Genomic DNA, 63,034 nt, shown 5'->3' on the forward strand with positions numbered 1-63,034 from the left:
AATAATATGGTATTTTTGTAAATTAAATAAATGTGCATAATTAATTACCGATTGCTAATAGAGCCCGAACCATAAATTGTTCTTTATTGATTTTTGTTAACTTATTTTACAGTCTAAAAGCATGATGGTATCTGGTTTATCACTTTTATGATTTGAATGCATGAATTGTTACCTTACGTGATTACTGTTTGATTAGAAAATTGAGATATGATTACATTCTTCGATGCATGTTTGTTTGCTTATGTGATCATGGTTGATTTAAAAAATGGAGACTAACAGAAAACGAAAAAGTTATGTGATTAAATAAACAGATGGAATGATAGTCTTACTAGATATCATAGGATATGGTGGACGGACCAGGTACATAGAAAACCCTACCGTGAACGTTGTCTCATACCGAACGAGGTATGGAGACTTGATGATTTGACACTCATACCGGACGAGATATTGAGATTTAATAAATTGACACTCATACCAGACGGGGTATGAGGACGACCCATAATTAAAATTGTTAAAGGAAAGGGTTCACGTGTAGCGGAGATATCCCTATGAACCCTCATGAATAGTAGTAAGCTGGTGAAAAGGTGAGAGTATTGTTTGGTTATTTGACGATGTGTATAGATTTATGATATGTACTATGTTATTGTTCCGACTGATTGCATATGAAACTATGATATGTGTTATGTTATTATTTTCTATAGGTTGTTTTCTATAAATCTCACTACGGTAAGTGAACGGTAAATGGTTTTATTTTTAACAAATGTATTGGTTTAAATTAAGTGCTCCATTAGTTGTTTTTGTTTTATACCCACCTTTATTTCTGTGTCGGTGATATAGTGTGATATTCTTACTGGGTTAGTGTAGCTCATTCCTTATTTAATCATTTCAGATCAAGAGGAACAGGTTCTAGAGCCCGATCTGCAAGAAGAGTGCGAGTAGATGCTAAATATTTTCTCTTTTCCATTTATTTCCTTATTTCTTGTGTTTCTTTCAAAAAGGTGAATTCCATAATGCTGTTTAGTACTTTTAAATTATTGTGTAAGGAATGTAAAATTTAACCATTTTATTTCGCTTCCGCACTTAAGTTATTATCTATTTTCTTTGGGTATTTTCGGGGTCGTTATAAACCATTTTAGATCAGGACAACCAAAACCCAGATCCTGAACAATAAGAGAGCAGTTAAAGAATTACCTCTTTTACTCCATTAGTTTTGCGTAGAGGTTAACCATATTTATTTTTAATATTTTTTCTCGTTTGAGTTCCACAAGCATTCTCATAGTCTCTATTTGGGCATTTTAAGTAAACGTACAAGAAATATAACTTTTAGACTTTAATTGCTTCCACTAAATAATAAATTTTAGTATTATTTACTTTATTATTACTGAGTTATATGTTCGAAATTTTAGATAGGAACAAAATATTATTTGTAACATGTATTTGAATTATGTTTATTTATAATAATTCATAACATACAAAATCAAAATGCAAAAGTTAAAAATTAGTAGCATATTTAAAAAATTAATGGCATTATTTATATTAACGGGAGTATTATTTTATTTGAGCTAGATGCTTTTGGTATGTCTATAAATATTTAATAAAAGAAAAAAAAGCATTAAATGATTGGTTAAATTTCAAATAAACTTATATAATTATTTATTGATATCTTAAATTTTTCATAGTAAAAATTACTAGTTTCACTAGATAATTTATAAATTTTGAAGTTATTTATATTGTTTACTAATTATCATAAATTTAAATATACGAATATCATTATTATTAACTATATATATTTTTCTTCTCTATCTATTTACTATAATAATTATATATAATAAATTATTAAGGAAGTTATAATTAGATATTTATATAAAAATTAAAATAATAAATAAAGTCACCAATTTTCAAACTAAAACATCAATCAAAATGTTGAGTGTAGATGGTTGATTTTGATGATTAATAAATAGTTAATGTATTATACATAACAAATACTTAATGGATTACAGAAGCTAGTATAAAGTTTGGGTGTAAGATTTATATATATTTGCAATTTCCATTAGTTGACTCGAAAATAAATTTGAAATGAGTCCCAAAATTTGTGTTTAAAATTTTTTAAAATAATTTAATTTAATTTAATTTCAAAATTTATATTTTTTTAAAAAAAAAATCTCGAGTGAATTATTTAAACAGAAGATGTAAACAAGTGATTAATAGTTAGATCTTTATAATTTGAGTTTGAACTTCTTTTCTCTTACCCTTTTCGTTTTTATTGTCGTGTTTAATTTGAATATTGAATAATTAGCTTGTGCCAAATTACTCGTCAACAAATATTACAACCAATAATTTTATACTTGAATATTTTGATTCACTAGAACTAATATTTAATTTTCTAGGATAATTTTTAATAATAATTATTATATTTTAAAATTTGATGTTGTGAACTTGAAAATATTTAAATTTGAGAAAACCAAGTCTTTGTCTCTCTTGGGTTATTACAACATTTAGATTAACACAAAAAAAAAAAATTATTTTAATATAGTTAAAATTTAATTTCCTTCATCCTTTGATTGAAATGAAATGTATTGATATAATTATTTATAAATTTTGTTGAATTTTAACGCTACAATAAAAGGAAGAATTTGCGGCAGATTATTCAAGATAACTTTATAAATTGTTGTGAAATTAAAATATGTTATTTACCTTTTTTTTCATTTTCTGCCCAAGTCTTCATTAATCGATATGAGTTCACTTTAAACTTGCATGGGGATACCATTCTAACACAAAAAAAAAAAAAAATTATTTTAATATGTTTCACTTTAAACTTCATTTGTCAGACAATAATTCAGTTTATTAATTTCATTTTAATTAATCAAACAGTGATAGTTGTTTTAGGTAATCAAATAGCTTCCTAAGTATATTGGATATTTTAAGTCGATGGACAAGGTATGTACTGTTTAAATACTAAGATTTTGTTGCGTTATATAATTTCAGTAGTTATTTTATTATGACATATTGAGCACATAAAATCTTGAATCGGGAGTTCGAGTTATTACAGTTGATATCAGAACTGCGTTCTTCGAAATCATCCCTTGTATCATGAGTTTTAGTACTCTTATAAAGAGTAAGACTAAAATAAAAAAAAAATAAATTAGATAATTCGAATCTTAAGAGATGTTTTATTAGACCTAACAATTAAAAGCATTTAACTTCACTCTAAAGCCAATAAGAGATGGTGAAGTTGATCCAATAGAGGTGGAAAAACAAAGTATGAAAGTAGAGTGTTAGTTTATTTTAGGAATTAACTCTCTAATTAATAATCTATAACCCAAATTCTAACATTAAGAACCTTCCATACAGGCAAGAATATGCTAGGAAAGATCCTGTTCCTTTTTACTTTTCCTCTTATGCGCCAATTTTTCTTACGCATTATACTTACATTATTCTGCGAATATATATACTGTGATGGATGAAAAGGAGAGACGAGACAAAGAAATATATGAAAGGTTAGTAATCGATTAACACGTATATATATACATATATATGCATGCTTATAATTATGCATACATTTATATATCAAATCTGTGTTTGTGCATGTGAAGGTATATATATGAATCAGTGTATATGTGAGTATTAACTAATATATATGTTTATATACATGAATATATGTGTGTGCATATATATATGAATCTGTATGCTGTGCAATTTTGTAAATAGTTGTAGCTATATGTAAATTTGTGCTATGTATATATAAATATGTGTGTGTACGTTCTACAATTAGTCTGGACGCATACATATATATACATATATATATATGAATTGGTGTGCAAATGTGTGGGCATGTGAATATATATAGGTAAACGTAAATCTGTACGTACATAGAGGTGTGTGTGTGTGTAGATATATATGTGCATGAATAACTATGATTTATGTATCTGTGCATATATATATATATGTATATAAAATCTACTGAGTGAAAATGGGTGTAATACCTTGGCTTGAAATTTGGCTCGGGATCAATTTTTATATTTATAAAAATAATTTTAATTTAATTTTATTTTATTAAATTATTTGAGAAAAAGTGGATCGGAACAAAATTAAAAGAAATTTTAGGGAAGATGGATGAAATTTTAAGTTCGAATGATTTTTTTAAAAGAAAAATTAGAAACATGAAGTTAAAATGCAAAAAGAAAAAATTCAATTATGTGGGACAGTCCGGTCAGCAACTAAGGTGAACTAGAGCACGCCGCGTGACAAAACACACTGACATCGGTGCCACGCAGGAAGCGACACAGGTAATCTGCGTACCCAATGATCTAACAGCCCAGATTCAATCCCGCACGCGTGAACCACTTAGATACATCCTTAGGTGCGATCGGATGGACGAGATCGATCGCGATGAATTGTCCAAATTCACCTACGCAATTGGTCTAAACAGGTAACGATCGGACGACTCTACTTGCTGGAGAGCTCAGATCGACACGAGATAAGTATATAACTATCACGTCGCAGGGGAACCCTAACCCTAGCCGCACCTACCCTCGCTGGAGAAGAAGGACCAACCGCCGAAGAAGGAGATCGACCCCTGGGCGCTGCCATCGGTCGCAAAAAAAGATAAAATTCTTCCATACCTGCTCTAATTTCGATTCTGAGTTTCCATGTGGCCATATCGAAGCAAAAGGAACGACGGGTGAACTGGAAACTACGGGTAAAGTCCAGTGAAATTGCTGCGACCAAAACCCTAAAACCCCTCCGATGAGCCTCTTATGGTTTCCTATTTCACAAAATTTTTTGACCATTGTGTTTACCGTCCTTTTCTGTGCAGATTAGCCGAAGAAGAAACACTAGCCACGAAGGAGAACTGGCGGAACTGCTGCACCCAAAGACCCCCGCCGATAGGTTCGGATTTTTGTGATTTTCTAGCCAACCGAGGCCCCCTAACATATTTTTTTATAAGGATATATGTAAAATCGGTTAAAACTGATCAGGTCAATGAGAACCACCGTCGCAGGTGATGGAGTCGGTGCCGAAACACAGTGGCACTGCCGTGCTAGAATCCTAAAATTTGTCGAAAAGGGTTTTCAACACTAATTTTATATTTTTAAGGTATTTTTAAGTACATAACGAGTATTTTGGATTCCTATAATAAAAATTCAGAAAATTCGAGACCCGTTAGGAGGCGTAGTAATAACACAACATTTTAAAGCACTGATCCGGGTAAAAATCTATCACCCGATTCTTAGTTATAGTAAATTGATGATTAATAATTGATAATTTTGTGTTTTGTGAAAAACTAAAAAAATTCTAAAAATATTACAGGTTACTAGTGGAGTCGGAACCGGTTAGTTCACATTGATCTTGATTCCCTGTTTATTTTTCTGTACTGCCTGTATTTGCTTATTATTATACTATGCATAATTGAATTGATGGTTTTTATGGTCTTCTCAGTTATTTGGTTATTTGGTTCCTCTTGTATTGTTTATTCGGTACTCTGGTTATTGATTATTTGGTTATGCTAACTATATCACTTGTTTAAGTGTCATTTCAATTAATCTATAAATATGAATAAGATGTTGATATGCTTTAATAGTTGTTTGGATGATGTGAGTCTAAATAAATGAAAGCTTACTAGGCATCTTGGAAAATGGTGGACGGACTTGGTACATAGGGAACGTTACCGTAGACATTATCTCATTTGAACTGGCTTGAGAAGTCCCATATCAGAAGAATTTTGGAGATATGGTTCACCCTCATACTGGAGAAGTATTGAGGCGATGATTTTTTTGGCGCCCATTACCGGATGGGGTATGAGACAGTCAGATTAATTATCAAATTTTGATACTGGATTCACAAGTAGAGAGATATCCCTATATACCCTCAAGGGTCCCAGTAAATAGGTTAAAAAAAGAAAGATTGATGATCCTATGCATGAAATTAAAACGTCATTTGGCTAATTATCTTAATAGTTTATTTTTAGAAAAAAACTGTGACGGTAAGTATCAAATAAAAAGTTTTAAAGTTAAAAGTATTTACTTAAAGCAAGGGCTCCATTAGTTGTTTTCTGATTTTTACCAACCTTCAGTTTTTTCTATAAATGATTAGTGTGATATTCTTTCTAGGATAGTGTCGCTCATCATTTCATTAACTATTTCAGATCAAGAATACTAAGACTCATATCCCAATCAACAAGAGAGTTGTGAGTAGTTCACCTCCCGGACTCCCTTCAAGTGCCAATGAAGGTTGCTCTAGAATACTTATTTATTCGTTTTTCTTTAGTTACCATTTATCTTTAATAAATCACATAGAATGGACATTTTCGTAACCCTATTGGGCAATTCAATTTATTGTGTAAAGAATGTAAACCCTAACATTATTATTCGCTTCTGCATTTAAATTATAAATTCATTTTCTTTAAGATTTCAGGACTTTACAGTTAGTATCAGAGCCATGTTTCTCGGAACCATTCTTTACAAAAAGACATAAAAACACAAAATATAAACTATCACTCAACTTTTTCAAGTGAAATGTAGGTACAAGGATATGAAGAGAGGAAGACACCCACTAAACTGAGCAGCCTGGGATGGTTCGCTTCGAGAGGATGTTGACTGACTCTTTGAGATGTTGGAGAGACTCATCTTTACCCAGCAGGCTCGAGAAGAAAGGAGGGAGTTGTCTCACCCTCCCCCACTGCCACAATTTGAGCCACCCTTGCAGCAAGAAGATCTAAGCCATCCTGGTACAACCCTACTCCTTCACCGTATCATCTGACACCGACACAGGGCCATCTGGTCCCTCTACAACATAGTCCAATCCCTCTTACACGGGACCTAGTTTCACCCACGATGGACCTAAACTATATTGAAAAGTACAAAAGACTAAATCCATCTACCTTTGCAGGGGCATCATCTTTCGAATAGGCTGAGTATTGGTTAGTTGAGATAGAGAAGGCCTTCGTGACTCTTATGGTGTTTTTTGAACAGACAATTGTACTTTCCATCTACATACTCGTGGGAGAGGTAGGTCATTGGTGGCAGCTTAAGCAAGCCATCCTGCCCATTCCAATCACTTTTGAACAATTAGTTCCTAATGGCCTTTAATGTAGAGTACCTCCTAGAGCACCTTTGACATTTGAAAGAAATGGAGTTTGTACACCTAGTTCAGGGTGATATGACTATGATAGAGTATGTCCGAAATATTCTAAACTTGAGCCGGTATTTTTTTGATAGCATGATGAATAAGAGCAGGAAGATAAGAAAGTTCGAGTGAGGCCTCCATCCTGAGATCAGACAGCTGCTGTACGTATTTGAGCTCAGCACCTACTCAACCATTCTGGCCAAGACACAGTTAGTAGAGAGGAACCTTTGCATCTTTCCTCCAATAATGGGGAATCCCAAACCCCCGATTTCACACTGCAAACCAGCACTCTCTGTATCGATTCAGCAAAGCAAGAAGGTTAGGCTAGTCACTCAAGCTCCTCCTCAGGCTCCAGTAATAGGACACGGTAGGACTTGCCAGAACTGTGATAAGAATTTTAGGGATCGAACCTGCTATCGTCTCAACAACACCTACCACATATGTGGGAGTGCCCAACACTACGTGAGAGAGTGCCCACGAAATTAGAATTAGGCTAGATCTCCTATTCAAGGCAGGACTTACAACCTCACTCAACAAGATACTAAAGCTAACCCGGATGTGATACAGCGTACACTATCTGTAATCACCTTGAATATATTTTGATTGATACTAGTATTTTACATTCATTTATCTCACATGATTTTGCACAAAACTTGAATGTATTACCTGAAATATTTGATTCTATATTATTTGTGTCTACTCCTAGAAGTAGAACACTATAAGGGGAGTTTATATACAAAGCTTGTATCATAAACATAACAGATAAAAAATTAAGTATGGACCTGACAGAGATTGACACAGAGGACTTTGATATAATTCTAAGAATGAACTGGTTAGTGATGTATCACACCATCGTAAATTATTTCCACAAAAAACTTATATTCAACTCTACTAGTGAAGAGTCATTTACAAGTTAATAAGAATTTTAAATATTATTCCCTCATGGCAATTTATTTATTATATAGTATTTTAACTTGGTTGTCTTTTCTACATTCGGCAAACCTAAGAAAGAAGTTTGCATTTAAGATATCCCGTAGTCCGAGACTTTCTGAATGTGCTTCATGATGAATTACTCGGACTGCTAATAGACAGAAAAGTTGAGGTCACCATAGATCTTCAGCCTGGCACCCAGCCTACAGTTGCCCCTTACCGCATGAGTCGTATGGAGATGGAAGAGCAGAAAAAAATAGTAATGAATTGTAGGATAGTGGGTTCATCCAATACAATGTATCTCCTTGAAGTGCTGAAGTCACATTTACAAGGAAATGGGATGTGACGTTAAAATTATGTATTGACTACAGAGGATTGAATAGGGTCACGATCAAGAACAAGTACCCCTCCCCAAGATTGATGATCTTTTTGACTAGTTACAGGGTGTCCAAGTCTTCTCCAAAATAGACTTGCATTTAGATTACCATCAGGTAAAGATAAGGGCAAATGACATTCCCAAAATAGCTTTTAGAATCAGGTACGAAGACTATGAGTTCTTAGTCATGCCATTTGGACTAACCAATGCATCAGCCATTTTTATGGACTTGATAAAAAAGATTTTTAGACAATTCCTATATTAGTTTGTCATTGTGTTTATCGATGATATCCTGGTCTATTCAAAGAGTAGAGAGAAACACGTTCACCACCTGACTCAAGTTTTGTAAGTTCTCAAAGAGAAGAAACTGTACACAAAATTGAACAAATGTGGTTTCTAACTCAAACAGACTATCTTACTATGACATATCATATCAAGGGATGAAGTATCAATAATCCCAGAAAAAGTTAAGGCTGTACTTGATTGGGAAAAATTGACTTCGGTTAAAGAGATTCATAACTTTCCAGGAATGACAAGTTATTATCATAGGTTTGTGAAAAGATTTTCTAGTCTAGCCACTCCTTTGACCCGACTCACAAAGAAGAACGTTAGGTTTGAATAGAATAAGAATTATGAAAGGAACTTTACAGAACTCAAGAAGCTATTGACTACTGCACCCTTGTTGGCTTTACTGAGTGGGACATGTGCATATGCAGTGTATAGTGATGGCTCATACAAGGAGTTGGGTTATGTTCTGATATAGTATAGGAATGTCATAGCCTATGGGTCCAGGCCATTAAAGAGTCATGAGAAAAATTACCCTACTATGATTTAGAATTTGTCATCATTATCCATACCTTGAAGATTTGGAACCACTACTTGTAAGGGGAGAATTTTGAGATTTATATTGATTATAAAAGCTTGAAGTACATATTCACTCAGAAGGATATCAACATGCATCAGAGATGTTAAATAGAGCTCCTCAAGGACTACGATTGTAATATTTTATACCACCTGGGCAAACACAACGTGGTAGCCGACACACTCAGTAGAAAAAGTGATGGTATGTTAGCTCACTTAATAGTTTCTGAATGCAGGGTAATAAAGGCTGCACAACAAATACGACTTCAAGACTTAAAAAGAGTTACATGTTTGGCCCACCAGATTGTCCAACTTGAATTAATCCAGAGAATAAAGGAAGTCAAATTTACCGATTTCACCACAGCAGCTCTCAAGAATGATGCAAAACAATGAGTAACTCCATAATTTCAAATCTCTGCCGATGGGTTGCTCAGGTTTCAAGACAAAGTGTGTGTTCCAGATGACAGTGAACTTAAAAGAGATATCATGATAAAAGCTCATAGCTCAAAGTTCGTCGTACATCCTGGAAGTACTAAAATATATCAAAGTATACGACTCTAATTTTAATAGAGTATGATGAAAAGAGAGATAGTCGACTTTGTCTCCAAGTGTCTGGTATGTCAACAGGTTAAGACAGAGCATCAATGCCCAAACAGGCTACTTCAGCCATTACTAATTCCAAAGCGGAAATGAAAACATATCACAATGAACTTCATGATATGGTTGACTAAGGCACATTCGGGACATGATACTATCTAAGTAATTATCGACCGGCTCACCAAGTCCTCTCACTTATTGGCTATCAAGATGATCGACCTCTTAGACAAGCTAACAAAAATATATATCTAGGAGAAAGTTAGGTTACATGGAGTTCAAGTAACAGTGGTATCCGACAGAGACTTCAAGTTCAGTTCTCAATTTTGGTCTAGTTTTCAGCAAGTCATGGAAGCGAAATTATCCCGCAATACAGCATTTCACCCTCAAACTGATGGATAATCAGAGATAACGATTCGTACACTGGAGGATATGCTTCGAGCTTATGTTTTAGCCTTCAGGGGCCATTGGAATGATCACTTATCTTTGATAGAGTTTGCCTACAATAATAACTACCAAACAAGTATCGGTATGTCTCTGTACGATGCATTATACGGCTGCCAATGCATGTCGCTAATCTGTTAGAAAGAGGTCGATGATAGAAAATTGTTTGACCTAAACCTTGTAGAGGAGACTACAGTCAAAATAGTTAAGATCATGAAGAATTTCCAGACAGCTCAGAGCATGCAGAAGAGTTATGCGGATACTTGGATGAGAGATTTAAAATTTGAGAAAGGTGATCGAGTGTTTCTTACAGTCACCCCTTTCAAGAAAATCAGTAAGTTTGGCAAGAGGAAAAAATTAAATCCTCGGTTCATCTGGCCATTTGAGATCCTAGAAAGAATTAATATGACCGCCTACAAACTAACACTACCTCCAAATATATCAATGATCTATAATGTGTTTCGTGTGTTCATACTACGCAAATACAACCCGAACCCCTCACACATCCTATCCCATGAGCCCCTCTCATCCTAGGAGGATCTATCATATGAGGAGGTACCAGTAGGCATTATAGATCAAAAGAGCAAGGTACTTCGCAACAGAGAAACTTCCTTCGTTAAGGTCATATGGTAGAATCACAAACAGAAAGAGACCATATGGGAGCTAGAATCGGACTTCAGAACCTAGTACCCCTAATTATTTGATTAAGTGAAAGGGTAACAAATTTGAAGGACCAAATTTTTTTCTTAATGGTGCGGGAGTTGTAATATCCGGGCCCAAAATTTAGTTCGGGATTAATTTTCATATTTATAAAAATAATTTTAAATATTAATTTAATTTAATTTTATTAAATTATTTGAGAAAAATAAATTATGGACAAAATTGAAAGCAATTTTAGGGAAGATAGGTGAAATTTTGAGTTCGGGGTGGTGTTTATGAAAAAAAAATAGAAAAAATGGGTCAAAATGAAAAAAACGAAAAATTCACCCACGTGGGATGGCACAGTCAGCAGCCACAACGAAATAGAGCACGCCGCATGGCAAACTACGCTGACATCGGTGCCACGCTGGCGATCCATGTGCCCAGCGATTTGACGGCCCAAGTTCAATCTCGTACGCGTGAACGGCTCAAATGCATTCCCTTCTTAGGCACGATTGGATAGATGAGATTAATCACGATGAACAGTTCGATGCGGCGATGATTCACCTCGGGTTGGCCGTTTTTGGCCGTTTTCAGCCGAATTCGGCCACACTTGCATCGGTCCCTGCGATAAAACAACCCTAGGGCCCTCGGGGGACCAAAAAAATTACAAAAAACCGAAGCTTACCGACGGCGGTGCTCTCGGGTGCGGCGGATCTCCGGTGAGGTTCGTGTTTTGGTGATTTGGCTCCGATCAACCTGTAGAGAAAAGAATGGTGATCACGGTGATATAAAAATTGTATCAAACGGAGGCCGGGAAGGGCCTCATCAGAGGCAAAAATCGAGGAGGGACGCGGCGGCGCCGCTGGGTTTCGGCCGTGTTTTCCGGCCGTTTGGCCAGAATTTTGGCTCTGATTTGGCCACAGGGGAACTCAGCGTGGAAAAACGAGCCCGGGGTATGAAATTTACCTCGATCAGCGGTCGAAAAACTCCCCGGTGCGGCGGCGGGTGGCGACGGCCGGCTCCTCTGACGTCTGGTTCGTCTTCTCCGGCAAGGGCAGGCGGCTAGGGTTTTTGTGGTCAGGTGTGGGGGTTTTATTTATACCCTTTTGCCTTTTGATCACAGCCGTCCATTTTGATTAAATCTGGGCCGTCCGTTCTTGATTGAATCTGGACCGTCCGTGCGATTGCATCTGGGCCGTCCGTGCGCACGCTTGATCTGGGTCGTCCGTGCGCGCGGGAACGCATCTGGGCCGTCCGATCGCGCGCACGCGGATCGCCCACGTGGCCTGTTTCCGGGTCGACGTGGTCTTTCCACGCGGCAGGTCCTGGTTGGCCAGGGCTGCTGACTAGGCCGCTGACGTGGCGCTGACGGGGCACAATTTTTTTAAATTGCGTTTTGACCTCCGATTTCCGATTTTCTTTTTAAAAATACCCCCAGAATCCTAATTTTCACCCCTTTTTTCCAAAATCAATTTCAATTAAATCCAAATAATATTTTTACCCCATTTTATCATTATTATTATTTTTATTTTTATTAAAAACAATTTAAATTAAATTAAATTAATCAATTAAAATAATAAAATTATAAATAAACTAAATAAAATTAATAATAATAATAATAAATAAAATCAAGAATTTATTGGGTGTTACAACTCTCCCCCCCTTAAAGAAATTTGGTCCCCCAAATTTGAGTCTTACTCTTGGTCGAACAAATGGGGATACTGGGCTCTAAATTCTGATTCTAGTTCCCAAGTAGCCTCCCTGGGCGTGTGGTTCTGCCACACGACCTTTACAAATGATATTTCGCGGTTGCGGAGTATTCTACTTTCTCGGTCCGTGATATCGACCGGTACTTCTTCATAAGACAAGTCCTCTTGGAGTGGAAGCGGTTCATGAGCCAAGACATGAGAAGGGTCCGAGTTGTACTTAGGTAGCATAGATACGTGAAACACGTTGTGAACTCGGGAGAGCTCGGGAGACAGTGCTAGTCTGTAAGCAGCGGTACCAATCTTGTCTAAGATTTCAAAGGGTCCAATATATCGGGGGTTTAATTTTCTCCTCCTGCAGAACCTACTAATTCCCTTGAAAGGAGTGACCTTGAGAAACACTCGGTCGTCTTTTTCAAACGCTAGATCCCTCCTCCGGGTGTCTGCATAACTCTTTTGTCTACTCTGTGCCTTCTGAATGTTCTTTCTGATTTTAGCTATCTTCGAAGTGGTCTCCTCTATCAACTCCGGACCGAACAATCTTCTGTCGCCCACTTCCTCCCAACAAATCGGTGATCTGCATGGACGTCCATATAATGCCTCATACGGGGCCATGCCATTGCTCACTTGATAGCTGTTGTTGTAGGCAAACTCTATCAGGGATAAATGGTCATCCCAATGGCCCCTGGAGTCAAGGACACAAGCTCGGAGCATATCCTCAAGCGTACGAATTGTCCTCTCTGATTGTCCATCAGTTTGGGGGTGGAAGGTAGTACTAAAAGATAGCTTTGTTCCCATAGCTTGCTGGAAGCTATTCCAAAACCGAGAAGTGAATCTGGGGTCCCTACCGGATACCACTGTCACTAGGACTCCATGCAATCTAACTATCTCCCGGATATACATTCTTGCCAACTTGTCCAACGAATCAGTCATTCTGATGGCTAGGAAGTGGGAAGACTTGGTAAGTCGGTCAACGATTACCCATATGGCATCGTGTCCTGAACGCGCCTTGGGTAGCCCCGATACGAAGTCCATGGTGATATGTTCCCACTTCCATTCCGGGATCGGTAAGGGCTGAAGTAACCCACCTGGGCGCTGATGTTCTGCCTTGACCTGCTGACATACCAAACATTTAGATACAAAGTCAGCTATATCTCTCTTCATCCCATTCCACCAGAACCGAGGTCGTATCGTTTGGTACATTTTGGTACTTCCCGGATGCATGGCAAACTTTGAACTATGGGACTCCGTCATGATGTCTCTTTTTAACTCACTGTCGTCTGGGACACACACTCTGTCCTTGAAACGAATTAATCCGTCGGCAGAGATCTGGAATTCTGAACTCACTCCCTGTTCTGCATCCTTCTTGTGGGTTACTAGGGCAGGGTCGACTGACTGGGCTTCCTTTATTCTTTGGATTAACTCGGGTTGGACTGCTAGGTGGCCCAAACATGTGGCCCTCTTCAGATCTCGCAGTCGAACCTACTGCGTGGCCCCAATTGACCTGCATTCTGAAATCATCAAGTGGACTAGGGTGCCTGCACTTTTCCTGCTGAGGGCATCGGCTACTACGTTGCCCTTACCTGGATGGTATAGGATATCACAATCATAGTCTTTGAGGAGTTCCATCCACCTTCTCTGACGCATGTTGAGATCCTTCTGAGTGAAAATGTGCTTCAAACTCTTATGATCGGTATAGATCTGAAAGGTCTCTCCATACAAATAATGGCGCCAGGTTTTCAAGATGTATATGATTGCGGCGAGCTCCAAGTCATGGGTAGGATAGTTCTTCTCATGATTCTTTAGCTGTCTGGACCCATATGCTATAACCTTTCCATGCTGCATCAGGACACAACCCAGGCCCAGATAGGAGGCATCACTATAAACTGTATACCCTCCTGATCCACTCGGTAGAGCCAGCACGGGTGCAGTAGTCAGTCGCTTCTTCAATTCTGAAAAACTCCTTTCGCAGTCCTCATTCCATTCAAACTTTGCATTCTTCTTTGTGAATCGGGTTAGAGGAGCTGCTAGGCTAGAGAACCCTTCGACGAACCGGCGGTAATAACCTGCGATCCCTAAAAAGCTGCGAATTTTCTTAACTGTTGTCAGCCTTTTCCAACCAAGTACCGCTTCAACTTTTTCGGGGTTCACTGATACCCCTTCATTCGATATAACATGTCCCAAGAAGGCGGTTTGCTCGAGCCAAAATCCACACTTGCTCAACTTTGTATAAAACTTCTTCTCCCTAAGGACCTGTAGGACTTGGGCAAGATGATGAGCATGTTCTTCTCTACTTTTTGAGTAGACTAAGATATCATCGATGAACACGATGACAAACTGATCCAAGAATTTTCTGAAGATCCTGTTCATTAGATACATAAAGATGGCCGGGGCGTTGGTTAGCCCAAACGGCATGACCAGGAACTCATAGTGTCCGTACCTGGTTCGAAATGCCGTCTTGGGGATGTCTTCTGTTCTTACTTTTACCTGATGGTAACCTGATCATAGATCTATTTTAGAAAAGACTCGTGCACCCTGCAACTGATCGAAAAGGCTATCAATCCAGGGAAGAGGATATTTGTTCTTAATTGTTACCTTATTTATCCCTCTTTAATCAATGCACAGTCTTAACGTTCCATCTCCTTTCCTTGCAAAAGTAACTTCGGCACCCCAAGGGGAAACGTTGTGTCTAATGAAACCACCGTCTTGTAACTCAGTGATCTGTTTTCTTAGTTCTTCCATCTCAATGCGGCTCATTCGGTAAGGAGCAACCGAGATGGGCTGGGTACCTGGCTGTAAGTCTATGGTGAACTCGACCTCTCTGTCCACTGGTAGACCGGGCAGTTCATCCGAAAATACGTTTGGAAAGTTTTGGACTACTGGAATCTCTTGGATACAAACTTCTTTCTTGGGTTTACCTAGTTAGAGAAAATACAGATTAAGGCACTAGGAATTAAGAAAACTTGCCATCAGGGAAAATCAGTACTGAATGATTTTATTAACTTGTAAATGGCTCCTCGTTGGGAGGATTAAATACAATCTTTTTGTTAAAGCAGTCTATGGTGGCGTGATACGCCGCTAGCCAATCCATTCATAGGATTACATCAAAATCCCCCGTGTCTAACCCTATCAGGTCTACCCTCAATTTTTTATTTGCTATCTCCACGGCACATGCCCTGTAGATAACCTCTCCTAGCAATGTCTCCCACCCAGCGGTAGATACAAGCAACAATGAATCAAGTCTATCAGGTGATACACAAATTTTGGAAGCAAGAACATGTGAAACAAAAGAATGTGATACACCAGTGTCAAACAAAACATGAGCAATGTGGCCAGAGATAGTATACATACCATGTACCACGTCCGGGTCTGCGTCGGCATCCTTCTGGGTAAGGTTGTAAACTCTGCCCTGGATTGGAGGCCTTCTTTGATTCTGGTTCCTAGGGCATTCCCTTGCATAGTGCTGGGCACTGCCGCATATGCGACAGGTGTTGCTGAGGCGGTAGGAGGGTCGGTCCCCGTGATCCCTGCCGCAGTGCTGGCATATCTTCCCACATGCTGCCCCTGTAGCCTGATGAGGGACCTGGATGGCGGGTCTGGGCCTCTTACTGGGTTGGACAGGCGCGGTAGGTGCTAGTCTGCGGAGCGGGGCTGAGGGTCGGGAACTCCCCCCTAGCTGAGGGTCGGTGTCGAAGCTCCTTTCTATGATTTGCGCCTTTACCAGGACTACTGAATATGTCTCGAGCTCCATTACCAGTAAGTGCTGTCTGATCTCTGGGCGGAGACCCCACTGGAATTTCCTGGCCTTTCGGCCCTCATCCATCAATGTCTCCGGGGCATATCGGCTCCAGGAACTTACGGGCATACTCTGACACTGTCATGTTTCCCTGGACCAATTGAGCAAACTTCATCTCCTTCAGGTGTTGGATGTGTTTAGGGAGGTACTCCGCGTGGAAGGCCACTAAGAACTGCTCCCAAGTAGCTGGTGTAGGCAGGGTGGTCCGCTTGAGCTCCCACCAGCGTACTGCTTCCCCTACCAGCATGTAGGAGGCAATGGCAGCCCTCTGCTCAGGAACTACTCCCAAGGTCTCGATAGCTCTCTCAGTCTCTGCCAGCCAATATTGGGCCTCTTCAAAAGAGGATCCCCCTGGAAAAGTAGAAGGGTTCAGCCTTCTGTACCTCTCTATGAAACCGAGGTCGATCAAGGAAAGAGCGGGGTCCCGAGGTAGAGGGACTGGGGCCGGCTGAGGGTGAACTGGGGGACCCTGTGGTGGCACCTGCTGATGTGGTGGGGGTATTGGAATGTGCTGTGGCGGTGCCTAGTGGTACCGTGGCTGTGGTACCGGGTCGTACCGCGGCTGTGGTGCCGGGTGGTACTGTGGAGGAACAGGCTCCTACCGGGGTGGCTTGGGATCAGCCTGCTGTAGCGGGGGCTCAACTGCGATAGCGGAGGAGGTCCAGGTAACTCCCTTCTCTCCTCTCGCCTTTGCTGGGCAGCTACGAGAGCTTCCACCATCTCAAATAGTCTGTCTAAATCCTCTCGAAGCGAATTATCTTGGGTTGCTCGGTTTAGTGGGGACCTTCCTCTCCTCATTTCCGTGTACCTGCATTCACAAGTAATGGTTGAGTAACGATCTATCGGTGAGTATTTTTCTAAGGCACTATTGTGTAAGGGATGGGTCCGAGGAAATGCGGCTCTGATACCAACTGTAACAGTCCAGAAATTTGAAATGAAATATGTGTATTAAAAAGGTCAAATGCGGAAGCGTAATAAAAATTTTGATTAAACATCCCTTACACCAAAACCAAAAACGTTCTCAAAGTATAAAAGAACGAACTAACTAAAAGAGAAACTCGAAAATAAAAGCTATAAATATGACTACAGAGTCTTCAGGCGTCCCCTTCGCCGTCTTCTTGCGGAACGGGCTCGGGAACAATGTCTTCCTAATCTGAAATGATTAAATAAGGAATGAGGTACACCAGCCCAGTAAAGACATCACACTATCTCACCGTCACAGAGGTAAAGGTGGGTAGAAAACACAAAAAGACCAATGGAGCATAGTTTACAACAAATTCTTTTATCAATAATAAAATCCTTTACTATTCACTTACCTCGGTGAAATTCATAAAATAATATACGAAAGCAATAATATTATCATCATCATGAAATCATAGGAACTGTATAACAGAATACTTATCACGCCTTTTGCATCTCAATCATTACACAACATATTTTTCCTTATTTACCAGCTTACTAGTATCCATGGGGATCCATAGGGGTCCCGCTACCCGTGACCCTTTAACACTTGTAATCAGATCCCAAGGCTGTCCCCATACCCCGTCCGGTATGAGGGTGAAACGGGTCGTCCCCATACCCCGTCCGGTATGGGCGCCAAAACATATAAGGTCTCCATACCCCATTCGGTATGAGAGACCACAATCCCGGTAGGGTTCTCTACGGACCCGGTCCGTCCACCATCTCCCAGGATATCTAGTCAGGCTGTCCACATTATCCATTCATCAATTCACGTAACCTTTTATTCCTTTTTTCCTCAGTCACCATCATCAAATCACACACAAACATGCAAACCAGTAGTTTATGCCAAACAAGACAACACAGTACATCGGGTTCTCAGTCATTCAGCCCATAATCAATAGAACAATGATATATACATACGAAACTATAAAATGGAAACATCAGACATCATACTGCATTTAAAACTGTAAAATAAAACAAACAACAATTGACCGACAAATACACCAGACTCGGGCTCCATTAGCGACCTTAAACAATTTCACACATCTATTGATTCATGAAATACCATTTTATCATTTATTGAACTTTAATACCGTGATAGGAAATAGGGTGAGGGGTCCTTACTTGTTTCGGGGTCCGAATACGGCTCTACAGTGCGCCTGCAAGTTGTCCCTAATTTTCCCTGAATTTTTTCCGGGAAACTGAAACACACTACTGGTACCTGCACGTGTCCCAAAAAAATTCCAAATTAGACCCAGGGCCCCTTTCGGCCAATATTGCAATTCCGGCACGGCGGCTCTGCCGTGCTCCAGCAACACTTGCGGCGGCAATTCGCCTCGGGTTGGCCGTTTTCGGCCACACTTGCATCGGTCCCTGCGATAAAACAACCCTAGGGCCCTCGGGGGGCCAAAAAAATTACAAAAAATCAAAGCTTACCGGCGACGGTGCTCTCGGGTGCGGCGGCTCTCCGGCGAGGTTCGTGTTTTGGTGATTTGGCTCCGATCAACCTGTAGAGAAAAGAATGGTGATCATGGTGATATAAAAATTGTATCAAACAGAGCCCGGGAAGGGTCTCATCGGAGGTAAAAACTGAGGAGGGGCGCGGCGGCGCCGCTGGATTTCGACCGTGTTTTCCGACCGTTTGGCCGGGATTTTGGCTCCGATTTGGCCACAAGGGAACTCAGCGTGGAAAAACGAGCCGGGGGTATGAAATTTACCTCGATCGGCGATCGGAAAACTCCCCGGTGCGGCGGTGGGTGGCGGCGGCCGGCTCCTCTGGCGTCTGGTCCGTCTTCTCCGGCGAGGGCAGGCGGCTAGGGTTTTTGTGGTCAGGTGTGGGGGTTTTATTTATACCCTTTTGCCTTTTGATCACAGCCGTCCATTTTGATTAAATCTGGGCCATTCGTTCTTGATTGAATCTCGGCCGTCCGTGCGCGTGCATCTGGGCCGTCCGTGCGATTGCATCTGGGCCGTCCGTGCGCACGCTTGATCTGGGCCATCCGTGCGCGCGGGAACGCCTCTGGGCCGTCCGATCGCGGGCACACGGATCGCCCACGTGGCCCGTTCCTGGGTCGACGTGGTCTTGCCACGCGACAGGTCCTGGTTGGCCAGGACTGCTGACGTGGCCGCTGACGTGGCGCTGACGGGGCACAATTTTTCTAAATTGCGTTTTGACCCCCGATTTCTGATTTTCTTTTCAAAAATACCCCCAGAATCCTAATTTTCACCCATTTTCCCTAAAATCAATTTCAATTAAATCCAAATAATATTTTTACCCCATTTTATCATTATTATTATTTTTATTTTTATTAAAAACAATTTAAATTAAATTAAATAAATCAATTAAAATAATAAAATTATAAATAAACTAAATAAAATTAATAATAATAATAATAAATAAAATCAAGAATTTATTGGGTGTTACATCCCACGTGTCACCGCATCAGTGTCCATTCTTATGCGGTGCATTCTGCTTCGTCGGGGCTGCTGACCGGGCATCCTACGTGGTAAAATTTTCTTAAACTATATTTTGACCCACAATTTTTTGATTTTCCTTTCAAAAATACCCATAAAACCCAAATTTTCATCCCTTTTTTTTTAAATTATTTTCAATTTCATCTTTCATCAAATTTTTTTCATTTTTACTATGTGTGTATAGTATAAAGGTGTCTAAGAAAGTCTAAGTATATAAAAGATAGTGAAAGGAAATAACATGAATAACATCAAGTTTTGAAAAACCAAAAATACCTGAATGGATATGATAATTAAAATTATATAGGAAACCATGTTGGTAAATAAAATATTAGCCAAATAATAAGGAAAAAGATAAAAATTTGGAGATGATAAAATAATTATAAAAATATATATAATTGCATCTTGGGAAGACATGATAGAAACAGTTTGACAATATTACAGCAAAAAAAAAAAAAAAAAATTGCCCAGTAAATATACCTTAAACAATGATTTTTAAATCTATTAGGAGTCAAACAACTATCCAAAATTTTATTATAAGATTTCTCATTGAATTCCTGTAAGAAAAATAGATAACCCTAATTGTTCTGAAATCCTTATCTAAGTTCTACATAAGGAATGCAATAAAGATTCAGAATCATAAGAAATTGAATAATTATATGAAAAAAAAAACCCTTCTAATAAAATGAAACAAACATGCCTAACTAGGATCCTTTTTAAAAATTCTCGTTACTCCTAAGTAAATTTTCATAATTGAAAGAAATGACCTAGGGGCATGTTCCCACAACAAACATTATATCAAGACAAACCTCCTAAATATATATTGTCATAGTAGCCAATGGAGACGTAGTGAACCATAACCACCACACCTAGAGGATTTCTCTCTCCAAACCAATAAGGAGAGATTGATGATATGATAAACCTATGAATCATATCTTAAAGTCATGCCTAAGGGGATCACTTGAAAATATTAGGAACCTAATACCTACAATAACTATAACTAAACATAAAAACTCATAACAAGACTGATGATCGGACCTTCTACCAAAGAAACTTCTAATTATCTTCAATAATAAGCATAGATTCCATAACTCGTTAAGTATATTGCAATTAGTCACGTTTTTAATTAAAAAAATAAAAGACCAATAAATTAAATTAGACACATGAAACTTAAGGGTGAGAATAGTATTAAATTAAAAGATGATTCTTTAACTAAACCAAATTTGTTTTCAAAATAATAATAATAATAATAAAATAAATAAATAAATAGAATGATGCACCATCAAATCCTAAGTAATAGAAACTCAAAGGGCAATTGATTTTTCCTTTTACTTAGGCATATGAACTTTGCAAGAAGGTAAACCTACAAGGTACTGTAGCTCTCTCAATAAAAAATAAAAAAAATAAAAAAAACTCATCCTTGTGGTGAATCGAGAAGGTGATGTACATAAAAAGACTATATAAGAGTAAAGATCAAACAAGTCATGATACTCCTAAATAAGGTTAAACGGTAATGATAACTACTTAAGCTATTACAAGGTAATGCTTGACATTAAGGAATTCGAAAGTTCAACATAAAAAGATAATATTCTCTTACATATATAAAATACCATAATCATATCGCTAGTGAAGGAGTCACTGGGAAATATTCTCTTACATATATTAAATACTATAATCATATCGCTAGTGAAGGGATCACTGGGAATTAGTAAGGATAATAGTTTTTAAATATTTGGTAGTATAAATTTGGATGACTAATTTTTTTTTATGGATGGAAATTGTAATTGCTTGAATTTTAGAAATAACTAAATTTTGTAAGTTAATAGAGAAATTTTTTTTTTTAAAAAAATGTTTGAGTTAATTAAATCAAATATAAATAAAATTATAAAATTATGGCTTTCTTGAAAAGAAATTTTGAAGTTAAAATATTTTTTTGAATTAAAAAAGGCTCATTTGAAATGATTTTAAGTGACAAAGGTCACTCTACAAATTTAAAAAAGCGGGCCACGTAGGATAACCCACGTGGCAGCTCGGCCAATTGGGTCACGCCGTATGGTGGCCACATTAGCAGGGCATCTGATGTGGGATCACATGCTGGCAATTCGTGTGCTTATGATTGAATGACTCTTCGCGTGCCATGTTAACCCGATCGAACAGTCGTGATCTTTTGGCCAGGAGTATTTAATCACCTCCTCCATCAGCCCCAAAAACCCTAGCTAACAGGGGGGGCATATGAAGAAGAAGCAAGGATGCCAGAAAGAGTTGCAGATGGTGGAATGACAGTGGCGCCACCGTGCTGGAAGTCTAAATCAGCTCCTGTAAGCGAGATTTTTTCCCTTTCCTTTATTTTTCCCTTTTTTTGACAATTTTTAATTACTTTACTATAGATTAGCTAGGAAAACATCAACCTAAGAGGAAGAGATGTGAACACCGCGACCGACGGCTGCTTGGGACGACGTGGTCGGCTTCTGACTCTAGTAAGAATGCCTAAATCCTTCCTTTATGATGGTTTAATCAAAGCCGTAACTTTAAAAAAAACTAAATTAAAGATAAAATCAATTCAACCCATGTTGTGTTGTCAATCCGATTAGATGCTGCCGATGGAGTTAATTAACTTTGATCCTTGTTCTAGTTGGTTTGCCCATTTAATTTTATTTTATTTTTATTTGTATTTTATTTACATTTTTATTTATATTGTTATTTTTATCTATTAGTTTATTTATCTTATCTTTATTCTTATTTCTTTTACAGTTTATAGTTGTCGATGTGTAAGTTACATATATATGAGAACATATTCGATGTATGGATAGCAAACATGTGTTTTGACGGTTATATTGGTGTGATTTATATATGTTTATGTGTTTACTGGTTGATTTGTTGACTATGAATCGTATGAATATGCATTGTTGGTAATATTGTTGTTGTGCATGTGTTGATTGAGATGGCTGTTGACGATGTAAATAGGGACATAAATTAATGTTATTACTTAGAGGTGAGTTTTCTCTTGTATTAGAATGTAAATATGATATTTGAGCAGGGAAAGAATAAGATGTCAAGGGTATTTATATTTATAAAGTTGATATATGAAATGGAAATAATCATTGAAAAGTAAAACTTACCGTGTATTATGGGAGAGAGTGTACGGACTTGGTACATAGGGTGAACCCTATAATAGACGTGTCCTCAGTCATACGGGGATAGAAAGTTCCATACCAGATGAGCTTGGGAGATATTTTAACGACATTCATACCGTACAGGGTATGAAGATGTCTAATAAGAGTGGTTTGTCCATTACCAGACAAGATATCGAGTCAGCCGGTGAATTATAAAAGAAATATTTGTATATCCATGTGTAGTGGGGATCCTATAGACTTCCAATGATACCGATAATGAAAATGATGACATATAATAGAAATGAGAATGAAAGTAACCTTTATTTTTTAGAATGGTACAGAGCCCTGAAATTCACATTGTTATCGAGATATGTATTGATTGTGTCTTTTACTCTATTTTGATGATATCTTGATATTGTGTGCATGGATGGTTGCTAGTAAAGAAGGGAATAGAAAAGGTTTTAAGTAAAAACAGAAAAATGATGCATCATCATTTAGCTTTTATTAAAAATGTTTGCTCCATATATTGTTTTATGATTTTCTATAACATTTTGGTTGTTATTACCATTGCAAAATTTTGATATTCTTATTGAGTTAGTATAGCTTACCCTATTCTTATTAATCATTTCTAATCAAGATGATCAAAACTCAAATTCCAAATAACGAAAGACTAGTTAGGATATTGAATTAATGTAACTCACCCTATTTTTATTAATCATTTCAAATCAAGAGGATTAAGATTCAAATCTTGAATAACGAAAGACTAGTTAGGATATTGTTCTACTTTATTTTGTCAAACAATAATTCAGATTGTTAATTTTATTTTATAATGATAGTTGTTTTAGGTAACAAAATAGTCTTGTAGGTATATTGGATATTTTAAGCCGATGTACAAGGGATATATTGTTTAAACACCAAGATTTTGTTGTTCTATATAATTTCAGTAGTTATTTTATTATGACATAGTATTGAGCGCACAGAATTTTGAATTGGGGGCTCGGGTTGTTAGAAAAATACTTTTTTGATTGCTTGTTTTTAGCTTATTTCTTTTGAAATTGGGATTCAGGTCTTCATACATTCCAGACTATCTTCGTTATAAGTTCAAGTAGTTGGGATTTCTATTAATTTTTCTTTTTCAATATCTCGAGACCTGTTTTGAGTTTTGCTGTGTATTATATCCTTGATTCAAAAAATTATAATATTTTCTTATTTTTGGCAGCTTTTATCATTTTTAGGATTATATATGGTAAACAAACTTACTTTCGTTGAAACATGCGTCCAAATAGGAACATTCTATAATTTTTATATTATCATATAAGTTGTCTCATTGAGTCATGATATTCTTAGTGCAATTGATGAACAATGTGCAGATCTTTAGATAGAGTTATTATTACAAAGTTATGATCAGAATAACTCATTAATCTCATCATTAGAGAATTTGGTTCAACCTAGAGCGTTAGAGTAAAACTTGACAAGTTGGATTCTCTAAGTAAAGTTATATAAAAAATATTATTCTAAAATTTTATATATGTTGTTAAAATACTTTTTTTCAAAGTAGAATTGTTTTTTTTTTTTCCAAGCAATGAATACTCAAACACCTCTCTTGCAATTAAATAGCATGGTTAAAATCCTATAATTAAATTAGTTATATATATTAGTAATTAAAAAGTGCTTTTTGTACAACCACTTTTATAAGTATTATGCTTTTTAATGGCATTAAATACAAATATTAGGTGAGGAATGTTTATATTTATTCATAAAATTTTTAAAAGTAATACATGTGAGATTTTATTTAAAAATTAAAATGAATATTATCTTTTGAAATAATGTGACACAAATAAATTCTATAATCATTATTATAAAGTTCATTTGATAAGTCGACCAATTAAATGATTAATTATGTATTAGTATCTTTAATGGGTAAAATTTATCCAATTAAATAATCATTTTAACATAATTTGTATTCAGTAATTTATTAAATAATCATTTCAATACAATAGAATATTGTTCTTATTATATTATATTACTACAAAATTTGACTTCAAAAGGGCTAATTATCATTCCGGAATACATTATTATTTCATTAGTCCAATTAATTTAATTTAATCAATAGTACCTAACTACTTTGGATTATAATAATTATTTGCAAAATAATGCATCATTGCTTTTGAATATTTTATGACTAGATTACGGTACACATTATGTTAAAAAGTATATTATAATGTTAATTTTACAAAAATATTTTTTAAATAGTATTTGATACTATTATTTTTTACACATTTCGACTCTAAAAAAGTGTCTACTTCTATATTTAATGTCGAAAAAATTATTATTTAGTACCAAATGTATTTTGATTGAAAATGGTTGCAAAATATTTGTAATTTTTTATTTTTTTAAAAAATATTAATAATATTTTATTATTATATTTAATTTAATTTAATTTATAATAAAAACAAAAAATGTTTAGATATGTTGATTACGTATACTATTTAAAGGTAATAATTGATATATTATTATTTTTATGTAAGTAATTATCAATATGAATAACTTAATATTTTTGTTAAAATTTGAATTTAATTTTTTTTAAAAAATCCTTCTAAACTAAATAGATTTACAATATTTAAACAAGTTATAATTGATTATTAAATATTTAAACGAACGACATTATTTTTTCCAATAAGCTATGTATATTAAATAAAATATTATATTCATTCTATAAGACGAAGAAATAAAACTTGATCTATAAAAATATTTAAAATTGAATTAAAACTTGGTTTAGAAAGATGATGAAATAAAAAAAAGTGGAATTTTATAATTTTTTTTTTCTTTTAGTTCGATAAATTTCATTTTATATTTATAGAAAAAAAATATCAGGATGAAGCATTAATGAAGGTTTGTTCACTTCAAGATAAGCTAGTGGTCCGGTGTTGCAACACGGAAACGGAATATTAATTACCAAAAAAACCCTTTGACTGTAATTTACTTACAACGTAAAGCCGATGGCATATCCTGTAATTTAGAGTAAAATTCAGAACTAAATGGACATTTTATCTTCAGGATTACCTATTTATTACTCGACATGGACGGTTTTCTGATTCCGATTTTTCTCGTTTTCATTATTTCGGTTATCCAAACAGGTCCTTCTACCAGTCCAAACTTCAAAGTCTCCCAAGAAAATTTAACGACCTTAAATTTCTTTCTTCTTTTTTTTTTTTTTTTTTATTTCACACGTAAAAAAAGAAAAAGAAAAAGAAAAAGAAAGAGAAAATTCAAGAATATTGAGGAACCTCAATGAGGAAGATGAAGAGAGAAACAGAGAATTTGTCTTTCGAGTCATGGATGTGAGATTGGTACCGTTCTCCATTTCTCGGAGCGAGGATTTGCTCGGATTTTGGTAAAAAAAAAAGGAAAAAAAAAAGAAACTTTGAATCTGTAAGTTTAACCGCCGATATAATGATCTAAACAAATCATTATGATGTTTCCTTTTTAGGCGGTGTATGATTTTCCTATTGTGCGTTTTGTTTTGGAAATGAATGTGGATGATCCGTTTGGTTTATTGGAAATGGGAGAAAGAATTTATTCGATGTTTAGAAATTTTTCAAGGTTGCATCTTCTTCATCTGCTTAATTTTCTATGCACAATATGGGGATACTTAGTTGCTAACTCGAATTTGAAGATTGACATGTGCTTGTCGCTTAAAGATGATGAGTTTCTTTTCTCCTTTCTTTTCTTTTTTTCTTTTCCCATTATTTTCTTACCAGCCAAATTGATAACTAGGGTTTTAGTTTAGCTTGCACTGTTGTTTGAATTTAATTTTGTTATTTGTTAAGAGATTAATTTGTGTGATACCTCTTATTCCTTGAGATGCATATTTATGTATAGTTTTAAACGGGAAGCAGATAAACAGGAGAAATAGGATCTAATGTGTAAAACAGGGAAAAATAATTTAGAAGAAAAGTTCATTTTGTTTTAAATTGAGAAACAATACTAATAAGTAAATCCTATTAAATATTTTTTTTTCAGTAAGTCTTTTATTTTTCCAGGACTTCGCGAGCATTATTTGTAGCTGGGAAAATGAATGTGGTGGGTAGAGTTGGGAGTCTGATTACACAAGGTGTTTACTCTGTTGCCACCCCTTTCCACCCTTTTGGTGGGGCTGTTGATGTGATTGTCGTTCAGCAGCAAGATGGGACTTTCCGTAGCACACCTTGGTATGTTCGGTTTGGTAAATTTCAGGGTGTTATCAAGGGGGCTGAGAAGATTGTTCGTATAGCTGTCAATGGTGTTGAAGCTAATTTTCATATGTATCTTGATAATTCTGGCGAAGCATATTTTATTAGGGAGGTTGATTCTGGCGAAAGAAATGACCTAGATGGTGACCTAAAAGATTCTGACTGTAAAGATTCTGATAGTGGGGTTTTTACTAATGAAGATGATAGTTTTGGTCATAATAACAATGAAAGCAATGCTGATGTTTGTAGACTTGAACATAGTGTTTCAGATTCTGGGGTTGGTTTGTTGCGAGATGAATTTGATTCTTCAGGTGGAAATCGGATTCAGAGGGCGGAATCTGATGGTAACCGAAGGTACTATGAATTTGAAGATAGGAAGTCTTCTTTGGAGGGTTCAGTTGTATCAGAATATGGGTCTGGTCGATATGAAAATTTAGAGGGTGAGCAGTTTGGGGAATCACAGGGTTTGAACTCAGAAGTTGTCTTGGTGAGTGTGGATGGTCATATTCTGACAGCCCCTCTCTCGGCCACAGAAGATGATCCTGAAAATGTGCAACTAAGTACACCTCAATTCCATCTAGGCCCTGGTGAAGGAACTGAGTTCTGTGAGGGAAATGAGGAATTTACTTCAGGTGATGATGTATGGACAGCTGATTATATCAACCAGCTGAATTCATCTACAGCTAATGATGCATCTAATAAATTTTCTAGCTTGAAGAATGATGATAATCTCTTTAGTCACCAGCTGCAAGTATCCAAAGTAGAGGAGCATATGTTTCAAACTTCAGAATCTCAGAATGTAGCTAACCAGGAAGTAGATTTTCATATTTGTTGTGATCCAAATGATCATATTGCTAGAGTTGAGCAAAGAGATGCTTGTAATAGCTGTTCGGAGCTACCAGAACCAGACCAGTGTACTGGAAACAATTTTCAAGACACAAGTTCCACTTTGGAGACTCAATGTTCAGGAGGCAAATCTCTGATTACAAGAAATGATGATAAAGCTGAAATTTTTGAATTAAGAAATGATGAGTGGTTATTGCCCTCCAGTAGTTCTGATTCTCCTGTCAAAAGTGGATCTCAAGATCTACTGGCTGATATAGAGTCAACTGAGGAACATGGACTGGATACAGGGAAGAATGATCTTGATAGTACTTCTGTTCTTCGTGCCACTTATCCAGAGTGGAAGGATGGACAGCTAGGTTCTTCAACTGTAACTGATGGGACTGAGAATGATCTGCAGAGACCTAAATCTGAACAGGATAGCTTTTCTTGTCTTTCTACTAATAATCAGGAAGTGAAGGAAAAACACTTGGGTCCATCAGCTGTAACTGAGAGCAATGAGAGGGATCCGCAGAGACCTGAGTCTGAAGTTGACTATGGTGAGATTGACATCATGGAACCTCAAACTGCAGCTTCCACAGATGGGATGCAAGGTCATGCAAGCCAGAGTAAGGACCTTTTGCTGGTTTTACTTCAATCATTTAATGATTCTGGTTGACTACTTACTTCCTATAATTTATTTTATGTTTTCAGGGTTTGAGATATCTCTTTGCAGGAATGAACTTCATGCAGGAATGGGCTTGAGGGCCGCTGCTGAAGTATTTGATGCACATCGCATATTACCAGAGGAATATAAGAGTTCAGCAGCATCAATACTTAACAATTCCGACCTTGTTGTTAGAGTTGGGGAGAGGTACTTGCCATGGGATAAAGCTGCTCCTCTTGTACTGGGCATGGTTGCATTCGGCCTTGATTTACCTGTCGACCCTGAAGATGCCATTCCTGTGGAACAGGATAATATATCGAAACCTAAGGATGATGAATCTGTTAGCACTCCCACTTCTACTAGACGAAGATGGCGGCTTTGGCCAATTCCATTTAGAAGGGTCAAAACACTTGAGCACACAAGCAGTACTTCATCAAGTGAGGAGGTATTTGTTGATTCTGAATGTGGTCTGCTGAACTCACAGGCAGAAGTGACTCCGACATCTGAGAGCCACAATGACTCTCCTCACAAGCAGTTTATTAGGACAAATGTTCCAACTAACGAGCAGATAGCATCACTGAATCTGAAGGATGGTCAGAATATGATAACTTTTAGTTTCTCTACAAGGGTTCTAGGAACCCAGCAGGTTTGCTGATCATATACTTTTCAAATGTCTTTTTATCTGAACAATAAACTAAAGAGTAGGTTATTTCTAGTTTTAGTTGCTAAGCCACTTCATCTTTAACAGGTTGATGCTCATATTTACTTGTGGAAATGGAATGCACGCATTGTGATTTCAGATGTGGATGGAACAATTACAAAGTATGGCATCTGAATCTCTGTGCATTAAAATTTTTGTCCAAGGATGTTCAATTTTCTGTAATTAAATCTATATTTTTTATTTTTTAGTAACCTTGACATATGTCTTTCAGGTCTGATGTTCTTGGTCAATTTATGCCTTTAGTTGGAAAGGATTGGACACAATCTGGTGTAGCTAGGCTTTTCTCAGCAATTAAGGTGTGTTTCCTTGTCTCCTCCTCAGAAATAAAATAATGAAAAGAAAAAGTTTAACTCTTGACCTGAATGAACTTCTCCATCTCTATTGGCTATCCATCTTTCTGAGAACTGTAAATAAAATACTTTGCTGCTCTCTTACTTCTTAGTGTTTGTCATGTCATATAGGATGTCTTTTATGTTTGTTGCACAGGGATTCCCAGTGTTTGTCATGCAATACTGGACATCTTTCATGTTAGTGTGCAATCTCATTTTGGTCTAATTTTCATTCAATCAAAAGATCTAGATATAAATTGCTCATTGCAGGTAGTCTTAGTGTTTGTTATGTCATAATAGGATGTCCTTTATGTTTGTTGACAAGTAACTTTACACTCGTTGTTCATAAATAATATGCTTTTCCATTCATTCATAAAATCCAATTAATATGCATGAGAGAATTAGGGAGCCTCTTGTTAGGAGAGAGGACTAATTGTCCCACAAAAGTTATTTATTGTGATCTTTAAAGATTTTTCTCATAGGGTATGAAGAATTAGCTTCCCAAAAAAAATTGTTATTAACAACACTAGAGCTTCACTCAACGAAGTGAAGCCAAGCTGTCCCACAAAAGTTGTGAACCATTTTAGCTTATTGGTCAAAGGGACTAAAAAGCTTATTGCTTTTATAAAGAAGGCATAAAAGAGAAAAGGTTTGGCTATAGTTGTTTTTTTCCATAAGATATGGTACCGAGTTGTTGGTGACGTGTAACAAGTTAATTCTTGATTGAGCTTGCTTGAAATTTGTGGTTTGTGGAGCTTGTCAATCGTATTGCAAGTTATTCGTGGAATTGTCCAAATAATTCTATTTGTTTAGTTTTATTTATTTATTTTTGTTTACTTCTGTTTGTATGTAAGATGATGAGATATCTCAAGAAAAAATATGTAAGAAGATGAGAACTCATATAAGCTTAGCTTGAGAGGGAGTTGTTATATAAGAGGAGTATTTTCTATATAGTCCAATAGAAAATGATATGGTATTTCTCAAACAGTCTTTTCCTTAGAGTTGAAATTTTATGTGTTGTTCGTGGAATTGTCCAAATAATTCTATTTGTTTAGTTTTATATATTTATTTTTGTTTACTTCTGTTTATATGTAAGAAGATGAGAGCTCATATAAGCTTTGCTTGAGGGGGAATTGTTATACGAGAGGAGTATTTTCTATATAGTCTAATAGAAAATGATATGGTATTTCTCAAACAGTCTTTTCCTTAGAGTTGACATTTTATGCGGTTAATTATGTTTTTAGTTTACATATTCATGAATGTTCATATAAATACTACCTGCCCTTCCTTAAAAATAATGACAAGAGCAATACCGTTTTACTTTTTAATTTATTCTTCTAGCAATATGAATCATGTTTGAGGTTTTTTGGCCCTGATATTATTCAATTGATTGTGGTTGATCTAAATTTTTATATATGAAGTAAAGATAGTTGAGTTACCTATGAAACGCTTGTCGAGTAGAATGAAATGGATTTTGAGTGTAAATTGATATCAAATATTAAAATTTGTGTTTACTGCAGGAGAATGGATATCAACTACTGTTTCTGAGTGCCCGTGCAATTGTTCAGGCATATTTAACTAGAAGCTTTTTACTGAATCTGAAACAGGTACTAGAATAATGTGCTTTTTTGAATTTTATCTGCTTATTTTTATATTACTGTTTCCTTTGCCTTGTGTGGCAAGTGAAGGAAGTCAAAGCAACTATGTTCTAAAGTCTCTTCCAGGATAAAGGGATCTAGCCTATTCAAGTGAACTACCATGTGCAGTTGTGTTTTTTACTTGGTGATTGGGTTCTTATCACCTATAAAATATAATTCTATTACATTTTAGGCAAATTATCAAATTAGTTCCTAACATTTAATACTTGTTACAATTTAATTCTTAATAATTTTTTCGTTAGTATTTGGTCTCTGATATTTTCTGTTTATTTCAAATATCTAGTTTCCTTCTAACTTGTAATAGAAAAACTAAAATGGTTAGGACATGTTTGGAAGCTTTAAAAAATAACTCAAAAAATTGACTTTTAACTAATTAATTAAATTAATGATTAATAAATTAATGATAACATTAGGCATATTTTTTATTGTTATTAATTTATGAAATAGTCAAAGTCATTTTTGAGATATTGTTTTAAAGCATCTAAACATGGTTTAATTATTTTAGTTTTTTCAGTTAGGAAATGGAAGAAAATTGAACATTTGAAACAAATAAAAAACATCATAGAGTAAATTATAACGGAAGAAATATTATGAATCAAATTGTAATAAGTTTCAAGCTTCAGAGACTAATTTGTTGATCTGCCCTTACATTTTTTGCAAGTCTGCTTGTCTAAACTCTAGCAGGATTGACTCTGGTTTGGTCTTTCTTTCCTTGCTGTATCTTGGGTTTCAGCTTTGTTTTACAGTTTTACTTTTACTAGACTGCATAATCAGAATTCTGAGGTGATCACTTTTCTTTTTTTAGGATGGAAAAGCTCTACCAAATGGGCCTGTCGTTATTTCACCAGATGGATTATTTCCCTCATTGTACCGTGAAGGTTAGATCTTACTTTCAGAAAACCATTTTCTTTATCTAAATCTTTATCTTGCACTGTAGTTACAGAGGTATTTATTAGTCAATTAATGTTCTAAGAAATTACATATCGTGCAAGGCTTTTAAAAAGAAATTATTCCCTGAATGTACAATCTAGAAATACAAATTTGTAAGTTTTAATTCTATTATTGAGTACCAGGATTTTATTATATGTTGCGGAGAAATTATGCATGATTTTATCGGGACCTTTTGAGTCTATGACATTCATTAGGAGACCAACTTGTATAGGAAAATAATATATGGGAAGCATCTATAGAGAAAAATATTGTCTTATACTCTCACACAACCCTTTAAGCTAGAGCATATGTTGTATTGTAATTGGCTACCTCTGTTTGGGGCCTTTGAGTATAAATCTACAAATTGGAACACACGGTTAGCAGGGTTGGGGTTGGAAGCCAATAAAGGAAGACAATGGAGGTCGGTAATGGTATGTGCCTCAGAAAAGGAAATTGACTGAAAAATGTAAACACATGTGAATAACCGAATTTAGCTCAAGGATGCAACACAATAACCTGTTTGAGAACCAGGATATTCAAGAAAAACACATCTAAGAGCATTATGATTTAACTTGTCACCTCCGGGTTGTAAGTGGTGAACAAAACAAACACGGCCAAAGATACGTGGATATGAAGGGGAAAAAGCAAAAAACAGAAAAAAGCATTTGACTAATAATAACATAGCATGCAGTAAGAATAGTATCACTCATAGTCTTGGGAACACCATATGAATCAATAAAGTACAAGTGATTTTAGTCCAGTGCTGAATTTTTTGTTCGGCAACAACATTTTGTTATTGTGGTCTGTGGGCAAAGCATGTGATGCAAATTGAGTTACTGAAAGTTGTAAAAGAGTGAAAATGGTGTATTGCATTAGAAATGAGAAGATACGCAGATTACTTTTGAATGATTTCCAATTAAATAAAAAGTTATTATTGAAAAATCAGTACTAAAAATCTATATACTGTGTATATATAAGTACTGTCCAGTAATCATCCCTCGAAAAATATATTAGATAGAGGCCTCACTCTCTTCTTTTATAACTAAATAATGAATATATGTAGTTATCTGATATATATATATATACATAATATTACGTAAAATCTAATTCTCTTATTTGAAAAACATTTATAACATATTCATATAAAATAAAATCTCTCTAGTGTCCTATTTCTCTTTAGGCTGTTCTTTCTGAATAATGTAAAGTTAATGGTAAAAAAAAGGTTACGATATGCAATCATAATTTGTGTTAAAAACTGAAACTAAATTACAAGAGTGAAATCATAGTAGTTCGTCAAAAATAAAATTCAAAATTACTATACTTCAGGGGTTTCGTTCCCACATTTTCATTTATTTCTAATCACAATTTTTCAGCCCAAATTAGAAAGTGCTGGCTCCTTGGACTAGGACTCAAAAATTTGAATGTACTAATTGAAGGACTCTTAGCTCATTGAATGGGCTAGGGAGACATATCAAGTGAAAGCTTATTATGGTGCCTGATATGGATGGAATTTGAAGTCTTCTTTATGAATTATCATATTTCATGCTTAATTGCTAGAGATGCAAGGGCCTCGTGGTTCAGTCATGCTCATGACGAGGTTAGCTGTGCAAGGTGGTCTACCAATTTACTATCAATATTGATCACATTTATGATCATCTTTGCCAACATCATAGCATCGTCATGGTGTACCTCTACCATGACCACCTCAACTACCACTGCCATAATGATCACCTTAGTCTTCTCAACCTCATGAACAACCAAAAAAGACTAGTAACTATATTTTGAGAGGAGGCATTCTTAGATAAAGACCTGGTCAGCATAAGGAGGAAGTTTAATACTTCGAAGCATTTGTGATTTTATAGGCTCAAATTTTGGTTTCAGTCATGCCAACAAATGCATAGTCACTAACTGCTATTGCTACTTCTGCATAGCCTTCACAACTGCTGTGGAGGTTGAACAACATTTAGTTCCTCCTAGCGTCCCTGTAACTTACCAAAGTATTCGATAATTTTTTTTCCTAGCATACAAAAACTTGACATACTCATGTTTCTTTGCCTGAACCAAGGTGGGCACACATGTTAGCAACATTAGATTCCATGGAATTTCAGTGAAGACTTGCATTTATGCATCCTCTTGCTCTGAACATCAACTTTGCGTCATAAGCTGGGGCAGAGGTTGTATGATGACATTGTTTCCCTATCTCCAGGAAGATAAATCTTGACTACAGTATGCCAGGCATGTAGTTCCTTCTTCAAATGACCAGTAGTACTTTTTGGGAGCAACTATGCTTGGCATAAATCAAACAAACTTAGGCTCCTAGTGCTATTATTCAAAGCCTCGTTTTCTTACCAACATTCAAAACAAAGGGGCAGAAGACACTGCACGCTAATTCTTGGGGACGATGAAAATTCAGGGAGACCTTGGATTTGGTTCACTTCTTACAATGCTGCCGCTAAGGAACTATTTGAAGACATAGTGAAGAACACCCCAATCGGGGACCAGAAATCAAGAAAGAGGACAAAAATCCAATTGAGAAAAGACAATTGTCATTCCTTGCATACCATGATAACTGGTGCATGGGGCTTATGTGCTTGTGACCGACCCATGGCATGGGTAAGTGCATGGGGGGATTAAGGATTGCCCAAAATTTCCTATTTAATTCTAGAAAATCTCGAAATATCCGCCTAAGGAGAGGGTTTTTGGCCAAAACAAACCTAAGTAGAGGCAAATATGAGTTTTTCCCTCTTGAAGTCTCATATGCGGTCGCTGTTTTGGATGCAACATCCATTTTGTTTTGTTTTGTATATTTTTTTTCTTAAATCCAGCCTTGCTCTGATGATATAGGAGAAAGTTTGAAAACATCCCTTGCTCTTGATTGCTTCAACCTCTTTCCATTCTTTTCAAGTCTAGTCAAAAATATCTATGGGTTCATTGAGCAACTCCCTAAGTCAGAAGGATACCATTAAGCACTAAGATTTGATAGTATGTTGCGGAGAGATTATACATTAGTATGCTATAAGGATCACAACGATCACTATTTTTAATAGTTGACTGCCTTGTGCTTCTTACTATCAAGCACTATACTTTTGACTTTGGTTATGTGGTAATATATGCTATGACTTGTTTCAGTTTCTCTATGTAATTTAGAGGCAGCACATTAACATCTCCATTCTTTGTTGCATCATAACCCTTTATATATTAAAAATGTTATTATCTGTGTTTCAAATCATCATTTTGCTGGTCTTTAAACACCAAATCCTGTATGATTGATTATTTGTTTCTTGTTCATGCATCGATGGCAGTTATAAGAAGAGCACCTCATGAATTCAAGATTGCATGTTTGGAGGTAAACACTGATAATAAAAGATTTTGTTCCTTCCTCTATCTGAAATAAGTACAGCTTATATAGGCAAATCTTCAATCTCATTTTTCGAAAAAACAATTTCAGGATATTAAGAAGCTCTTCCCATCTGATTACAATCCATTTTATGCGGGCTTTGGAAATAGAGATACTGATGAGCTCAGTTACAGGAAAATTGGCATCCCAAAGGGGAAGATATTTATCATCAACCCCAAGGTAATGTTCATTAATATTTCTCGCAGCCTGTCTATTAACCAGGAAGAGGAGAAGAGCATGTGGAGTTCTCATCTTTTAAATTAGAGAATCAACTCTCTTACAGTTTGCTTTAATTCACAGGGGGAGGTTGCCATTAGTCACTATATAGATGTCCGATCATACACATCATTGCACACTCTTGTAAACGACATGTTCCCTCCGACCTCATTGGTCGAGCAGGTAAGTAGGGATTCATTCCTCAAATTTGCGAGTTCTAGAGTAAATAGGAGAAAAGAATGTATCCGCGTCAGTTCTTTGTCCATTTTGTGTTAGTTTTTGACATTTGGTGATGATCCTGATTTTCCATAACACCTGCAGGAAGACTTCAACTCCTGGAACTTTTGGAAAGTGCCATTGCCAGATGTAGATTTGTAGTTGATACGTTATTCAGAATAGTTCCGTCTTACTAACAGGATGACAATCAGGAGCTTGGATTTTCCTGAAAATCTGGTTTTATTCTTGATATTGATTCAGTTGGATCCAGTTTCCCCCACACAAAATGATGCTGCTGGCTCTCTCTCATTCATATTTAATAGTCTTGATGATGGTCCATTTTATAAGAAGCACTTTTGTCTTGTTGCTAGAAGTCTGTAGGTAATTCATCTTGTACTCTGGGAAATTTTGAATGTATTTCATATGTACCACAGAGCAATCATTCCAATAAAGGTTCTCATGTTTCAACTGTCATTCTCTTCTCATTGGGCTCACTTTTGCTGACATTGTATTTTTAACAAACTCAAATCTTTTGTCAAACTTATTTCAAAAATTAAGAGAGTTCAAATAGAAGAGAAGAATTTTATAAGAAACTTATAAGAATTAATCTTATAGGAAATTCTAAGTAGAAATAAAATGAGATGTAAATTTGGTTAAAATTACAGAATCATGGCATGTATTATTTCAATTCTAATTTTTAGTAGACATTCATATATTTAGCAATAAATGATGAACAAACAATAATAAAAATACAATAGAAAATTATTTTCAAAGAAAAATATACCTACTCATCCTCACATTTTAATTTTATATTGAAAATATTTAATAAATAATTATTGTATATTGTCACATTAAATTATTATATTAAATTATAATTATTATATGTTAGTTTATCTTATTTAATTTAATTTATTCTATTAATAGTCATTAAAATAATTAAAAATAAAAAATGAGCTATAGTAACGGATCAAACCGTCGCTGTTTGATCTGATATAGAAAGACAGAAAACTAATACTGACGGGTGTTAGTTTTATCTACTTTTTTCGATTTATAACCATGGGTTAAGTCTATCAGACATTATAAAAAATATTTGCTTAGGTCAATTTTCACTAATAAGAAAAAGTCATTAGATCAAACAACATTCTTTTGTAAAAGATCAAATAATAATGAGTACTCTTTTGTAGTATCAATGGTGGCACTTGTATATGTATGATTTTAGTGACGGATGAATCAGATGTATCGTTACTAAATGACGGATTTCTTGTGATGAGATTAGATGATGCTACATATTTAGAATTAACTTTGATTGAAAATTTTTATCTGAAACAATTAAAATTCTACTTAAAATATAATTAGTTAACCGAAATCTTACTAAAATATAATTATATGGAAACACTTAATTGAGGTTATTTATCTAATTAGAAATTTATGATGAAGTTATTTTTTCTAAAATTAATTATGTTAATACATTTTTACTAAAAAAATAATTTTTAAAGTTAATTTTATTGTCTTAATGATTAAAGAAAAAATATCAAAGTCATATATTATATTTTGATTAACTTTATTAAAAAAATTAGAATTACATTATCTATTTAACTAAAATTTTTACTAAAAGTTAAACTAATCAATTAAATATTGACAATTAGTTCTATAAATAGAGTGCATAACGTTTGTTAAAAAATTAGTTATTGGGTATAATAATAAGTTTATTTATATCTATAATGGCTAGTGAATTTTTTGCACTTTATAGTAATATGTTCACTTATTCTCATTATTAGAAAAAAATACCAAATATTGTATCATTTATGCATGTATATGAGGGTCTAATGGAAGAAAGTCACGTTTTTTGTTGTACCCCAATTATTAAAAGAAGGGAAATAAAGATATAAAAAGTTAAAAAAACTTACGAAAAGAAAGAGAAAAAAAAGTAGAAGGTGTTTCTATTGTTGGATCCCACCTAGAGAAAGTTTGATAATCACATTGCAAGCCTAAGCTTGTGGACAACTTAGGACCAATCAGGTGGCCAAACTAAGAGAGAAAATAAGAAGGTACAAGATCTTCACGCCTTATTGTGCGTGTCTTCACTATAACTTAACAGAGCGACACCATGTTTGGACTCCGTAACACCCAAATAACCTTTTACAATTAATCATATCATTAGAGATGCTCAAGAGAAAGAGGGAGACAATTTTGAGTCTTTAGCATTCAATAACCTAGAAATACATGAGTGTTTAAATGGACTGTCCTATCGAGATTTCCTAGTGATAGGTTTTTTAACTTGATTTAGGCATAGGAGGTGGTGATGTCACCATTTATGTATTTTTAGTCGTGATAATGGCGCAACCGATGTTATTTTTTTGATAATCTCATTTTGTGATTCTAGTGATAATTAAAAAGTAATAAACTAAGTAATATTTTTTTAGAGTCTTAAAATTTTTTTAGGCATTTATAAAACTAAGTACTGTTATATTCTATACAAACTTTGGATATTTATGATTATGGTAATGCAAGTAGTGAATTTAATATTTTAAATATATGTTTGCTTATTTGAAAGAACTAGATGGACCTATTATTACTTGTAAGCTTCTTTGTGATAGGTAAGACAGATAGATCATCAAATTCATGACCAACACTATGAGACCTCCCAACGACAGATGAGAGTGGGGGTTACTTGAAGGCTTAAAGTTTTTTAGAGTAGAGCATAAAAAAATCATGGTTGAGTAGGTGGAGTCCTTAAAGATGAAAATTTTTTCACATAACTTATTTAAAGGGAGCAACCTTAACATACTTAAGATCATCAAATCTAAAAGATCAATCAAGTTTGATTAGGAGGTGCATATTTTTCGTACTTATAGAGAAGGAAATACATGCGTTGACCATCTTGTTGGCATAACTAGTGGCTTTTATAGGGATGCCGCTATTTTTGACTCTATATATATAATTAAACATTAACTTATATTTAGATATGTACCATATAGTGCTTTATAATGACTAAAGTCTTACCTGTAGAGAAACTTATTAGGTGTAAAGAAGTTATTGATATGAGAATCCCTCCCTCTTAGATGTGAGAGAGAGATTTGCTCGTGCATTTTACTTAAATGGGTGGAATCCACCAAATAAACTAAAAAAAAAAAAGAAAGAGAAAAAACCTAAAATACTACGTACATTGTTTTTTTTTTTTTTTTTTACATGGCAAAACAAATAGAAAAAGAGTGAGTTTTTGTGATCAAACGAGAAAAGAAACAATTTTGCCAAGATCAAATGTCTTATCTTATTTTTACTTTTGATGAATTTTTGATATATCATTTCGTATATAATGATTTATAAAAAGTGAATAATATGATTTTTTAAAGAAGGTTTATTTTTTGGTGAATTTCTTTATACATTTGTTGACAACCTTTAGATGAAAATTCAATTTTTAGTTTGAGCTAAATATATAATTTTATTTAGATTATCTATTAGGGTTGGAGACAAACATTTTGTGTAGTGATTAATTGATTAGCAGAAGATTTTGACTGGACGAATGTAGGTGCATGGCGGATAAAATTGTTAAAATATCACACACACACAAACATATATATACATATATATATATATATCTATTTCTGATTTATTACTTTCTACTTATATTTTTGTTAATTTTGCCAATTTTTATCTCTCTTCATGTTTTTTTATATGAGAGGGGCATTTTAGTAAATTAAGTAAATAAGAGCGAAAATAAAGCCACCTGAAACGAGCTACCAGAAGATGTTCGCCAAAACGTTCAAGACGCTGACTTTTTCTCTCTTCTTCTTCTTCTTCTTCTTCTTCCTCCAAAGATATTTTCCATCCCATGATATCTCGATATGCAAACAAAACAATGGCAATGGCAATGCCAAGGAATAGCAATAGTAAGAAGGACAACAACGGAAACCAATGATTTTGGTCCTAGCTAAAACAACCAACAGTCTTAACGACGTTTTGAATTTGATTATTTCCTCTTCTTCTTGGCGTTGCTGTAATTTTTTTTCTTCAACCGGCGCCATTTTCAAATTCTGGATTCTGTTTCTTGAAACCAAAAAAGCATTTGGTCGATCAAAAGAACCCATTAAGGATAGTAAAAGAAAAACTTAATAGTCGGAAAATAAAGGAAAAAAAAAACAGAGGTGGCGGCAATGTCGTGGCTAAGAACAGCCGTGAACAGAGCAGTGGAAGTAGGAGGCAACAACAACATCACAAGAAAGGTTCGCAATTACGCCGACACCGTCGTATATCACGCCGGCAATGCTGTTTCTGAAGGCGCCAAAATCATCCAGGACCGCATCGTAATGTCCTTTTTTTTTTTCGTTTTAATCTCTTTGTTTATATTTTCAATGGTGTTTGTTTTGGAGGGTTTACGTGGGTATATTTGGAGCAGGGTCCAAGGAATTGGAAGAGCTTAAGGCACACGGTGAAGAGACTGGAGGAGGTCTCAGTATCGTGTAGAGGCGTAGAGAGAGTTCAGTTGCTGAGGAGGTGGCTGGTTGCTCTTAAAGAAATTGAGAGACTGACTGCTGATAAAACCCATGATAATAATGAAAAAAACCAAGATGAAATGCTTAATTCTGATGATCCCAAGGATTCTCCTACAAAACCCACTTTAGTTAGTAATCCTATTCTTTTTCTTTTATCATTCTTTTCATGAAGTATTAATTGGACTTGATTATGTGTTGTTGTTGTTGTTGTCTAAGGTGCTTAGTTTTTGAATGCTACAGGTTTATTATGGAGACCCTGATGTGGAAGGTGAGCTCATGAATTTTCGAGATGTATTTCTTCGTAGTCAAGCCCTTGAAGGCATAACATTGTCAATGGTAAGTTCAAAAATTCTTGCGTAGTTCTCTGCAGCTTCACTCTCATTGGCTTTTTATGAGCCATTGTTATTCCAAATCATAGCAAAAGAATGGCATTTTCTTTATCACATGTTTTTGGAATTTCTTCGTGTAGGATTATCATATTTTGACATTTAACTTTATCATGCAAAGAAACTTTTTAAGGCCAGGATACATGTAATAGGGCTTGCTTACAAAATGTACTATTTAAGACAATTAAGCCTCTATTGACAATGTATAGAATATGATAAAATACTTCTCATGATGATATCTCCTTCAAACACACACTAGACTTAGAGACCAACTGGCTACATTTTAAACCCAGAATTGGAATATAGAAAAAAAATCAACTAGGCAAGAAATCATTTATTTTCTTTAATGGGAAGGAGCATTTTCCTGCTGATTCTGTTGATGGAAGAATAAATTGTTTCAATGAGGACAGAATGGAAACAAGTACGCTTAGACTTTTCTGGAAGAATAATGAAGCTAGATGAACTTATAGAAGGATACTAATGCCTGAATTAAGCTTTTGAGTCATTCCATACGAGAGGTTCTTACTTTGTTTTTCATTTCTAGTAGGCACGAGCTTTGTTTTTCTGAATAAACTACTTGGTTTTCCTAATAGGCAGAATGGTGAAATTTTCCTCGATTTTATCTTCAGTTGGTGATTAGATATTTAACTGGGCTTTGTATTTGCTGATACATTGAGTTTAACCGCAGGTTAACTCTTTTGTATGACTCAGATTCTTGAAGCACCAAACGAGGAAGAACTTTTGCTACTTCTGGAGATATTTGGGTGATTTTTCTTACATTTTCCATGCAAATTTGATGCTTTATTCATTTTTTGTGCCTTAATTAGCTGGTAAAACTGTATATTATGTATATTTTAAGGAGAAACATTGTCCAGGAGGATTAGTTTCTTTTGAACTAAAATAGTTCAATTCATGTAGACTTGTTTATTGGTTGGTCATTTACAGGCTTTGTCTCACAGGAGAAAGGAAAGTTCATAATGCAGTAATGAATAGTATACAAAATTTAGCAACCAAATTCTCTAGTTATCAGGATGAAGTACTGGTAAGGACTTGATAAACCTGACTTAAGCTAACAAGGTATCTTTAGGATCATAGCAGGAGGTTTTTGAAGTGAATCTCTATCTGCAGAGACCTAGCGGTTCATACTTTTTCCTTTCTTATATTCTTTAGGTAAAACGGGAAGAACTACTCCAATATGCTCAAGATGCAATTGCTGGGCTCAAAATCAATGCTGATCTTGCAAGGTACTAATGTTTTAAAGATATTTCTCTAATTCCACTTTCTCAGTAAACATTACTTCTCTCTTCTGCTTTCTCTCTCTCTCCTTTCCACCATCCCAAAAAATGTTCCCTTTAGATCAAATTTTCTTCTGCAGTCATCAGCAGTTTTGGCTTTAATAACACCACCATCTTATAAAAAGGTAGGGCCAATATGGAAAACCATCTTGAACTATGGGGCTTTTGTTAATTTAAATATTGTATTTCCACAAAGAAATCTGCTCCTATAAAAACTCATGGCACATAAGAACATAGGACAGACTACAAAGAAATCTTGATGAGTAAGGTTTAATCGTGAGAATGTCTTTAGAACTAAAACTTTGTGGGAAATGTTCTTGAAGATCAGTACTTTTTTATTTTTCACCATCATGAAACTAAAGATGGTATTTATTCTTTCTTCACGTCTATTTGTGACTGCCCTCTGCAAGCAGAATTGATGCTGAAGCCCAGACTCTTATAGAGAAACTTGACAATATGAATGCTCGCCAGCAGTCTTCAAATGAATGTCAAACAAAATTATCTGAAGAAATTACCGGTTCATCACTCAAGGTGAGATTGATCGGAAATCATGCATGGTCATGCACACTTTTGTTACCAACCTGCCATAGTCCCTTCTACTCGTTTAATTAGATTATGCCACCACTTGTGGGTGAATTAAAGTTTATTTAATTGAATTATCATATATCTGCCAAAGGCATCTTATTCTAGTAGATATGCTGAGATGTATAATTTCATCCTCTAAAGGTACCATTATCATGGTATTTTTTATAATCCACCTTTCGATTGAAGTTTGTAATTTACACAGTATGTTAGAACTGAATCAGATACAGTTTCAAATAAAATGTCTCAAATCTTCTTTAGGCTCTAGAAGAAGCTGTTGAACAGATTCGAATATGCTCCAAGTTAGAGTCGCTCTTACTGAAGAAAAAATCTTTGAGCGATGGGGATTCGCCGGAGCTCCATATTAAAAAGGTAAACTTTTTGTATTTATGATATTTTTTCTTGAAATCTTTATTATATCAATGCTCTTTCATTTGTATGCACAAGTCTCCTATCTCCAGACATTTTGTCCGATGGGGTTGAATAAAAAAGACTGTTAAATTAAATAATAGATGGGATATAGTTCATGTTTGCAATAAACTAATTTCTTCTTGTTAACTATGTTTCTCAAGAAGTTAAACCTATTCCCAGAGAAACTGAATAAGAGGCGGAGCAGATATATTTTCTGAGGTTTGTGATAGGATTTGAATAGTCTGATGGCATTATTAACCTTAATGGTTCTTGGTATGCACTGAATCAAAAGATATCTTCCTTAGAAGAATGTCTCACAGATAAAACTAAAAGCTATTGTCTTCTCAATATTCTTTCTACGCTCAGATTCAATGTTCTTGTGATGTGAACTTAGCATGTTGTCAACTAGATATCCGTGCAAAGGAGCACATTCACCCCTGTAGCCATAATTTGTCACAGCACCTTTGTTATTTCCTCTTCAAGATGTTATGTACACATTAATTTGGTGGAGTTGCAGCTTTATGAAAGTGGACTTGGTTTTTGAAATGTGAATGGGTTAAACAACACATAGAATGTATGTTTCATGTCCTTGTTGTTACCTTTGATATATTGATAGGCAATAATGTTTTCCCATTTTTAAAGAAAATTTGCTCATCTGAAAGGGAAGGAAGTTGAATATTTAGTATCGAAGTAGAATGCATCGTTTTTGAGTTTTTTAAATATTTTCTTCAAACTCTCTTTGATATCATCCTCAAATTGAAGTCAGTCATGTTTGTAGCTAGTATTATCTGTTCTCAATCTTGTTTTAGTTACTTTCTGCATCATGGTGCTATTCTTGGTGATCTGTTCTTGATGTTGCAGGTTGATAAATTGAAAGTTCTGTCAGAGTCTCTTGTTAGTTCCTCCTCAAAGGCCGAGAAACGCATTTTAGATCACAGGTTATGAATGAAGTACCTAATAAATTCTTAGTGCTTGTTTGAGAATTTCTTTTGCATGCTTGCTCTCCAATTTATTGGCCATTTCAATATTTATGTTCATAGAAATAAGATATTTTGCACTCCAATTTTTAACTCGACCTCAAAGTGTGAAAATGCACATTTTAGACTACAGGTTGCAAACAAAATATCTCATCATGATGTAGAACAGGAGAATTTAAAGCGGATATATTTTGATAGTAAGATATATTTTATATAGTTGTAATGTTTATATATTACCAAGGTATTTAGCTTATTCGAGAATTAGTATCTATAGATTTATTAATGGTATAAGTTATTACTCCCTTTTGAGTTAGGATCTTATTTAGTTATCCTCTAGTAGGATATTTCAATTAATTAGTTTGTTTTCCTATTTTGTGAAATTACTTGATAGACTTAAGAATATTCATGATTACTATATAAATACTGAGTATTTTTAAAAAAATAGAAAGTGTATAGTATATATTAATAATGAAACTAAGGGGGTGCTCACCCATGTACAAAGATTTATAATTCAATCAAAGTGTCAATAAAGTTTTCTAAATTCTTCTTAAATGAAGAGGATAACCCAACAACAAAAAACTAAGGTTCCAGAACCATCTATTCTCTGGTAAGTCAAAACCATCTACGTTATCAACCCCATTAAACATCCTTTCTTTCCTCTTCTTCCACACAATCAAAAATATGTTAAGAAGAATTAGTTCTGCTTGTTTCCTCTTTCCACCCATTCCCTTCCAAACAAATATTGAGCTTTATTTATTTAATTATTGATATATGAAATTTTCAATTTTGGTTCTTGATAAATTTTCGCAAAACTTTGTTCAAGAGCTCTCTTGCTTACATTAGTTGGTATCAAAGCTTAAAATTGACTCATCAAGTTGTCATCCGATTCCACAAAATATAACCCTATTGCCCAAAAAAAGGAAAACCTACTGACTAGAAATTTTATTTCTCTATTAGTTGAGATATTTTTTCTTTATAGTCATTCTCGTAATCTTTCTTATAGTGATGTAATTAATTATTAGAATCAATTAGAATCCCTATAATAATGCAAATTTTTTTATTTGTAAATAGGAATTCGGTATGTATACCCCGATTGCAATATCACAAATAGTATGAGAAAATAGACGTAAATAATTTATTCTCAAAATTTTTTTCATGATATGAGAACGAAAATAAAATTTTTTTAGGATTATAATTTTAGAATTTTTTCAAATCTTAAAATAGTACAATAGGCTGAATTGGTAGCCACTTATCAAGATCTACTCTCACTACCATTCTAGACGGAGTTGTAGCCTCACTACCGGCCTATTTTCCTATATCTAGTGATCATTTCCAAAGTACATGAGCCACATGCGCCACCAGAAATAGAAGCGCGTGAGCCACACGCACCACCAGAAAAAACACTATCTGGCCCGAATCGCGTCGCACCGCTGCCAAAAGATCTTGATTGGGATGGATTTGGGCTTGTCGCACGCGATCTGACTCGAATCATGCCTCTCCAACTCCTTCACGCGGCCGCCGCACACAAATGCCTCCTACCGATATGGGCATTCTGTTGCACATAGAACTGTTTTGATTTGGTTTCGTCATGCACTGAGTCGACAGTTTTCTCTAGTTCCTAGTTTTGAGCGCACATCGCAGCTATTGTTGGACTAGACTGTTTCCGGTAATCAAATTTGGGCTCGTAACATATTTTCCTTTCAGGCCTAATCCTGTTGTTCTCAACTCTGTTGGTACTAATTAGAAGGTTTGTTTTATCCTTGTGAGATTAACTACCGGATGTTGTTCTTTCTCTGTTAGTTTAAACCATGATAGAAGCAAAAAGATCAGTTATCTTTAGTTTAGATAATCCTTAATCAACTATTAATGCATCAAATATAGTTTAATTAGGTATTGCTCATCTTTCTGCTATCTCCAATTCTAATACTTGAATTATAGATTTTAAAGCTAACAAACATATGACAGACTCTTTTAAAGACTTCATAATCTATTTTTTTTTATATTAAAAGAAAAAATATATGCATAGCAGATGAATTATACAACCCTTTATCTGGAACATATTCCATTAGTTTTACTCCCACCATTACTCCGTGTTTAGTCCTTTATGTATTTACTTTTCCTGACAGTTTTTTATCCATTAGTATCATCATTAGAGATTTTAATTATAAAATTGAATTTTTTTTTATTATTGTATCATTCAAGATCTTCAAATAGAAAAGATGATTAATACTAATAGATTGCAGGGTGACTTATATGTTTTGAATAAAAGTCAAAATGTAATTGATAATCAAACTGCCTTCGAAAATACGAAAGTCAATAAGGAAATTCTACAATTGCATCGACGGTTGAGACATCATTCTTTCTTTACTCTAGAAAAATTGTATCCCAATTTATTTAACAAAACTTTAATAGATTCTTTATTTTGTGATGTGTGTGAGATAGTTAAATATAGAAGGTGTTATTGTTATGTAAGCAACTGTAGAAGTTCTATTCTTTTTATGACTATTTACTATGATGTTTGGGGACTTACTCGAAATATATCTTTATGTTATCATAAATAGTTTGTTACTTTTATTGACTGTTGTACTAAATTAACATGAATTTATCTGTTGAAAGTAAAAAATGATGTGTTCTTATGCTTTCAGTCATTTCATAAAATTATATGTACATAGTTCGATACTAAAGTTAAAATTTTAAGAGTATACAATAGTATAAAATATATGAATTGTGGATTCCGTATCTACTTGAAGTTAATAAGATAATCCATTAGAGTAGTTGTGTCTACTCCAGTGAACAAAATAGTATTGCTGGAAGGAAAAACAGACAAATATTAGAGTTTAACTTGATCTCTTATATTCATCATAAATCTATCAAAAAGTTACTGGAGAGATGCAATTCTTTTAGCTACTTATTTTATCAACAGAATGCTTTTGAAAACTCTTGATTTTAAAAGTATTTTGGAGGTTTTGAAAATAAAAATTCCTATACTGTTCTCCCAAAGGTGTTTGGATATTTTTGTTTTGTCCATACTAGAAATATGAGTAAGTTGGAACCCATAGATTTTAAGTGTGTATTTGTTGGATATTCCTCTACTCAAAATATTACAAGTGTTATCATCCTTCATTTATAAGATACTTTATAACTACGGATGTTATTTTTAGAGAATCTGAGTCTTATTTCAGTTCAAGTCCAATACCTCTTTTGGAAGAGAATGAGAAGAAAAATATTATGTCTAGTTTGTTAACTCTTGATAGTCATATTCATGGGGAAAGTTCTAGTTCGAAAGGTCTCATTCAAGAGAATAATGTTAGCCGCTGGATAAACCAGACTTGAAAAGGTATTTAAGGAATAATAAGACAAAGAAAGCTACCGCGTAGTCTGTCTCAAGTCAAGAAATTTTCTTGGTTCTTAAATATATTTAATTAGTTCATCAAAATACTGGTTAATTCCTGAAAATACTTAATATATTTATTTGATAATGTGGATAAACTCATTGTTCTTAGGAAATGAGTTAGATCTTGTGCTAAACATCCTACATCTAACTTTGTTTCTTATGAATCTTTATATCCTTCCTATAGAATTTTTGTTTTATTTCTTTTCTTTGTGTCTATTTCATAGGATTGTAGAGAAGTTCTATAGAATCCCAAATTGAAGGAAATCATGATTGAAAAAATGAAATCCTTAACAAAGAATAAACTCTAGAAGTTTATTTTACCTCTACTGAGAAAAAAGATGATTGGTTATAAATGGATGTTTATTGTGAAACACAAAGCAAACGGGTCGATTGAAAGGTTCAAAACTAGATTAATGGCTAAAAGATTTACTCAGACCTATTGAGTAGACTATTAGGAAATATATATACCTAGTGTGAAGATGAATACAATCAAAATATTGCTACCTTGTGCAACCAACTTTGATTAGGACTTACAACAGTTTGATATAAAAAATGTCTTCCTCCATGGAGACTTAGAGGAAGAAACATATATAGAGATTCCTTTTAGTTTGAAGATGAAAGAACACAAGGGAAGATTTGCAAAAGTATGGTCTGAAAGAAAATTATTTACTAAAGCAATGCTGACCATATATTGTTTATTAAATATTATGTGGGTAAAGTCACTATTCTCATTATTTATGTAGATAATATTATTGTGATTGGAGATGATATAAGGGAGATGACTTGATTGAAAGAACTTTTTACTCAAGAATTTGAAATAAAGAATATAAAAAAAATTGCAGTATTTCTTGAGAATTGAAGTTGTCAGATCTAATAAAGATATTTTCATCTTTAAAAGAAAACATATTTAAAATATATCTTAAAGTTATTAGAATAAATTAGTATGATGGGCTGCAAGCCGATAGAGTCTTCTCTTGAAAGTAATCGTAAACTACAAGTGGGAATTAGTACATCAATAAACTTGGGGAGATATTAAATGGTTTGAAGACTCATTTATCTCTCACATACCAAATCTGACATAGCATATGCAGTTAGCCTGATGAATCAGTACATGCATGATCTTTGCGAGCCTCATTTATATGTCGTTTTCACATATCACTATATTTAAAATTTGAACTAGGAAAAAAATTTGCTATTCTCCAAAATGGTCATCTTAAGATAGAAGCATTTATAGATATTGATTACGCTAGATCTCAAGATGATAAGAGGTCAACTACTAGCTATTGTACGCTTGTAGAAGACAATTTGGTTACTTGAAAAACTAAGCAGCAGAATATATGTGAATTATTATGATTGTAAAGGTTAATAAAAGATTTAACACTGTTCAAAGAAGAGAGTTTATCATTGTTTTGTGACAATAAAGTAGCTATTAACATAACCCATAATCCAGTTCAATATGACTAAAGAAAACATATTGAGATTGATCGACACTTCATAAAAGAGAAAGTGAATGATGGTTCCTTATGCCTGTATCATATGTCTTTTAGTGAACAAGTGACATATGTCTTCAATAAAGGACTTTATTACATTTTTTTTCATAATTTGATCTGCAAGTTGGATATGTATGATATTTTTGCATCAACTTGAGAGAGTGTATTAATTACAAATTTTGTTACTTTATTAATTGAGATATTTTTCATTTATAATCATTCTCATAATCTTTCCTATAATAATGTAATTAATTAGTAGAACTAAGTAAAATTACTACAATAATATAAACTTTTTTATTGATATATATGAATTCTGTATATATATTCCGATTGTAATATCACAAGTAGTATGAGAAAATAAAAGTAAATAATGTTTTCTTCGAAAATTCTTCAAAACTTTAAACCCTAAATCAGCTACAATCAATAAAAAAGAGAAACACCACAATTTCGGCCAACATGATCTCTAGCTACTAGGGAGGTGGTCGAAACTACTCTTCCATTGACTTGAGAGACTCTCAAATGATCTACCCACCATATCTTAATATTTACTATTGTCAGAATCCTTAGTTAGAAACCACCGAATTATTATTGCAAATACTAGTCTAGTCTCCTCCTTGATTGCGAAGAGTGATCTTAGCCCAAGATTTGGAACCAACATTACCAATTGAATCACTCACCAAAAAATAGACGCTAAAAAATACTAAAAGTCAGTGCATGACTCCCACGTGCCATTTGATGTAAGTGGATTTTTGAATTCTCCAGCTTTATGTTGACCGGTTCATAACGAGTTGACCATATCCAGTTTGACTTGTCCAGTTCACAAACCTCCAGACCAATTCTCGATATTTTTAGATTAGTCAAATTTTTGTTCTATAATCACTTTTCTATAGGTAAATAATTTAGACAAAATATACTTGGAGTTATGAGGAACTTTGGATAGATATAAAATATTAGTAAAGTTAATTGTGTTTTTAGTTACATTCTATTAAGTACATGGTTTAGTTATAAAGGATAATCTACTTGATGATCTATATGAAATTTTTTATTAACATGGACATGTGAAGAAAATCAAAATTAATCAAAATTCTGCAAGGTTTCAAGTTTCGGTGACTTATGATTTTTGTGAAGATACTATTTGGGTTCGAAATTCTCTACAAGAATATTACTTATATGATAGATGTCATCAAGTAGAATTTAATATTCTTTCCTAAAATGTGTTCTACTTACAAAAGAAAAGAAGGCACATGAACAACATGACATTTTTTTTCCTTATAATGATTTAAATAATAAGATTGGTATGTCTGAAATGAATATAAAACATAAGGTTATATAAATCTTGAATATTTGTTATATACGAGCATGACTGAAGATTTTTAGAGAAAAATAAATTACTAATTTTATTTCTTATGTTTTGTATTTATACTTAGAAAATACGTATAGAGTAGTTATCCTTATTTTATGCGGATTCTAATTATAAGATATAATTTTATTATTAAAACTCTAACTAATAAACTATTCTATTTAATATAATGTTCTACTTAGCATGGAATCTTTATCAATACTCCTCTTCAAGTTGGCGCAAAGATAACACACATGCCCAACTTGCAAATCAAGTTCTGAAGAAATTTATTGTATAATTCTTTAGTAAAAATATTAGCCACGTGGTCGGTAGAAGATACATGATATAAGCATAAAGAGCCACCAACCACTTTCTCTTTTACGAAGTGTCGATCAATTTCAATGTATTTTGTTATGTCATATTGAACAGAATTATGAGTAATGTTAGTAGTTGCTTTATTGTCATAAAACATGAATAGTCTCTCTTCTTTAAGTAATTTTAATTCCCTCATTAACTTTTACAACTATAATAATTCACATACTTTTTGAGCCATTACTCTACATTTTACCTCAGCACTGGAGGGGTTAACCACATTTTGCTTCTTAATTTTTTATCTGACCAAGTTGTTTCCTACAAGTGTTTTGTAACCTATAATTAATCTTCTATCATGTAGAGATCCAACTTAATTGGTATATGTAAATGCTTTTATTTTAAGATGATCATATTTATAAAAGAGCAGACATTTTTCTTGTGCAGACTTCAGGTGTCGTAATATGCGGAAGACAACATGTAAATGAGTCTCACGAGGATCATGCATGTATTGACTCACCAGACTATGGTATATTAGGTCTGGTCTGTGAGAGATAAATGAGTCATCAAACTAATTTTTGGTATCTTTCCAAGTCAACTGATGTACCACTACTTACTTATAATTTGTGATTGTTCTCAATAGGTGATTATGTCAGCTTGCAATCCATCATACCAATCTCTTCAGTAAGTCTAGCATATGCTTTTTTTTAGAAATGAAAATCCTTTTATTGGACCTATCAACTTCAATTCCTAAGAAATATTGTAATTTTTCTATATATTTTATTTTAAACTCTTGAGAAAGAAGTTCCTTCAACCGAGTCATCTTCTCTGTGTAATCTCCAGTCACCATAATGTTATCTACGTAAATAATAAGAAAAATTACCTTACCCTCATGATGTTTGGTAAACAAGGTATGATCAACATTACTTTGTTGATATCCAAAAAAGATCATAACTCTTCTAAACTGTTCAAACCATGCTCTTGGAGACTGCTTCAATTCGTATCAAGCCTTTTTTAATTTACAAACTTTTCCGTGCTTCCTTCCATCTTCAAATTCGGTTAGAATCTCTATGTACATCTCTTCCTTTAAGTCTTCATGGAAGAATGCATTTTTTGCATCAAACTGTTGTAAATCTCAATCAAGGTTAACTGTAAGATAAAAGTATCTTAACTGTTTTCATCTTCGCAACAAGTGCAAAGGTCTCCTGATAGTCAATTCCATAAGTATGAGTAAATCTTTTAGCCACCAATCTAGTTTTGTACCTTTCGATCAATCTGTCTGAATTGTATTTTACGGTAAACACCCATTTGCAACCAATTATCTTCTTTCCCTATAGAGGTGAAATAAGTTCTCATATTTTATTTTTTGTTAATGTTCTCATTTATTCAATCATGACTTCTTTTTATTTGAGATCTTCTAGACCTTCTTTCAAATCCTGTGGAATAGACATAGAAAAAATAGATAAGACAAAAACTCTATAAAAGAAAAATAGAGAGTCATAGGAGATAAATTTAGATATAGGGTGCTTAGTGCAAGTTCTCGTTCCTTTTCTAATAGTAATAGGTTTATCTGATAAATTATAAGAGAAAGATAACTCACTAGTATCTTTTGAAACCAGAGAAAATTCTTAATATGGAACAAATTGAATGATAGCTTTTTCTGACTTCTCTTTCCTTGAATAGCTTTTCAAGTTTGGTTTATCTAAACATCCAACATTATCTTTTTAAGTAAAACTTTCTACAATAGAATTCTCTCCATGAATATGGCTCTTAATTATTAACCAATTAGTTATCACTTCTTCATTCACACTCCCTCCTGAAGAGGTGTTGGATATGAATTGAAGTAAGACTCGTTTTCCCTAAAGGCAACATTCATAGTTATAAAATATTTTTTAGACAGTAGATGATAACACTTGTAGACTTTTTGGGGTAGAAGAATATACAAGAAATATACACTTACGAGTTCTAGGTTCTAATTTACCCACATTTCTAACATGAGTAAAGCACGCATATTCAAACACTTTTGAGGAAATAATGTAAGAATTTTTTCCTTACAAAACTTCCATGGAACTTTTAAAATTCAAAATCCGTAAAAATATTCTATTAATAAGATAGATAACTGAGAGAATTGCATCTCCTCAGTAAATTTGGTAGATTCATGATGAATATTAGTGAGCGAGTTACTTCCAATATTTGTGTTTTTTTTTTTTTTGAGCAACCCTATTTTGTTCACTAGTGTAGCACAACTTGTCTTATGAATTATTACATTTGACTCCAAATAGGTACGAAATCCACTATTCATATATTCTGTACCACTGTCAGTTATTAGAATCTTAATTTTAGTACTAAATTGTATGTATATCATTTTATGCAATGATTGAAAACATAAAAATACAACACATTTTATTTTTAATAGATAAATTTATGATAATCTAGTACAACAGTCAATAAAAATAACAAACCAAGTATGACCATAAAGAAAAATATTCTGAGTAGGTCCCCACACATTAGAATAAATAATTATAAAAGGATCAATATTTTTATTATTACTTTAATGATAAGAGCTGCTCTTATGTTTAGTAAGTTCACATGTATCACAAAATAAAGACTTCATAAAAGTTCTTTTAGATAAATTAAAATATAATTTTTTTGAAACAAAAAAGGAAGGATGTCCCAATCGTCGGTGCCATTGTAGCATCTCCATATTGATTTCTTTATTCCCAATAGTGGCTTGATTTCCAATTGAGTTCTGGTGTCTATCCAAGACATATAAACCATCTACTAGTGTCAATCTTCTTCCCGATTTGAAGATCCTGAAAGATATAATGATAAAAAAAAAATTGAGTTCCGCAGTCTACCAGTGTCAATTTTCTTCCCGATTTGAAGATCCTGAAAGATATAATGATTAAAAAAAAATTGAGTTCCGCAGTCTACCAGTGTCAATCTTCTTCCCAGTTTGAAGATCCTAAAAGATATAATGATAAAAAAAAAATTCAATTTTATAGTTGACATATCTAGTTATGACACTAATAGATAAAAGATTGTTAGAAAAACTAGATATATATAAAACTGAAGACAGTGTAATAGTAGGAGTACAATTAATAGAACATGTTCCCGACATGGGGGGTGTATGACCCATCTGCTATACGGACATTGTCCCCTTCAGTACAAGAAGAATACGTTTAAAATTCTTTATAAGAGTCTGTCATGTATCTGTTAGCTCTAGAGTCTATCATCCAATTATCAAGAGTGGAAATAGGATAGAGATAAACAATATCTGATTTTACAATATTTGATGTGCCAACAGTTGATGAAGAGTTAAGTTGACTCAGAAGACGCTTCAGGTTTTGAAATTTTTTTATGAAAAATGCTCCATCAGATGGTGAACTAGGTGCTTCCCTAACTTCAACAAAATTTGTTTGAACTCTTGTGGTTCCACCTCTACTTTTTTTCTGACCTCTAATTGGTCTTCCATGCAACTTTCAGTAAATTGCCCTATTATGTTTTGGCTCACCACAATAATCACACTTCTGTGTATCTCTAGATTGATCATACTAAGTAACTAATCCAATCTTCTTAATTGGTGCAATGTGAAACATAATATTTATTCTACTTTTTTCGTATTGGACATAAGTGTTTGTTCTAATGAAAGAAAAAGATCTTTACCAAGCACTTGGATCTATTTTTAATTATATTCGGTGTTCAGACCAGTTAAGAAATCATAAATCCGCTCTCTTTCTATTAGTTTTTGAAATTTGGCTGCAGTTACAGAATAATATGTTTGAAAATCTTGATAGTAATCTAATTCTTATCATAATCTATTAAGTTTAGAAAAATATTGAGAAATAGTCATATCTCATTCCTTTGTGCTATGAACTTTATCCCAGGATTTATAAATCTGAGTGTCATTACCCATCTGTGAATATGTAAGAGATGCTACATTTCATATTTTTTCATTAGTTTTAAGCGACATATATGTTCTAGCAATTGGTATTGCATGAAATTAATGAGACATGACATTACCAATGAGCTCTTTAAGTCCCATCTATTATATTCTAAATTATCAACATCTGCTTTTTTTCACCTCACCAGTAATATAACCTTACAATCCTTTAGATTTGATAAATAATAAACAATATTTTGAGCAAGCAAGATAATTAGATCCATCAAACTTTATGAGATTGATTTATAATGAAGGATTATTGAAACTAGTAACACTCACATTTTTTGCATCTATAATCTTATAATACTAAAAAAAATGAGAAAAATATCCAATAAGGAAAGACGACCCTCTTAATCTGCATCAAATGAGTCAAAAAAAGATTAGAAAACTGAAAAAATAACAAATTCTGGAATCAGATTTGGCTCAGCTCGACAGTGGTTTGGACGCAGATAGCTCGGCTTGGGTGCAGAATGACCAGAACGGGTCGGCCCGGCACACGGAATGGTGAGATCAGAAGTCCCCGTGCACGGAAAGCTAGAATAGCGCGTGGAAGACGTCTGTCCGACAATGCAGTGCAGTTCAGTGCGCGGCTAGAGCGGGGTGGCACGCGGGAGGTCTAGATGAGTTGCCTCAAGGTGTGGAACAGCCGAGACGACGCGGCGGAAGGCGTGGTATAGTGGATCGGCCGAATGCACGCAGCTGCGTGAAGTCTAGAGTTTGGATGCGCGACGCATGCTGGATCGCATGCAAAATGCCAAAAAAGAGCTGGATTTTGGTGCACGATGGCCATGCAACACGATTCCGGCCGAAATGAGGTGATTCTTGATGGCGCATGGGGTTCACGTGCTTCCACTGCCCGTGGCGCATGTGGCTCACGCGCGGCAGAGACTCCTCCGGTCTCGTGTCAGTGAGCTGCGCTTTGTTTGAATAGTTGGTGAGATTAGATTTGTTTTTATATATAAGTAACAACTCAGTCTATTTTATTATTTTAGAATTTTGAAAAAATTATGAAATTAAAATCCTAAAATTAACTTCATTTTGCCTCTGATACCATGAAAATTTTTAAAGAAAAATAAACTATTAATTTTATTTCTTATGTTTTGTGTTTACACTTAAAAAATATATATAAAGTAGTTATTTTTATTTTACATAGATTATAATTATAAGATATAACTTTACTATTAGAACTCTAACTAATAAAATATCTCAATTAATATAATATTCTATTTAGTATGGAATCCTTATCAACAATGATATATTCGAAACTTCACTAGATCATGAAGAGCAAATAAATAATAAAAAAGTAAATGTAATGGTGATTGAGCAAAATTTTAAAAGTATTACAACCTAATGATGAAGAATTAATTAATCGTATCAAATATATAAACATAAATGTTGTAATTGAGATAGTAAAAGATATTGTAGAATAGGCTGTCATTTCTGTTTATGAAGTTGAATTTTCTAATAATCGATTTTCTGATTTAATAGCAAAGAATGGTATTGCTTATGTCGAGAATAAGGATATTCTTATTGACTTTAAACTCCATGAATATAAAAAAAAAGCTTTATTTGAAGAAACTGCAATAAAAGCATTTTATGCAACCAATGGTTATAATCAGACTTTGGTGATTCTTCCATTTGTAGATTTTGTCTTGCCAAATTGCTCATTCGCTTCTTCAGAATCCATAGTTTTAGAAACATTTTTGTTTTCTCACAATAATTTTAAGTTTTTCATATTTCAATTGTTAGGAAGATATGTTTAAATTGTAATATTACTTCTACTACTACATTAAAACTCGAGGTTGAGTTTTCAAAAAATGGAGTAGAATGACGTAGAGCTGAAAAATCTTAAAGTAGACATTTTCAATAGTAAGATATTTTTATGTAAAATAATGTTTATATATTACTAAAACACTTAGATAATTTAGGAACTAATATCTATAGGCTTATTAATGATATAAATATATAGAAAGATTATTTAGGAACTAGTATCTATAGGCTTATTAATGATATAAATCTATCTAATAAGATCTTATTTAGTTGTTCTCTATTACATGATATTCTAAATAATTAGCTTATTGTCCTGTTTTGTCAGATTACTAGATAGATTTAAGAATTCTGAATTTAATTATATTTTGGTTCCTATAAATAGGGTAACTTATCTTAATTATTTGGTCGATTAACCATAAATATCATAAAAATAATAAATTAATCTTTGATTATTGAGATTCTACATCTCCAATTTTGGTTGTTAATAAATTTTCTCAAAGTTTTCTGCTCAAGCTCTCCCTATCCTACATCACATAATATTTGGTATCTGAAAATTTCTTTCTTGTGCATGCTTGCTCTCTAATTGATTGGCCATGTAAGTATTATATTCATAGTAATAGGACATTTTCTTCTGGCATGATCAAGTTTCTGTCTGCAAGAAAGTTATGTCTTTACTTTCTATAATACTTGAACTTTTCCTTGGAAGTCAATATATGTATAATCTATCTCTACATAATTATATAAATACACATACATATCCAAATTCTATTTCCAATCCTTCGGAATTTTATGCTGCTTCCTAATATTTGTAGCATTTGTTTTACTAAAGTTCTATCTTCCTCTGTCTCCAAGCAGATATCAAAAAGAAGAGGCGCTCAGATTTCGTGTTGCTAGAACCAATGAAGTTAGCCAACTGGAGACGGTATATAGACTCCACAAAAAGTGATTTTTTCCCTGAATTTGCTTCAAAGCTTTTCCATTTTCATGTGATAATGATAGTGATCCCATGCTTAAATTGCATCACTATACTAAGACTATCTTTGGAACAAATCTAAAAATTTTATGGAATTTATTTTTCAAGCAACATTTAGTTCAACTAGGAGTTGTAACTTGATGTAATTCTTCTACAAGAACCGAAAAAGTTGACCTGTATAGAATTTTATGTGAAACTGGAACACTAAATTTTATATTCCATCAAACTCACTTTGTAATTAGTTTAGGAAGGGGTTTCATTGTCTTCTAGTTAAACCAAATTTGGTTTGCAAATCAGTTTTACAAAGTTTCTAATTTTATTCTGAAGATCGACCAAATAAAGTTAAATGAAGCACTAAGAATTTCGGAACTGTTTCTGCTCTTTCTTTGTATTTATTCCCTATAGATACCTGTTTGATGCAATGTGAAAAAGAATTCCATTTCGAATTAGCTCCCTAATTAGATTCCTATGCTAGTTTTTACTTTTTTTTGCAATTTTTGTCTAATACGTGCTGTCATTAAAATGATACTTGCTGGATTCACCAACCTGGTTTAGCTGCAAAATCCTTCGTCCTGAAGAAGTGAAAATTTCTACGTTTCTAGCTCTGGAATTTTACTTTTTTCGTGCTCTTTGGTTGAGTGTAATACAAATGAATGATGACTGATATACTATTTAACTCAAACTCAGATCAAATCTGTTTCTCTTTTTTTTCCATTTATTTGATCTCTAGGAATACCAAAAATAAGTATAATGGGATTTTCCAGGAACTGGCCATGGAAATTGGACAGCTTGAGACACAAAAGGATGAACTTGAAGCTGAATTGAAACAGGTTTCTCTTTTCTTGAATTCGAGATTGTATGTACTGTGTTTATGTGTCTGTAGTGTGTCTGCAGTGCAAGATGCATAAGCAAGAAGCATGTTTTGGAAGACAAGACATTTCCAGCACTACCAGCTATCTTATTATTTCTTCTTATGACCTTAAGAAATCTGTGTTTGCAGTTTGTATTTTTCGATTCTTATATATATTTATATATATACATATATATATAAATTTTTGATGGGGTTCTTTCGATCTTCTCTTGTTGGCTGACAGTTTATTGCTGGGCACTTGATATAGGTGAATACCTCATTGGCTTCTGCTCGTGCACGCCTGCACAATACTAGGGAAGAGCGAGAGCAATTTGATGAAGCAAGTAATCAGATTCTTGAGCACTTGAAATCGAAGGTATTGCCACTTTAACTCTTGCCATGTCAGGCGATTTATCATTCCTGCTTGTTGTGGACAATTCTTTTCTTAACTATTTAAACTTGTTTTTATCCTTTATAAAAACAAATTGTTTGGTTTTGGTCATAGGAAGATGAGCTGTCAAGATCGATTTCCTCATGTAGAGTCGAAGCAGACATTGTTAATAGATGGATTAATTTCTTGGAAGATACTTGGGTTCTCCAGAGTATGTTCATTGAAGAAAAGGAAAAGAAAGTCAAGTATGTCTATTTGAATGCACTTTTTCTTCCTCTTTGTTATACGATTAGGACCTGAATTTTTCCCTTATTTTTGAAGTATTGTGAGTTCTCTGTATTCAATATTTTTATTTTAAGTATTTATATGCGCATGTTCAAGTGAGGAATTGGATACGCATGGAGAATATTTTGTTCATCTGGTTATTCATCTTCTCTCTACTTATAAGGTACATATTGTTCCATCAATTAAGATGGTTTCGCCCCCGATTTTTTTTATGTCCTCGTCACTGCTATTTATAATAATTTTTCAATGCATTCATCAGTTGTTTCTAAAGAAAATCATTGCGTTCAGGACCAATTGGAACCTTCTGTTGCTCCAATTAAAAAACTGGTGGAAGAGCTTCAACCAACAGAAGGGTACTCTGGTTAATTCGTTCTCTCTTTGAAATACTAATTTATTGTCTTCAATGAAGATTTCTTCCTTGTTAAAAGACTTTTGGTTAAATATCAGGTCAGAAGCAGCTAAAAGTAGAGATACTGAAAATTCACAATTAAAGAGCCTAAAAAGATTTCTCAAAGAGGAATATCTGGAGTTTGAAGCCAAGGTATATATGAATTAGTTTTTATTTTCATTCCAGGCAATTTCTTAACTCAATTTTCCAGTGTTCTGAACCTTGTGACTGCATTGTTTATGTTTGTTTTAAGTAGCACCAGAGATTGACTCTATTAAGAGCTAATATTTTCTTCCATCTGTCAGTTTCTGACAACCCTAAGCATAGTCGATGAAGTTAAAAGGCAGTTCTATGCTCAAAATGAAGGCAATTCCAGGTAAAAGAAAATCATTCTTATTTCCCAACACTTTGTCATGGTAATTCCATTAAATGCTCTTGATCCAGGAAAAATGACAAGAGGATCATTGAGCTATGTAATGCTCTTGACAAAATAAAAGAAGATTTTGAATTCATTGAGAGAGTAATTTCAGAACTTGAGACTTCGGCTCAAAGATCAGAGTCACCACCTTCCCGTGATAATAAACCTAGTCAAAATCAACACTATATCCCAATGGGCGCCTCAGGTTCACCAGAACACAAACACAATTGGAAAGTAAAATATCTCTCAATGAAAAAAAAGGCTGAGACAGATATAGTTAAACTGGAGTCGGAATTTGAGGATAGTGCACCCTCATCAACAGAGGATATCGGTGAATGGGAGTTTGATGAACTCGAAAAGGAGCTGAACATCAGTGGCTAACCAACAAGTAAGACAGATGGGTTTTCAGATGTACATACGCATCTCCATCTCCATCTCCAGCTCCCCAAGTGTATGCAGTCTTCTGACAAATGGTGCTTGTTGTGTACCAGAGAATTGCAGGCTTTTTCTTTTGCAGGAGGTCACTGGAGATTTTAACTGTTATACAACTAGTAAATATTGATAGAACACCAGTCAAAATATAGAGGAAAACAACCAGAATATCGTTTACTTCCAACAGTTGCAAATTTGATGGGAGTTTACTCCAGAACATGGAAGCTTTTATCATCTAATGTAAATCTCTGTAATTTGATGGCCACATGTAGATGTTATTTAATGATGAAATCCTTATATAAGTGGGATTTCAATTTTTCATTCATTCTTCCCACTCTCTGGTATAAAGCAAATGTAAAAGAAATTCTTTTGGCTTCTGAGAAAACCTTTTTCTGGGAATACCTATCAGCTTAGTTCTTGAGTTGTGAAAAATATGAAAAAATGTCATTGCAGGTTTTGAAGTCAATGGAAAATAATTTGCAGAACCCTTTAAATTTGAAAAATGTCCACGCAGGGTCATTATTAAAATGCCACACTTTATTCAGGTTACCATCATGCGACTGCCTGCTGTGAGTGTTGTTGCTATCACAATAATAAACCCACCTTTAACCAATTTATCTTCCTAAACTTTTCTTTTTTATTTCTTTCTTTCTTTTAAACCGAAAATTTTATTTTATTCATTTTCCCAGTTCTATGCTGTTGCTTTATGTGATTGTGACATACAACGGCTAATCATGTGAAGAAATATCACCCGGTAAAAAGCATCCAACATTTGTACAAATATCTTCTGCTTGAATTTTGATTTTTTTCTCATTGAAGTCGATAACTTTTATATATACACGCATGTATAAGAATTTAGCACCTAAAAGTCCATGAGCAAAAAACTCCAATCATAAAATGCCAGATTATATATGAGCACATGCATATAATGGTTTTGACACAATTCATAACAAAAGAGTAGAATAACAATTGAAAGTCATTATCCTCAGATGAAAGAAAAGGACTATAATTACAATCGAGGGTAATAAATCACGTTCCAAAGCTGATAGAATCGGTGGATACAGAGAATCAAAGAGATACTAAATGGTCGATCAAAAGGAAAGCAAGTACTTGTCATAGAGATTGGTGAGAAAACTCAAGCTATAGAAACTTTGCAGAAAGAACTAGAGAAAATGAAGCGAATAGAGCATATAGTGGAGCATAAATATATAGACTTGAATGAGAGTGAGAAACCTTAACTTGCGAGGAGATAAGCGTTGGAATGAGGACCAAAGTTGATGTAGGACAAAGCCACCATTAGAAAGGGCTTGGAGGGTGAACCTTCAGGATTTATAGTGACCTCAATGAACTAATATTTGTGTATGTTTGGGTAATGTAAGGTGAGACAGTAGCTAAGATGAGGTGAGAAGCTAATGCAGCCAATTTATTAAGACTAAGAAAAAGTTAATGTAATCAATTGAGAATTCACATATTAATTAAAGGACAAGTTTTATGTAAAAAAAATATTTTCCATTTCGGCTATTTTAAAAGGTCATCTTTTATACAGAGTATTCTAAATGAGGTCATTCCACTAAAGTTTAGCCTCCACAAATTAATTAAAATGACAACATTGAGAACTCCATTAACCCTTTAGACTACTATAAGATACTATGGAGTTTCATGGAGCTCTAATGCTTTGGTATTTATAAAGGTTCCCTTGAACCCTTATAAAAAGTGCTTGTGAGTAGTTTCCAATACTGGAACTAGGGAGTATCAAAAAATTTAAGAAATTGGTTGATTCCTAACATGATTAATTGGAATTGGAAGCCTAAGAAGTTATCTATTAATTCCTTTTGTGTTAGAAGAGGAAGAATGAATCCCTATGGGACTAAGTCATATGTTTTGAGCATAATTTGCCACGATTGGGAAAGTGAATAAGGAAAAAATAATTACAACAATATCAAACGGGATAAACCATCTGATTATTTTCTTTTAATTTTATTTATAAGTCCACCTGATATCTTAATAGAGTTGTTTGCTGAAGCTTAAGAGTACATGAATATAGAAGAGTTAATTCATATATAGGAGGATGGTGAAATACCTGCCTAGAGGAAGAAAAAAAGAATAAGAGAATGATAAAAGTGACATTAAGTGAAGAAAATCTATAGATCCTTCATGGCAAACAGAAGTTGGGGCACATAAGAAACCTATGAATAATACACCTTTCAACACATGTCCCTTTCATATCTTACTAAGATTGGGGATGAGGACTTCCTCTAATGGCTTTCATGCCTAAAGACCAAGAATAACAAGCATGATAAGACAAGATATTGTTCTTTTCATGGTAGCCCTAAATACAATACTAACGAGTATAAGGAACCTAAAGCTAATGTGAAAATTCTCATAAGAAAAAGCTACTACCAAAGTTCATGGTTAAGGTTGGATTTTGTCCAAACGATAAAAGTAGTAATGATTAAATAAAGTTTAATAAATAACCCCAACAAGGACTTGGGATAAACTTATGGCAAGGGTCACATATACTATTATAAGAAGAGCTATTTCAAGAGAGGGCTCTTTAAATGAAAGTTGGGGTTATTAGTAATAGTTTGTTTGACAAGCTAATTATACTAAATCTAGATAAACTGATATTGGTATAGTTCATTTCAAATCTTACTTAATTAAACATTTCATATTGATGTAAAAAAAAAAATTATCATAAGTT

The 63,034-nt window shown here is 34.1% G+C and overlaps 2 protein-coding genes across 3 annotated transcripts; both read left to right on the forward strand.

Moving 5' to 3' along the window:
- Positions 1-26,118: 26,118 nt before the first annotated feature.
- On the forward strand, positions 26,119-36,681 carry PAH1 (Lipin family protein). Its single transcript, XM_088209210.1, has 11 exons — positions 26,119-26,451; positions 27,063-28,702; positions 28,788-29,386; positions 29,489-29,562; positions 29,673-29,757; positions 31,311-31,397; positions 32,254-32,326; positions 35,681-35,724; positions 35,827-35,955; positions 36,076-36,174; positions 36,313-36,681. Exons 2-11 carry the CDS (start codon positions 27,094-27,096, stop codon positions 36,367-36,369), a joined length of 2,856 nt encoding a protein of 951 aa, XP_088065336.1. The 5' UTR covers positions 26,119-26,451; positions 27,063-27,093; the 3' UTR covers positions 36,370-36,681.
- A 3,172-nt stretch (positions 36,682-39,853) lies between these two features.
- Positions 39,854-60,656, forward strand: LOC110809875 (centrosomal protein of 135 kDa-like protein). Of its 2 annotated transcripts, XM_088209797.1 has the most exons (19): positions 39,854-40,511; positions 40,604-40,828; positions 40,941-41,036; positions 41,798-41,850; positions 42,032-42,128; positions 42,257-42,330; positions 42,795-42,912; positions 43,225-43,335; positions 44,236-44,312; positions 57,452-57,518; positions 58,334-58,399; positions 58,688-58,795; positions 58,925-59,055; positions 59,192-59,258; positions 59,384-59,448; positions 59,543-59,636; positions 59,789-59,859; positions 59,928-60,289; positions 60,393-60,656. In XM_088209797.1, the coding sequence occupies exons 1-18, from the start codon at positions 40,362-40,364 to the stop codon at positions 60,280-60,282; spliced, it is 2,025 nt and encodes a 674-aa protein (XP_088065923.1). In that variant the 5' UTR covers positions 39,854-40,361; the 3' UTR covers positions 60,283-60,289; positions 60,393-60,656. The 2 variants fall into 2 exon arrangements, with proteins under 2 accessions (XP_088065923.1, XP_088065922.1); XM_088209796.1 differs by having other exon boundaries at positions 39,855-40,511; positions 59,928-60,656.
- Positions 60,657-63,034: the final 2,378 nt, after the last annotated feature.

This window comes from Carica papaya, chromosome 8, assembly GCF_054855325.1.
Source record: "Carica papaya isolate Zhongbai chromosome 8, ASM5485532v1, whole genome shotgun sequence".
In the NCBI taxonomy this organism is placed as follows: Eukaryota; Viridiplantae; Streptophyta; class Magnoliopsida; order Brassicales; family Caricaceae; genus Carica; species Carica papaya.

What these genes read in the sequence shown, in the direction of transcription:
- PAH1 (XM_088209210.1), top strand. Translation starts at nt 27,094, where the DNA reads ATGAATGTGGTGGGTAGAGTTGGGAGTCTGATTACACAAGGTGTTTAC. An exon ending in TCCCTCATTGTACCGTGAAG is followed by an intron (nt 32,327 to 35,680) that starts GTTAGATCTTAC and finishes CATCGATGGCAG; the next exon opens with TTATAAGAAGAGCACCTCAT. An exon ending in CGACCTCATTGGTCGAGCAG is followed by an intron (nt 36,175 to 36,312) that starts GTAAGTAGGGAT and finishes TAACACCTGCAG; the next exon opens with GAAGACTTCAACTCCTGGAA.
- LOC110809875 (XM_088209797.1), top strand. Translation starts at nt 40,362, where the DNA reads ATGTCGTGGCTAAGAACAGCCGTGAACAGAGCAGTGGAAGTAGGAGGC. An exon ending in GAAAAGGAAAAGAAAGTCAA is followed by an intron (nt 59,056 to 59,191) that starts GTATGTCTATTT and finishes CGCATGTTCAAG; the next exon opens with TGAGGAATTGGATACGCATG. An exon ending in ATCTTCTCTCTACTTATAAG is followed by an intron (nt 59,259 to 59,383) that starts GTACATATTGTT and finishes CATTGCGTTCAG; the next exon opens with GACCAATTGGAACCTTCTGT.